Source organism: Pecten maximus, chromosome 17 (genome assembly GCF_902652985.1).
Source record: "Pecten maximus chromosome 17, xPecMax1.1, whole genome shotgun sequence".
NCBI classification, from domain to species: domain Eukaryota; kingdom Metazoa; phylum Mollusca; class Bivalvia; order Pectinida; family Pectinidae; genus Pecten; species Pecten maximus.
The window spans coordinates 23,076,767-23,134,930 of NC_047031.1; the positions used below are offsets into that span (position 1 = coordinate 23,076,767).

Here is a 58,164-nt window from a genome sequence, read left to right on the forward strand (position 1 = left end):
AGGTCGAATAACCGTCCAATATACTAGATCGTCTAAATATATTGTAGGTCGGATAACCGTCCAATATACTAGACCGTCTAAATATATTGTAGGTCAAATAACCGTCCAATATACTAGACCGTCTAATATATTGTAGGTTGAACAACCGTCGAATATACTAGACCGCCTAAATATATTATAGGTCGAATAACCGTCCAATATACTAGACCGTCAAGCTATATTGTAGGTCGAATAACCGTCCAATATACTAGACCGTCTAAATATATTGTAGGTCGAATAACCGTCCAATATACTAGATCGTCTAAATATATTGTAGGTCGAATAACCGTCCAATATACTAGACCGTCTAAATATATTGTAGGTCGAATAACCGTCCAATATACTAGATCGTCTAAATATATTGTAGGTCGGATAACCGTCCAATATACTAGACCGTCTAAATATATTGTAGGTCAAATAACCGTCCAATATACTAGACCGTCTAAATATATTGTAGGTTGGACAACCGTCGAATATACTAGACCGCCTAAATATATTGTAGGTCGAATAACCGTCCAATATACTAGACCGTCAAGCTATATTGTAGGTCGAATAACCGTCCAATATACTAGACCGTCTAAATATAGTGTAGGTCGAATAACCGTCCAATATACTAGACCGTCTAAATATATTGTAGGTCGAATAACCGTCCAATATACTAGACCGTCTAAATATATTGTAGGTCAAATAACCGTCCAATATACTAGACCGTCTAAATATATTGTAGGTCGAATAACCGTCCAATATACTAGATCGTCTAAATATATTGTAGGTCGAATAACCGTCCAATATACTAGATCGTCTAAACATATTGTAGGTCGAATAACCGTCCAATATACTAAATCGTCTAAATATATTGTAGGTCGAATAACCGTCCAATATACTAGACCGTCTAAATATATTGTAGGTTGAACAACCGTCCAATATACGATATCGTCATACTAACATTGAATGTAACTGAGTTCCCAGTTACAATACCACTTACGTCTACGTTTTTGTTGGTCGAATAGCTGTGACAATATATTAGAATATTTTTGAAGGTATGTTACTTTCCTACCTACAATATTATCTACATCTATAATCGTTCGTGGTTGAATAACTGACAATTCTCTGCATGAAAGCAACTAAATAACTATATCAGTCGAATGACCGTCCTATCCGAAGAACGTGACTGTCTAAATTCGTCTTCATATAAAAGAACCTAGAGTGTTTGTTTGTTTGTTGCGTTTATCGCCTCATGAACAGCCAGGGTCATTTTCAGGCGGGGTCTCCTTGTAGTAGTCGGTGACTAACTCACAACATACGGGAGGCCCGCCGCATGCCATCCAGAGCAGGTATGGTTTCCCCAAGAAAAAACACCACGACAGCACAGACCCGTCCATTTCTCAGCTCCCCTAAAAACCCAAACCAACACGTTGAGGGAGCGTCGAGCCACGCTTCCTTGACCTTCATGTGAGGTCACGTGACCCGACGCTCTTACCGAGTTAGCTATCGTCCTCACCGTCCTAGGAACGTGATTATATAACTCCTTTTATGCATCTTCGGTCATGTCACAGACAACAAAGAGAATGTATAGATTGAAAATGGCCAACATACATGGCATACGGTGACATTTAATATAAATTCTAAACATATTACAATTTAACAATACAAAATTAACATAGCATAACACAATCATTAAAAAACGTCTAAAAATAAACATCTCAAAATGACAATGGTAGTCAATTACAACAAAAGCCTGTGTGGGGGTTGCCAAACTCCGCCTTCAAACAGGCATGTGAAACATCATCCAAGATAGTAAATATAAAATAAGAAGATAAAAGAATCAGGGGAGGAAGTGGGTGAGTTAAGTGAGAAGACCTAAAAAACTTCTGAAAATTGTTGAAAACTTCCAATTTCAAAACTCTGTTACCAACTTTTTAATGGCGCGCATCGGGAAGCTGCTACCCATAATTCTTTGCTGCTCAACAGGGACATTAAAGGGAAATAACTCGTGTATAATTTGTATCAAAACTTATACGAAAATAGGAAATGTGCAGGCCTTCCGATGCATAAATTAAGCTAAGTGCTTAGCTGCCCTTTGTACAATGTAGGTCAACCAGGTAGTACATGTAACAGCATACATACAGCTGTAATATAACGCACGTGAAGAATTATTCCTGACTACGCCCCGGATGTAAGAATAAGGTCACTGTGAACTTTATATGCGTATTAGTATCATGTCATACACACATCGGGAAGCGCTACTAACGTGGTGTATTTGAAACAGTTTTACGTCGTTATCAACTCTAGCTTTGTTTGTGATAATCACACCATTACACATCATCATGTTCCTAATAATTTTGCTGTTATTCGAGTCAATCAAAACAATGATTAGCTGTAATTGATTGACAGTAGATTAGAGAAGAGCAGTGTGTGATAAATGAGTAGCTGTGAAGTCAGAATTTAAATATTATAACGAGCGAAAAAGAGCTTAGATTGGTAGGGCTGCAATATATATTTGGTCGGTAGTTTCCATGTCTCTATTTGGAGGGCATTGCAGAGACAACAACTACCAATATTACAGAGATAACATTATATCTATTGCCCATATTTCAGCATTTGTGATATCTCTCCTGTCATTATTTTGCTTTTTTTTCTTTCCTCTCCGCTTTCTATGTTTTATTCCTAAGAATGGTGTCATTGCATCCGGGCATGACCATAAGAGGTCTCTAAATTTGGTATTGTTTCTTTTCTCTCCTAAATAAACATTTTTCTCCTTCGTAATGACTATCTTGACATTGCCTCACCTTTTTATCTCAAGTTAAGCGTTCGCCCCTATGAGAAAGGCTCCGTCCTCTGGCCGACATACCAGGGTCTATACAGAATTGTAGTTGTTACTCCTGCCTAGCATTTTATGAGGACGACTGGTTTGCCTGTTGTCAGTATAATGTGACCGGATGGGGTGTCCTGTCGGGTGTCTTCGGCAGTATGATTCAGTGAGATAGCACTATAAAATCGACATCAGTTCCGTGTTATCGCAAGGAGACAAAGGGGAACATATAATTAGAACCCTCCAATACCCACGCACTCGCTACACGCGTGCATCTCGTTCACTGCAGGTACAGTCTTTCAATGATCATAGCTGTTGAGAAGACATTTAATGATAAATAATAACAAAAAATAAGAAATGGAAGAAACGTCAATACAACAGTTACAAGGACATTTTACATCGAACAAAAAAATCAATACTTTGTCACCTTTTACAGGAAGATGACGTAAACAATATTTGGGCTAACTAATGCAAATGTTTGTGTAGTGTTGTGTGTATACGGTAAGGAACTTACATTAATGTGTTCAAGCGTCCGGTGTCTTTATCTTGCAGCAATTACTAAGAATATATCCGATTTTCCAGACATGCGCATTATAACATTAATTAAAGGGAGGTCACTTTTACACAATGAATACAAGGTGGCATGTTACCATTATCCTGTAGATATATAGATGATCTTAAAACATCATTACAGTGTGGATATCGCCTGAACACTTTGGTAGGTAGCTTACGTGCATTATAATTGGTATGAACGCCATATGAACACTACTAAGCACTCTTGTCGATTTCCGTAATTATATATTTTATCCAGAATATTTATGTTAACCAACTGTAAATGTATGACGATCTCGTGTTTAGTAATTCATCTTTATGATCTCGTGTTAAGTAAGATCTGTGTGATCTCGCGTTGAGTGATATTATATCAAAAGTTCTCTATTGATCTCGTATTAAGTGATATCTGTAGAATCTCGTGTTTAGTAATATCTGTAGAATCTCGTGTTTGGTAATATATGTATATCTGTAGAATCTCGTGTTTAGTAATATCTGTAGGATCTCGTGTTTGGTAATATACATGTATGTATATCTGTAGAATCTCGTGTTTAGTAATATCTGTAGAATCTCGTGTTAAGTAATATCTGTATATCTGTAGAATCTCGTGTTTAGTAATATCTGTAGAATCTCGTGTTTAGTAATATCTCTAGGATCTCGTGTTTAGTAATATCTGTAGAATCTCGTGTTTTGTTACATCTGTAGGATCTCGTGTTTAGTAATATCCTTAGGATCTCGTGTTTAGTAATATCTGTAGGATCTCGTGTTTAGTAATATAATGTTAGGCATGGCCTATGTGAGAGCGCAGCAATCCGGTGCCCATGGAATCCATGAATTGCAAGTCACCATGATCTTTGTTTGAAATGCAAGATGTATATGCATGGTCCTTTAAAAATGAAGGAATTATACATGTCTCATCAATGACAACATCCATATGAGGTGTGACATCGGCCATACTATAAGTATGATCATATTTGGATTTACCAAAAGACGCTACAACTTGAGCATAAGACCTACGTGGTGACTCGCAATCCATGGTTTATTGATCAGCTACAAAATGAATATATTGCCAACAGATCTATACACTGGTTTGTAATAAAGTATATATTAAAGTATATACCAACAAGAATTGTGATTTAGATAACTTACTACAAAAACTAAGCGTAGAATAAGTCTAGCTATGACAAGGTGACGGGACAGCAGATCTCGCAGACGAGCAGCAGACGACAACAAAAAAATTCGGAAGTCCTCTTTATTTTCTGTGCTATATTTGGTAAACTTGTATGCAAATCGAACGGAACGGAGCTGCACTCGTAAAACACCGGAAATATTTTCGTTGAAAATTATACCGTTACGTTTTGAATATAAAAAATTAAGAAATTGTTCGAGATAAATTTTATTAACAAATTCTAACTAGTGTGAAGTCAAACATTTGCATATTTTTAAAATGTTGATATTTTGTTATCTCCCGAGAATGTGACTTTGAATACAGTCTTGCGCAACACTGGATCTTGTCGTGACTTCCTGTTTCCGGTTACTGAGAAAGTTTTTGAACTCTAAGTATATTGGGGGAAAAGGGGGGGTTTCCGAGACATCTCTACCATTAAGTTCGCTACGCGAACGGGCTTCGCCCGTTCGAGCTGCGCTCTCTAATATCTCTAGGATCTCGTGTTTAGTAATATCTGTAGAATCTCGTGTTTAGTAATTTCTCTAGGATCTCGTGTTTAGTAATATCTCTAGGATCTCGTGTTTAGTAATATCTGTAGGATCTCGTGTTTAGTAATATCTCTAGGATCTAGTGTTTAGTAATATCTCTAGGATCTCGTGTTTAGTAATATCTCTAGGATCTCGTGTTTAGTAATACCTCTAGGATCTCGTGTTTAGTAATATCTCTAGGATCTAGTGTTTAGTAATATCTCTAGGATCTCGTATTTAGTAATATCTCTAGGATCTCGTGTTTAGTAACATCTCTAGGATATCGTATTTGTTATAAACCTTTGTTATACATTTTGTATCGTTGGGAATAATTATTGTCACGTTCGTATTTTTTGTCGATTTTTAACGCCACTTAAATCAAATTATCCTACAAATGTTGAATTGATTCTCATTGTTCCACCAGATGATCGCTGTACATATCCATTTGTTGACATAGACGTGAATCGCTACCCTGACATTTAACTTCGGCTAACTAACTTCTCGTTGAGGGATAAATACGACCTCTGTATTTCAGATAAAGTGATACAATTGTTCTCCCAGACGTTTAATGTATTGGACACGTCGTGTGTTCTGGCTTCACACGCAAACAGCTTAGAAATTTACCTCGGCATCAGACATGCACAGGGGCATTTATTATTGACACTTAAATCATAATTAAATTAAAGTTATTTTAACTTCCTTTTTGTCTTTTTTTGTTGAAGATATAAACGATTTATTTTACAAGAAAACAAAGCAGAACTGCTTAGTGTTAATTGTTGATGCTAATCTCTTTCCGATCTAATCTGACCTTTCTTTCATGGAGAACTTGTTATAGTAACAGTTCTGTAACGCGTTTGGTTTTACCTTTGTATAAGTATTACAAACAGTTACGAAGGTCGCGATACACGCGACACTCACCGTTATATAGAATATTACATTGGCCCAATTAGTCTGTTGTGTCTGGAACGTCTGTCTATTTTAAAACCAACAACAATACAAATAATTGAAGCGTTTCGCTAACTATCCTGACCGGTCAATCACAGTAGCGGAAACCATCAATAGGCGAAAACATTTACATTGAATATTTTCTCACACATACAGAGTACCGGCAATAATTATTCATTTAGAGTTTTCTCGATATCTCGGTCATTCCAATAAATTAATCTGCATTCATGGTGTTGACAATTTAAAATCATTGCTCACTGTGGTCGGGGCCGCGGTGGCGGAGTGGTTAAGGTGTCCCGACACTTTAACACTAACCCTCCACCTCTGGGTTGCGAGTTCGAAACCTACGAGAGGCAGTTGCCAGGTACTGACCGTAGGCCGGTGGTTTTTCTCCGGGTACTCCGGCTTTCCTCCACCTCCAAAACCTGGCACGTTCTTAATGACCATGGCTGTTAATAGGACGTTAAACAAAAACAAATCCTCACTGTGGTCACTTATTCGTCGTCTGTTAGTAAACATTTTCTATCCGTATTTCTTGAAAAGCACCGGAGATTTATTTTCAAACTTGATGTGAAAATGTCCATCGGTCTGTAGTATCAGTTGAGGTTTGCTATCGCTATCTATTTGAAAGTTTCTGACGGATCACTTTCAGATTTCATATGTAGCTATGTCTTCAAATGATTAGGAAATGAATCAAGATAAGAAAAGTATAGAACGGACCAGCACTATGTAGAACCAATAACGATCGTTCAACGTTCAATAGCGGCGCAAAGATCTTTGTGTGATCGTTTTTATAAAAAAAACATTTAGGGGAATTATCAATGTAAACTTAAAATGCATAAGGGTTGTTATATCAATATCGACATTTACAAAAAAAAAATTTTGAATTCGATAATAACAAGTATACATGTGTCTGCAGAAGTCATAAAAATGTTCTGTCTTTCATTAATGACGTAAATGTACACTTTTTTTCCAATTGCCTAACAAATTATTTGAATTACGCTTGCTGTGTCGGATGGAAGCGCGTGATGGGAGGGAGGAAGAGAAAATTGAGCACCCGGAGAAGACCCCTGTGGCCGGATGGGTGACCCCAATACCGTATCCCGTCCGAAAGGGGAATCGAACCCCGGCCGCCTAGGTTAAAGGCGAATGTGTTATCACTGTGACACCTGACCACCAAAAATACTGATGTAATCTATCGCAATAGAATCTAGTCGATACATGACTTTCGTGTTACTGCCATATAGCAATGTCAGATTTTTATGGTCCTGTCTTGGTTTTAACTCCGGCGTTTTATTTTCAGATGCTGTGGCGGCGAGCAGCTTCAAGGAAACAAATTAATTTTGTTGCAATTAGTCTCTTCCACCTGACAAAACATTATTCTTTTCTGAAGTGATTTGTCTAATTAGTGCGTGGCGGATTAACAAAATCTATCCCAGGTGGGTATTTGGGATTCTCCTTTAAGTCCATGTCAAGCAAGCCATGCAATTAGTTGTAATCTCTATGAGAGACAATCACAGCATCTCAGGCCATTCCGCCATGTCGACAAATCGCTACATTTCCGTCTCCGGAAGTACATGTAGCCTACCACTTTATCGCGCGAGCATTCACATTGTTAACGAAATACAAAGATATATACAGTACCAACAGGTAAACGTTGTTATTGTTTATATTGATAGTATATGAAATAAATAGAGGTTACACAACGAGTGGTTGTTGGATATGGAATTTATTTCACACGAGTAAGTTATTTTTTAAAAGTTACAAAAGACACGAGCTTTAGCGAGTGTTTTTTGCAACTTTTAAGAAATAACTTACTCGTGTGAAATAAATTCAATATCCAACAATTTCGAGTCGTGTGACCTGTTTCTACCACAATAATATCGGCTTGAATCAAAGGGAAACGTGGCCAAGTATAATTTCGCGTATGCAAATACAGTGTACCGGTGACGTCCGGGACCCGGTGATGTGACGTCATTAGATTATTGATGACGTCAATAACAATTGCAGCTTGGGTCAAAGTTCACCGTGTTAGCCAATCGAAATGCGTACAGAGTTTATACCACGTGTGGTATAAACAGATTGTTAAGTTAATCAACAGCTGTAATGATTAACTGATGGTCTGAGAGTTGAATAACACGGCGTATTGTGGTAGAAGTATATGTATACAAGGATATATATTTAAGATTTTAGCTGAGTTTTCATCTCCACTGAGAATTTCGTAAAATTATCTAAGTTTTAATTTTAAAATGATTTTAGATACGTTGATTACACAAATCAGAAATCTTCCATTTTGACAGGATTTATAGTCACAATACGGAGCGCTTTATTCAACGGACACAGTCATTTTTTACGTCATTCACAATTGATGACGTCAATTTTGTCCATATTATCATGCACGTCACAACCAATTTCTGACTGGCAAAGCCAATGAAAAACGGTCCAGGGTATATTATACTAGCGACATCTAACAAAGACAAAGTCACTGGGTAATATGACGATTATGTGATAGAAATTTGTATTAATTAGTGTATACTAATCTACACATTGTGAGAAACCTAAAGAACATGTATATAGTACTTTCACTCGCCGAAATTGTTTAATTGATGTGGTTTACACATCGCGTCTTAATGTTGTTTTAGCCCGTTTTCAAGTTTTCTTACTTTCCTTTTGGAATGTCAAACCCTTTGTTACAAAAATTCACTAGCGAGACAAAGACAAAATAGCTATATGATATACATGTAGCTTTGTATTCACTATTCGTGGTATATTGCAGTCATGCGGTTTAACTTGTAATTCGGTAAGCTGATGTTTAAGCGTCTCCGGGACCTTGTATTTATGTTGACGTCCTTAAGCTGGTTCTCACTTCCGGTGTAAACAAAGATGGATACTTAAGGCTCATTCCGATTTGCTTCTTACGATGAAGAGCAGTTGACAAAAATATTGAATGGCAGCGACAGCAAATTTATTGCCAATGTTATCAAGGTTGCTGTTAGGATTCTGGAAGATTATTTGGCCACTTCCAAAATATCTACATTATTGGATAATCTGCGATCCTATACTGAGGAAAACTTTAACACGTATGCGGTTATTTTTTGGTGTGTTTTCTGCTGGTAGAAGTAAGTCTAATATAACAAAACAATTCTTGACTGGGGCTGAGGGCAACGGCGATTTTGTAAACACCTTCGACCCTGACTTTTGCCCTCCGCTTCGATTCGGGTCGGACAATGGTCAGGATCTTAGGTGCTGACAAAATCGCTGTTTCCCTCAGCCCCAGTCAATAATTGTATAATGTCAACCGGCTTGTTACGATTTTTCTCGCAATTTTGCTTGGAAACGGTCGAAATACTTCATTTACATTTCCAAAGTTTCAAGGTCAGGTAGCAATAAACAAAATGTACTTTATTTCTGTAGTGATTATTTTGCGTTTTCACTTGATCACGATGTTAACGATATCCATAATTCATAATCCACGATTTTGTAGGATTTCCTTCGCCCTTAATACGCCCTGTTATAACCGTATATGTTTTTTTTCTTGTTATGAGTTTAACGTCCTCGCCGCTACCAGGGTTATATGAGGACTGGTGTCACGGACACGCATTTTGTTACGAAGCCAACACGATTCTGTTCAAGATCAGCCACGATTTTCATCACGTTCAGTCAGGTTATCTCACTACGACCAACACGATATATGCGATCATGTTTTTTGTCACGTTTTTTTTTTTTTTTTTAATATATCATGTTCATATTTTCCGGTGAAGCTATCTTAAAAAGCATGGCCTCAATTTACCTTTAAATTGTCATCTTTATTATTACCCACCAGATCATTTATATGTATTTCTCATACTTAGGAAAGGAGAATCATTCCTTCCATCGATGTGAGAATTTATGATTATTTACCTGTATAAGAATGTATATCTATTTACAGGTATGTGAATTTATAACTATATTCACCGATGTGAGAATCTATATTCATTTACCGGTGTGAGAATTTATAATTAGCAACCTGTAAGAAAATTTATAATTATCTACCGATATGAGAATTTATAATTATTTACCGGTGTGAGAATTATAATAATTTACCTTATGAGATTTAATAATGATTTACCTGTGTTAGATTTTATAATTATTGACCGATGTTAGATTGTATAATTGATTAAATTAAGAACAATTATTGATGTTTTGATAAATGAATATTTTGTATCCATAAAACGATAATGAATTGATGAAAACATAAGACACATGCCTTCAAATTTTAATGACCTATGCGCGTATACAATGTTCGTTTTCCATTTACTTAGAAACAGATGAAAATCACCAAGGATGAGAAGTTTGAATTTCAAACCCTCGTCAGAGCCTCGAGTTGGAAAAAGTCAACATTCTTACCTCTCAAGTTCTGATCTCCTTGCCGTACCATTTCTAGTTAGAATTAGCATTCATTTTAAAATCTAAAATAGCAGACAAATGGATACATATGTAAATGGCTAGAGAAATATTTGTCCACGAGTATTGGCAGACTGGTTTGTCCATGTCAGTGGTATATATATCCTTTAGTTAATTGTGGTTTACACCCATGCTAGACATCTGCAACTCTAGTTAAATGAAGTTATGTGTTCAACATCATTGGCCTAACGTCTACTCGGGGAATATGACCACGTGCGTCCAGACAAGAGCTAGACTTTTTATTGGTCAACAGAGCCCCCAAAAACCTGCCGAACTGTCGTCCTCTTAAATTATCTGTTCACAGTTCGGCTGGTTAATGTTTGATGACGGTCGGAGTGATTTCCCTTGAGGAACATAATCTGATTTTTAGTTTGAATAAATTACCCAGTTCTTAAATTCATGTTTATGTTAAGTGTATTTTTGGCGGAGTTTATCTGTGAAGTCATAAAATGTGCGTCATGCCCTTATTGACTGGTCTAATCTAAATCTTGTCCGATTTCGAAATAAGGGAGAAAGTTGCATTTTGATCAAATAATTATCAATGCGACTTCCGTTTCCCGATTTGACGAAATTGCCGCCAGATGCAAACACAATAATTAGCATTTAAGTATAACGCGTAATGTCATCTAAATTTTCTTTAAAAATCCAAATTAGCATGACGTTAAATTATTATGAAATTAAGAGAAAAAGATCATTAGAATATCGACTAATATAAGATAAATTGTACCTTTATGTAGCGATGCGTACATATGTACCCATGTAGACAAAACTATCGTAAAAAATGATCCCTCGCCCAACTCATATGTTTTCCCTTCGGTTTGTAGTACGAGTTCTATCATCTTATTAAGCGTAATTAGGATTTTCTTCTAAAACCGGACACAGACGCCCGTGTCCAGATATGAAAGGATTCTTCATTCGTACTCAAGGTTAGAGTGTAGCATAGAATAACATAGCACGTGCGTCTCAGTTTCAACTCAAGTAGAATACTTTTAACTAAATACATGTATTCATAATTTGGTTTCCGCCAAAATTGAACGCGATAATGTTAACGGAAGGTGATTAGGTGGTGATGTGGTAACACCAGTATGTTAACGGAAGGTGATTAGGTGGTGATGTGGTAACACCAGTATGTTAACGGAAGGTGATTAGGTGGTGATGTGGTGACACCAGTATGTTAACGGAAGGTGATTAGGTGGTGATGTTGTTAACACCAGTATGTTAACGGAAGGTGATTAGGTGGTGCTGTGGTAACACCAGTATGTTAACGGAAGGTGATTAGGTGGTGATGTGGTACACCAGTATGTTAACGGAAGGTGATTAGGTGGTGATGTGGTAACACCAGTATGTTAACGGAAGGTGATTAGGTGGTGATGTGGTAACACCAGTATGTTAACGGAAGGTGATTAGGTGGTGATGTGGTAACACCAGTATGTTAACGGAAGGTGATTAGGTGGTGATGTGGTGACACCAGTATGTTAACGGAAGGTGATTAGGTGGTGATGTGGTCACCAGTATGTAACCGGAAAGTGGTTAGGTGGTGATGTGGTAACACCAGTATGTTAACGGAAGGTGATTAGGTGGTGATGTGGTCACCAGTATGTTAACGGAAGGTGATTAGGTGGTGATGTGGTCACCAGTATGTAACCGGAAGGTGGTTAGGTGGTGATGTGGTGACACCAGTATGTTAACGGAAGGTGATTAGGTGGTGATGTGGTAACACCAGTATGTTAACGGAAGGTGATTAGGTGGTGATGTGGTGACACCAGTATGTTAACGGAAGGTGATTAGGTGGTGATGTGGTGACACCAGTATGTTAACGGAAGGTGATTAGGTGGTGATGTGGTAACACCAGTATGTTAACGGAAGGTGATTAGGTGGTGATGTGGTAACACCAGTATGTTAACGGAAGGTGATTAGGTGGTGATGTGGTAACACCAGTATGTTAACGGAAGGTGATTAGGTGGTGCTGTGGTAACACCAGTATGTTAACGGAAGGTGATTAGGTGGTGATGTGGTGACACCAGTATGTTAACGGAAGGTGATTAGGTGGTGTTGTGGTAACACCAGTATGTTAACAGAAGGTGATTAGGTGGTGATGTGGTAACACCAGTATGTTAACGGAAGGTGATTAGGTGGTGATGTGGTAACACCGGTATGTTAACGGAAGGTGATTAGGTGGTGATGTGGTAACACCAGTATGTTAACGGAAGGTGATTAGGTGGTGATGTGGTAACACCAGTATGTTAACGGAAGGTGATTAGGTGGTGATGTGGTAACACCAGTATGTTAACGGAAGGTGATTAGGTGGTGATGTGGTCACCAGTATGTTAACGGAAGGTGATTAGGTGGTGATGTGGTAACACCAGTATGTTAACGGAAGGTGATTAGGTGGTGATGTGGTAACACCAGTATGTTAACGGAAGGTGATTAGGTGGTGATGTGGTTAACACCAGTATGTTAACGGAAGGTGATTAGGTGGTGATGTGGTACACCAGTATGTTAACGGAAGGTGATTAGGTGGTGATGTGGTAACACCAGTATGTTAACGGAAGGTGATTAGGTGGTGATGTGGTAACACCAGTATGTTAACGGAAGGTAGTTAGGTGGTGATGTATTCACCAGTATGTTAACGGAAGGTGATTAGGTGGTGCTGTTGTTTACACCAGTATGTTAACGGAAGGTGATTAGGTGGTGATGTGGTAACACCAGTATGTTAACGGAAGGTGATTAGGTGGTGATGTGGTACACCAGTATGTTAACGGAAGGTGATTAGGTGGTGATGTGGTAACACCAGTATGTTAACGGAAGGTGATTAGGTGGTGATGTTGTTTACACCAGTATGTTAACGGAAGGTGATTAGGTGGTGATGTGGTAACACCAGTATGTTAACGGAAGGTGATTAGGTGGTGATGTTGTAACTCCAGTATGTTAACGGAAGGTGATTAGGTGGTGATGTGGTGACACCAGTATGTTAACGGAAGGTGATTAGGTGGTGATGTGGTAACACCAGTATGTTAACGGAAGGTGATTAGGTGGTGATGTGGTCACCAGTATGTTAACGGAAGGTGATTAGGTGGTGATGTGGTGACACCAGTATGTTAACGGAAGGTGATTAGGTGGTGATGTGGTGACACCAGTATGTTAACGGAAGGTGATTAGGTGGTGATGTGGTAACACCAGTATGTTAACGGAAGGTGATTAGGTGGTGATGTGGTACACCAGTATGTTAACGGAAGGTGATTAGGTGGTGATGTGGTAACACCAGTATGTTAACGGAAGGTGATTAGGTGGTGCTGTGGTAACACATACACGGTTATTATTTCCCCCAATACTAAGAAAACAATATCATTTTGATATAGCAGCATATGCCAATTAAACATTGAATATGCATATGTTAATTAATGTCATTTTAAGTAACGGACGTCACGCGTAGAAAGCATACCCGCGCAGGCATTTTATATTGATTGATTTAATGTAACAATTTTAAATTCGTTTTGTGGTTTTTATCTGTATTTGTATAAAATACATGTTTATTCCGTATACGCTATCAAATAAATCTGCACACCAATTATAGGGAAAGGTGTCCGGTTCTACGGAAGCGGTGATCATTTCCTCCAATAAATTCCGGAACTACATGGAATGTAATCAACTCGATTGGTTACACCTACATATTTTAACTGATTTACTAAAAAATAAATAAATAAATAAATAGATAAATAAATTAATTAATTTGCAAAACAAGTTATACTCATCACTTCGACGTGTTTGTTAAAGTGCACTTCCTTTTATTTGTCAAAGTGTTAAGTTGTCCGCGAAAGTTGTAAATTTCCCACCAGACATACGTCCCGTCTGGTACAGTCCCCGGAAAGGGCCGCGACTATGATACAGTATTGTGACGTCACGGCTTTATGACGTCACTCGCTGTTGCGGCTTAGTTACGGAACAGCGCGACTTGCAGTTTGGCACACTGGTGGAATTACGGAGAATATTCGGCGTTTTATCGAAAGTTATGGAGGAAGTAATTATCCCGAATGTAGAGAAGATTGCACGTATCACAACGAAAACGTAAGTTGTTTTGTACATTGTACATAATAGTGCATATGACATTTAATACGGTTTAATACGATAAATTGAATATGCATATGTTAATTAATGTCATTTTAAGTAACGGACGTCACGCGTAGAAAGCATACCCGCGCAGGCATTTTATATTGATTGATTTAATGTAACAATTTTAAATTCGTTTTGTGGTTTTTATCTGTATTTGTATAAAATACATGTTTATTCCGTATACGAGTGTTTTGTGTTTCTCGTCCGAGATCAGACAACTCAGTGTTTGTCACTTGACAGGACGCTTTACTCATATTTCTCTAAATAGTTCAGCGAGATGGCCACAAAATGAAAGATATGTCTCAAAACAACCACGGTTGTTCGCGTGACGACAAACAAACACAACAAACATGCTTGTGTCGTAATTAACAGGTGAAAATCGTAGTAAAATATGTGATTTGTTGATCGATTTATTGGTGTTGTCGCCTGTTCAAAAGTCGTGTAGCGCACAATTATTATTTCAACTCCGCATCAATAAGTCACAATGACATCATCAAACAACCTTGAAACAATTACGCAGGAATGTTCGACTACTACGCTAAACCTTTAATCTGTAGTGTGAAATTTCAAAAGTAAATATTTTTTGTATACTTTGTAACGGTTATATCGGACATAGGTACGATGGTTGAGCTTTACAAACGACGAACCCTGTGTTTGACATTTGACGGGTGTTTGATGGTAGTGTTGTTTTGTGATGGCTAAATCAGACAAAAAATACGGCCGTGAAGTTAAATAAAGGCGCCGTATGTTTGAGTTCTGATCCCCGTTTGATAATAGAACACAAGCGAAAATGTTTTAATTTTTCAAGCTGTTAATAATTTTGCATTGTTCTCTATGACGTCAGGGTATCATACACGGAAAACTATCCTTCTTTTAATGCATTATTTTTTTTCTTCTAAAATCGCCCGGTAGATCACGCGCATTAGTGCTTTATCCGGCTTTTGTTAGGGATACATGTAATAGTGTTATTAGTAATTAAAAAATAACGGAATAAGGAGAAGTGAATTTGATTCCGGACAAAGGCGTTTAAAATACAAAAATAGATATGGGTACCTTGTTATAGCTCTTGGTTTAAATATCAGCCATTGACGTCATATTAAATGCCTACGTCATGTGGTTTTAATTATATATCATTTTAACAGAAATGTTTAAGCTTGGTCCCACAATAATCATATATGATGGAATCATTGAAGCGGAAACAAACGACCCGGACAACTACATTGTACCTGAATAAGTTCATACAGGTACAGTGTGAAATAAAGTGTGAAATTTGATTATTTTATGCCAGATATTCTGGTATAGATTCCATGGCCATGTCCTTACTTTGCGGTAGGGCGTAAGAATGGTATCTGAGCGGTAGCACTATAGTCGACATCAGATCCACGAACACACTGCAGCCTGCCAAAACACACCCATGCATTTCGCACACAGGGGTGACCGTCCTTAAATAACCTTAGGTCTTGGTAGAACGTCAGACAACACAAAACCAAAACAAACATTTTAATGTCTTTCGCCGTAATTGAACCGAATGAAAAGATCACTTATACCGCTATCAAATAAATCTGCACACCAATTATAGGGAAGCGGTGATCATTTCCTCCAATTTATTCCGGAACTACACGGAATGTAATCAACTCGATTGGTGACACCTAGATTTTTTAACTGATTTACTAAAAAATAAATAAATAAATAAATAAATAAATAGATAAATAACTAAATAAAGTTGCAAAACAATTTATACTCATCACTTCGACGTGTTTGTTAATGTGCACTTCCTTTTATTTGTCAAAGTGTTAAGTTGTCCGCGAAAGTTGTTAATTTCCCACCAGACATACGGCCCGTCTGGTACAGTCCCCGTAAAGGGCCGCGACTATGTTACAGCATTGTGACGTCACGGTTTTATGACGTCACTCGCTGTTGCGGCTTAGTTACGGAACAGCGCGACTTGCAGTTTAGCACACTGGTGGAATTAACAGAGAATATTCGGCGTTTTATTGAAAGTTATGGAGGAAGTAATTATCCCGAATGTAGAGAAGATTGCACGAATCACAACGAAAACGTAAGTTTTTTGTACATTGTACATAATAGTGCATATGACATTTAATACGGTTTAATACGATAAACATAGGATGCAGGCTGTAAGCCTCTATATCCGTATATTTACCATTGTATGGCACTGCCACTATATAACCCTACCAATTTAGTTGCGAGTTCACCAGCTTATGAACTGCCAAATGAAATTTGAATTTGAAAATTTCAAAAAAAAATCGCACGACAAATAAAAAATCACAGATGGTAAATATAAGCATTGAACGGCTTTCAGTTGGCATTCATATTGACTATGAATGCCAACTGAAAGCCGTTCAATGCTTAAATGAATATATATTTAGTAAGTAATACTCCTGGTGTAATTAAAATGTCTTTTGTGTCTAAATATGGTTAAATTCCCCAAAATGATTGTCCGGTAGAATTTCTAACTATTTTAGATGTGTTGTATCTATAACATGTTGTGGCAAGGTGTTCCAGGCGTCTACAATGCGGGAGATAAACAGTTTTTTCTTGATGTTCAGGTAGCATCGCTTGTTAAATATCTTAAAGAGGCTTACCCGCAGACGGACCGGTAAACGGCACATCTCCGATCACTAAATAAACTTCAGTACACGTTTCTATGTGACAAAATTAGAGGCTTTCCGACTTTATTTCTTGAAAACAATTACAGAATATGTATTTAAAAGACGTTTTAAAACTCAACCTGAGAGGGAAATGTATGGAATATAACGGCAAATCTTCTTTGTAAATCGCCGCTGCCTTTGAAGTTATCACTGTGCGGCACTGTGCACGTGCTTGTTTCTTTGATGTGTCAATCAAATTAGACTCCACTTTATAGCGGGGACATATTGCGGGTTGCGATTAAATAAATAATATTAAAAAATGAGGTTTTAATATCACTTTTCAGCGTTTTATAAGGAAAATAAAATGAAAAACTCAACAATTCCAACAATCTGTCATGTGTAAAAAATCTTTTTCTATTGGCCAATTTTTCTGATCTCTCTGCGGGCAAGCCTCTTTAAGTGAACGTCCTCTGGTCCTGCTTTTGGCGTCCACTTGAAAACTTGATGTCGTGACTCGTTCATAATAGATATTTTGCAGGATTTTGATATATTGATTAGGCCCCCTCATTTCCTATGGTGTTGTAAGGAAATGTACATCTAAAATCCGAGATTAGTACACCTCCTTGCTATATCATACAAGGCATGTACAGTACGTGAATGACCCCTTACCCTAGTGGTTGTCTGTACGCTATGGGGGCGAGATGTTACTTGTTCAAACCCCAGCGTGGGCAGGGTATTTTTCAATTTCCCCTTCCTCCAACAGTAAGAGCCTTCCAGGCCAACAAATGTGATTACTATAAGATGGTTTTACTTGTTTCCAAGTTATTGTAACATAAATAAAGTTTTGAATTGCTACTGTTAATCAATCCAAATGCGAATTTCATTGAGAAGTTGGTTTGAACTTAATTACTTCATGTGATGTTGTCTCCTCTGCTCTATATGTAGATCAGACCAGTTCAGATTTTTCTTCGCCAAGACGTTAGAATTGGACGAACAAATTTAGACGCACTGCTGAATTTCAGTGTTTTCTCCGCAAATTTAAGAACTAGTTAAAGCAAGTTATTTTTTTTTTTTTATTTTTTTTTATCAGACTGGTGTATAATATCCGCGCGTAGTCGTAGTCGGGTAAATGACCTTATACCTATTTATGTGCAATCGGTGAATCGAACCCGAATCGCCGAGATGAAAAACACGTAGACTATGATGCATGTATGCCTTGAGAGTCCGGCGTCACAGTTGGTTGTTTTATTTTTGTTACGTGCAGATTGAATCTTTTATGATGTAAAGCAAATTATTTAAGTCTTATAAAACCGATTATTTGTTATATTTTTTTCGATACAGATGTATCGATAGAAAAAAATCCAATTTTTATTTTTTTAAATAACAATAACGCTTTATAACAAATAAAATTTTGAGATGTAATAAATTCACAGGTTCATGCACACTGTCAATGTAGTAAACTGAATTGTGATGATAATATAGATAATTTGTATATCCTAAACTATACAAGCTGGTTCTCTCGACCAGACAAACTTAACAAACTTTAAGACTCCCTGAAGGTCATCGAATATCGATTTCCGTAATATAATGACGGAATATGATTCAGGTTTTAATTTGTAACAGAATATCAGCATTGTAATCCAAAACAGAATCCGTCCCGGCCTTGTTTATAACATCGCCACTGGTGTCAGCTCTGAGGTAATAAATCTAAACAGTTTCAAGGCACTAGATGAAATTACTCGGTATCAAGTCAATATCACTAATGTCAGCATGAAACATTATTCAGCACAAATTAAAGTTTAGATTTTTACGAGGTCAAGGTCGGCCGGACCTGGTCAGTCTTGTGGTGTTTTTGCCCCGTATAATTTCAAGAAGTTTACTACTGTTTACCCCGCAAGAGAGGGGCTTTCTCACAAGGCATTTTATGTTGGAATGGGCTGTCTTTACGTTTTCACATTTGTTAAAACATCACGATTAACCCATCGGTTTTGTATGTATCAATCATTGAGGCTCAGTCCGTTTTTATCTCAGGTCGCTATGTTGGGGAGAATACTAGTGTAGCAAGCCGGGTTTTAATTGTAGATACTGTACATAGTTGTATGGTCGCCTACTAGCTTCCGGCTAGGGGGAATTTCCCTTTAGCTCAGTCGGTAGAGCGGCGGATCAGTAAGCCGAGGGTCGCGGGTTCGATCCCGGCTGTCTTCACACTACTACTCCTTGAACTTTTACACTAGATTAGATTATGATATCTCAATTTAAAAATGCATTTATGGTCTGCCAAATCCATATGATCAATTTCTGAATACTTTGAATTTAGCCTTTTTTTCAGTTTTTATGGAATAGTAAAACTGTCAAAGTAATAAGAGAGATTCGGTTACTCAGAATTATTTTAACGTGGAACTGAAAATGAAAAATGAAAACTGAAAAAGGGTGTTAATTCTAGGATGAATGAGAATATTATCAAAAAAATACTGCTAAACGGCAAGTAATTCTGAAAACGTACACACATTGGGTTTATTTACAGGAATGTCGAAATGGTTGTAAAAATATCTTCTGGAAGGAGCATTTTTTCAGCTTGGATAAGGTTTAATGACGTTTTACTTTTTTTTGCTTTAAACATATTATAGTGCCAAAATAGAGAGAAAGTGATATACACAAGATTTGTCAACTTATAGACGCCCTCTCCCATCACACAAATACTTACATGATATCATTTAGATAGGCAAAAACATATAGAATACTTTACAACAGACACAGGTTCGCAAGATAGAGTGCATGAATACACATCAACATTTACTGCTGGATTTGATGTAGTTTTGCACAAGAGAGTTTAGGTATACAGAACGACCAAATAAAATCAGGTTTAATGACAAAGGAAGGGAGACAACATACTAGAAGAAATATTTGGGTAATCCCTTTATGGTTCAATAGGGATTTGACTGTTAAAAAAAAGAGTTTATTTGATAAAGATTGGTGTAAGAAAGGAGTGACTATAGTGACCTATTAAAAAAACATTTGGCCTCTTGCCCTTTTCATACATATTCAGGGATTTAATCAGATATGTGGGTTAAACACAAATTTTCTTCAATTCCATGGTGTAGCATCTGCTTAAAAATCCTATTTTGCCAAATATGACTTTGATATTGGCCAACCATCTCTTCCAATCATCCGACGTAACATGAATTATTTCTTAATGAAAAGAAAGGTACCAAGGATTTACATAATGTCATTGTTATGAAATGTCTGTTCCAAAAGGAAGAAGAAAAAAGGGAAGAAATATTGTAATTAAATTATTTAAATTGGAAAAATCTCATCGAAATTATAATTCAACAACTAAAAATATTGACATACAATGGTTTCAGTACGGAACAGTACAAAATATCCTTACGGCAAATTCCTTTATGTTTAAAATATGATTTTCAAATTATCCATACTGATCATTTTGTAATTTAGAAAGATAAACTATAGTTCATATTATGCGAGAATGCTCTTAAGTTCAAAAGTTTTATAAAGAATTTCTTAAAGAGGCTCTTCTCATTCCTTTTTCTTTCAACAAAATGAGTTTTCTTTATAGGCTGTCTATTGGCTATACAGCCAATAATCATATCGCTGGTAAACGTCTTGACGATGAAATTTTAATAATTGTAAAAATATATATATAAAACCAGATGTCAATATAGAAAGTTAAGTTTATCTATTCAATTAAAGGATTTTATTCTTTGTAGAAATTTATTGCAACCAGAAACGGAGATCAGGAAAAATTAAGCTTTGATAATAAAAGAAATGAAAGTTTGCTGCTGTTTTCTTTTGATTTAACTACAATTGCGATATTCATATTTGCAACGACGATCAGTCTCATGACCCTGGGATTATGCTCTTTATTCTCCATACAAATGTACATATGTATGTTACATCACTAACCCTGTAGGCGACATGTAATGATATCAGGGCTAACCGCTGTACAAAGTTGAATACCGATTCTTAACGAAAACCAACAAACAAGTTGATAAAGCGTCTCCGAAAGTCATAAATATATTTAATGGCGTCAATTTGGTGAAATCTCGAGATAAGGAATAACAAATCACAATCAATATAAATAAATTATTGTTTTAATAAAATAGATCTTTCAAAAGGGAGATAACTGCTGAAATACCCGCAAGGAGCGCCCATTTTCTAATTCTATCTATGACGTCATAGGTACTATTACGTCATCGATTGTTTGTCTTAGATACGGCTTAGTAGAAGATGCAATAGACACTAGCGCGCTTCAATTTCTATAGAAAAAACAACAAACATATTTATAAGAATGGAAGAAATTATCATTCCAGATGTAGAGAAAATCACGAGAGTTGTCGCCAAAACGTAAGTCATGTAGTTGTCATAAGATAATACTCATTTACAGCTCAATCTACTGGATTACTACGGAGTAAAGTATATTGTTAAAGGACACAGCGCCGTTGTCGGGACTCGAACTAGCGATCCTTCGGTCACCTAGCCCTATCTCTAAGCACTAAATCATCGTACCTTAAGTCACTCCCGTTTATTCATGTGAAGATAACGCTCTCGAAATAAACAAGACAATACAATTTTATGTACATATTTATTATAATATTGTCCTTCCCTAAGTTAATCTAAACATTATTTTTATTCTAAGTCTTTACACATAAAATAATGCTATCTGTGGTCTTTTCACATAAAATATAGAAAAATATGAGTAAACGTTGATGATTGTTTAACAGATAAGAAATAGAATACAGTCTAAATTTCACTACTCGTAAATCCAACATTCACATCGTACATTCGATTGGCACCCAGCTTTTTATATATCCCCGATCGACAGTGGTGTCCTAAGAGTGCACTGATATAAATATAAGATAAAAACCAAACCTAATGCGGCATTAGGGGAAAATAAAATGTGTACCGCTGAAGTACCTAGACATGTACAAAATGTACATGTAGCACGCGCCGCAACTAAATAAAGGTAGCGACACAGGTGATATATAGAGAGAATAGCAAACACTACAAGTACAAAAAAAAAACATCAAGAAAATAAAAAAATTGTCTACACTACTGCCATCACAAAAATGTCACTTGATTTTATTTTGAGTTAGAAATTCTTTTTTTCAGCATTGACAGATTTACAAATCTCGCGGAGGCGATATCTGTGACAGAGGAGGGGAGGAGTTGTACTCAGAATGTCTCCAAATTATCGGTTTGTCGGACGATTATGATGGAGCTGAATTCCACAAAAACTGGTAAAATATCTGCTTTTATTAAATATTTCCTTCATTTTCTAATTATATCAATCATGTCGTCGGTAATACTTAGGAAACTCTGGGAATGCTTCAGACTATTCAACACCAGTCGTTTGTCGGGATCTTTACTTTACATAACCAGCCGGGACAACTAACAATTAAGCCACATGTTAAGCGTGACAATTTAAATTGCTTTTCTGTAAATTTTCCATTTCTACAAAGTAACATTGCTGCTTTCCGAGTCTACGTTTTCAAATACCAAAGATGTTTCACTATTCAATAGTTTATTCCCCATATCACCCTATCACCCTATCACAATTTCTGTGCTCTGTGCAATTTATGTAACAAATAATTACAGTTTTGTACGGAAGCCGTATTACGACTTTAAAGTAATGATAGGTCGTTATCAAGATTTTTTTTTCCATTTTACAATTCAAGATTATTGTTGCTTTGTGGTCCCATTCGGTCTTTTTTGGAACGATACATGTAATAAAGATTTTGTGTAAATATTGTTGTTGTCACTACGATCTTATGTTTGACCTTGAGCGAAAGAATATCTAGAATTGACTATTTGGTAGGTATCGTAGCTGAAGCAGAAAACTTCTACATGCAGGGAACATTAGTGTAATTCTCCTAGTACATTTTAAGTGTCGTCGTGTAAATCTATGTTGCTCTAGTTTATTCAATATTAAGTTGGGTTCCTTTTCACATCAGTATTGAAGGTTGTCTTATTTGACTCTTGTTGTAGATTTTGACGGCTTGTTTGACGTTTATTGTAGATTATGACGGCTTGTTTGACGTTTATTGTAGATTATGATGGCTTGTTTTGTGTTTGTTGTAGATTTTGTCGGCTTGTTTGACATTTGTTGTAGATTATGACGGCTTGTTTGACGTTTATTGTAGATTATGACGGCTTGTTTGACATTTGTTGTAGATTATGATGGCTTGTTTTGTGTTTGTTGTAGATTTTGACAACTTTTTGACGTTTGTTGTAGATTATGACGGCTTGTTTTGTGTTTGTTGTAGATTTTGACAACTTTTTGACGTTTGTTGTAGATGATGACGGCTTATTTGACTCTTGTTGTAGATTTTGACGGCCTGTTTGACGTTTATTGTAGAATTTCACGGCTTGTTTGGCGGTTGTTGTAGAAATTGACGGCTTGTTTTGTGTTTGTTGTATATTTTGTCGGCTTGTTTGACATTTGTTGTAGATTGTGACGGCTTGTTTTGTGTTTGTTATAGATTTTGACAGATTATTCTGCCTTTGTTGTAGATTTGGACGGCTTGATTGACATTGTATAATTTGACGGACTCCTCTGTCATAACTGTATATTTTGACGGCTAGTGTTGATGTTTGTTGTGGATTTTGACGACTTGTCCGGTGTGTTTTGTAGATTTGAACGGCTTCTGTGACGTTTGTTGTATATTTTGTCGGCTTGTTTGACATTTGTTGTAGTTCGACGGTTTGTACGATATTCGTTGTACTTTCACGGCTTGTTTGTTGTAGATTATAACGGCTTGTTTGGTGTTTATTGTATATTTTGACTGCTAGTGTTGAGGTTTGTTGAGGAATTTGACGCCTTGTACGATGTTCGTTGTAGATTATGGCGGCTTGTTTGGTGTTGGCTGTAGATTATGACGGCTTGCTTGACGTTTATTGTAGAATTTGACGGTTTGTTTTGTGTTTGTTGTAGATTTTGACGGCTTGTTTTGTGTTTGTTGTAGATTTTGACAGATTATTATGTCTTTGTCGTAGATTTGGACGGCTTGTTTGTTGTAGATTATGACGGTTTGTTTGCTCTTTGTTGTAGATTATGACGGCTTGTTTGACGTCCTAGAGAACGTCATCCTTACACTGGTAGCAGACGGATTTTCAGGATGTTGTCAAACGAAACAAACAAAATTACCGAATTTAACGGCGATGCAGAAACAGGCTCTTCGCAAAACTGTGACGTAAGTCAGTCAAAAGTAACCTAATAAAAGTGACCCCGTGATATAAATTGTCTTCCACAAATCATTACATTATAGGACAGTTTATAAATCATGTATGGAATTTTTCGTAATTTGGACACGGATCAGATAGCCCCGTCCGCATATTACTACAGAATTAATATAACTTAACTTAATCATATATGTCCATGGAAAATGTGATTTATTTAACGAGTTTTTTCTTTAATTTTTATTTCCTATTAGGTGCTTTTTATGCATAAAAACGAATACCAGAGACTCTTTCTTGGCGTATATAGCTCTATATGTCTCCTCCTCGATATAACGGTGACCTTCCTACTTAACGTCCTCTCAAATAGAAGACAGGGAAGAAAATCCCAGTCTTTAGTCGTTTTATACATAATGTACAAGCGCAATATCGTGTCAAAAGAATAAAATGTACATTATGTACCACCGCAAATAACATGCGTTATACAGTAAAAATATCATGTTAATCAATACTCTAAAACATGTTTTTTTTGTTCTTTGCTTTTTTTGGTTTTTTTTTAAACATTTGTACTTATTGAACATTAACTGACTTTTGGTACACTTCAGATTTGACGAATTATTGATCAAAGAGCTGATCAGTCAGGAAAACAATCTCCGGAAGTTGGTCAAGAAACACAAGAAAATCATGGCTGATACCGAAATGTACAAACGGGTAAGTCCTGTGATGTTTGTTGATTCTTGGCAATTTAAGTTACCTAATTAGAATCTTTTATACTGCACCCGTACTTCTACCTAATACACTCACAAAGTCACGTGACGACTAAATCCAATCAGATGGAGATTGAAAATAAAAAGCTACATAAATAAATAAATAAAAGAACAAATAAATAGATGAATAAATAAATAAATTAACGTTACGGATATGTGAATACCATTGTTGTATGTTGTTGCCAGGCGAGCGCCAAGCACCAAAACAAATTGGCGGCCATTTTATATCGACTACACGAATCCGGTCCGATGAAGAAGAGGCTGTTATTCTTCCTACAGATGAAGAGAAACCGGATCCAGAAGGAGCTGGTCAGGACCAAGTCGGCTTGTCGTACTATCGCCGATCTGGAGCGGGACACAAGGTCTCAAATTCAGAAAGTAAGTGATTTTCTACACCCGTCTTAATTTGACCTACATTGGTGACTCTACATTTTTTTGTTGTATAACAAGGATAATGACATACAGATATAGTTTGACCCATATCAACATAATGTTATAATAATAGTAAAACTAAAAATATCAATTAATTATAATTACTATATATAGTTTTCCATTTTAAATGACGATTTTGTTTCTCGCTTTTAAATACATTGTGTATTTGATATGTATTACATAACTGCGTGGTAATGTAAGCGATGCCGGTGGACTTTGCCTCTACTCCACACGTCAAGTCAAAATTCTTATTAAAATGACGACCGTTAATAACTTACAAACCTGTCGTATTCTGTTCAAACTCTCAAATATCAAAACGACAATGATTAATTAAATCTTGGGGTAAATGTTTCCGCATAATATATTTTAACACATATCAAAGGGGCTAAATGGTTATATTTCATTAGTTTTCTTCATGTATTTGATTTCCGGAAAGCGTTGTGGTATATGAAATAAAACTACATGTATTTACAAAACTTAGACACTTCTTGTGAGATATTGACTATGTTGATCAACTTCAAAATATCGACAAACAGCGCTGGAAGTTGTATCTGCCGCCATTTACTGTTTCTATCGAAGAGAGAGGTTTTCATTATATATAAAAAAAAAAAAAAAATGTAACGAACACTTTAAAATTTTACAAAATAACACAAATGCATAACTTTTTACATTCACCTGCTTTTTACGTTATTAAATGAACATATAATCATTTAGTCCATTTTCTCTGGGTACTACGGCTTTCCTCCACCTCCAAAACCAGGCACGTCCTTTAATGACCCTGGCTGTTAAAGGGACGTGAAACAAAATAAACCAATACACGAAGTCCCTTTAAAGCTGTATTAGAATCCCCTAATTTCCGTTCTGGATTTCATTATTAAGGTCCCTAGCATCACTGAAGAGGTGAAGACTGAGACAGCTGTGTGGTGTAGTTTATATTCATAAATCTCCATATAATGTATCCGTGACTTAATCACTATTTTAAGGTTGTATTATTTGTACCATCCTCAGGTCAGTAGAAGTATCATACGTGTGGTATCAGACAAGATTTGTGGTCGTCTTCAGTACGGCATAGAAAGCTACCTTTATGAGGTCATCAGCAAGATGCACGAACATGAAAAGTAAGTATAATCAAAGTACTGGATACTACAGCGCCAAAACTCTAATGTACACTGTAGTAAAGTCAAATATCAAAGTACTGGAAGTACTGAATCGCTATAACTCAAATGTCAAAGTACCGGAAGTACTGAAGCTCTATAACTCAAATGTAGAAAGTCAGTTTTCTAAGTACAGGAAGTACTGAAGCTCTATAGCTCAAATGTAGTAAAGTCAGTTATCAAAGTACCGGAAGTACTGGAGCGCTATAACTCAAATGTAGTAAAGTCAGTTATCAAAGTACCGGAAGTACTGAAGCGCTATAACTCAAATGTAGTAAAGTAAGTTATCAAAGTACCGGAAGTACTGTAGCGCTATAACTCAAATGTAGTAAACTCAGTAATCAAAGTACCGGAAGTACTGCGGCGCCAAAACTCTTAAGCATCCACCTCCAAATCTCTTATGTAGTAAAATCAGTAATTAAAGTACTGGAAGTTCTGTGACACTAAAACTCTTATGTAGTAAAATCAGTAATTAAAGTACTGGAAGTTCTGAAGCGCTAAATCTCTTTTGTAGTAAAGTCGGTATTCAAATTAGTGAAAGTACTGAAACGCTGTAACTCATACTTAGTAATTCAGTGTTTTGAAGCACTTTTATGATGTTTAAAACCTTAAGAAAATGACCGCTTTTAAACATTATTATGGTTTTGGTGTCTCTCAACATAAAATATTGACTGGTTCGTCGGTTGTCAGTATAACTTGACCAGCGGGGATGTCTTGCTGGTTGTCCTCGGAAGTATGCTTAAGTGATGAAGTTCTAGTAAGTTGACATCCGGAAGATTTAACCCTACAGGGGAGACCCTCGTTAAAATATCACTGATATGAGAACATGTTCTACAACTAATTATTAAGGGGTTAATGTTACTTGGTTAATGAGCCGAACAAGGCAACGTTTTCATATTTTACTCGATAGTATTTATTGTCTTATGTTGACATGAGTCATTTAAAACACGTCTTCACATCACAAAAATTCAAAATGAGATTTTGTTTTTTTAAAGGTATCTCCAGTCGTACAATGAGAAAGGTCAAGGTGAAAGTGACGAAGGTTACGAACAGGATGACCCCTGGTTTTATAGATACTCGTCCAGGTGTGTAGTTTATTTGCAGTTATATATAACATACACGTATTTACAGGTTCCCACATTGTCAGTTCGTCCATCCCTCCGTCGTGCGTTTCAGCGATGGATGTATTTAAAAAATGATTTTAAAATTCCGATCGTCTTACGGGTTGCACCCCACAAATGTTCTGCCTAACATACATCCCACGAGTAAACTCTAGTTGTTTGTCCATGCATTTGTCCACCAGTTTGTATTCCCAATTGACCATAATAGACAAGTTCTTCTATAGAGAAATGTCTGATCTGCATGGCCGTTCAAATAACTATGTATACCTAGATCATAAATAATGTATTTAATAATATATTGTTGCTTTGATTCCAGGTATGGTTATCAGGCAGACAGCCAGCAAAGTTGATGAAATCAATGTCGGGTTTGGGTATTATCGGCCAAAAAAGTTTGGAGCCAAGCAATGGGGGTTCTTCTTCACCAAACCAACCCACTGAATCTTCTGTAGCTAAAAAGGGATCAACATGATGTTTATCAGGACTTGAACATTTATAGGTTTGAAATTGAATATAGCATTGGTATGTTGAAGAAAACTTTCAAATTGGATTCAAAAAGTTACGAAACAGTGGCTTAAAGAAAAAAAACAACAACAAAGAGGAAAACTCAACGAGGAAAATCAGGAAAATAAGGTTTGTCGACGTCGAGGTAATCTGATGTAACAGCATTTGTAATAATCATTGAACAAGGACAAGAAAATATGTGTCCTTGGAGTAGTACTGTTAACGCAAGGGGAAGATTACACTCTGAGAAACTGTGTACAAAGAAAAATTCAGGAAGAATGATCTCCATAAATCGTGGCGAATATTCAAAGTGAAAGGTCAACGCGTCGCAGCAAACCCGAGCCGAAGTTTGACGAGGGCTTACGACAGTAGCGTTTTACCGAGAATGACGGGGAGTCAAACAAAATCGTTGAACAAGGCATAGGCTAGCTTGCTGCATATGGCTGTCATCAGTTTAACTTGAAATGCTGAATTGTCAAGTATCAATGGAAAACAATAAATGTGTGCCTCCGAAGCTGTGACGCCACTAGTTTAACGCGGGACGTTTGATTGTCAGGAATCAGTGGAACACTTAAAAAAGTTTGGCCTCTAGATGTGACGTCGCTGGTTTAACGCGGGACGTTTGATTGTCAGGAATCAATGTGACAGTGTTATAGGTTTTGCCTGTAGCCGTGACGTCAGTGTTTAACGCCGGACGTTTGATTGTCAGGAATCAGTGGAACACTTAAAAAAGTTTTGCCTGTATCTGTGACGTCACTGGTTTAACGCGGGACGTTTGATTGTCAGGAATCGATGTGACAATTTTATAGGTTAGGCCTCTTGCTGTGAAGTCATTGGTTTAACGCGGGACGTTTGATTGTCAGGAATCAATGTGACAATTTTATAGGTTTAGCCTCTAGCTGTGAAGTCATTGGTTTAACGCGGGACGTTTGTCAGGAGTCCAATGGAAAAAAAATGTAACAGATTGAAGAATAAGGTTTTAATGTCACTGCTTTTCAACGTGACGTCAGAAGATTGTCAATTTATGATGGAATATTTCTGTTGTAATTTATGAATTACACTGATGTTATGTTGAATTATAAATAATTGCTATAGTATTGTGTTATATAAATATAAATTTTGATAAACATATTATGATGTTTGTCAACTTAAGAAAAAGGCAGAACATGAAAATAAAACTTAATTTTCTACGCATTACTTAAATGTTTTTTTTTTTTTTTTTTTTACATTGATAGGGTAATTTTTAAAATATGTTAAAATAAATCCTCGGTAAGCTGATAAATAGCCGGTCTGTGCCGTCTTGTTTGTGACCTTGGACAAGACAATTGACCTTTGTTCTTGATGACATGCGAAGGGCCTCCAATATATTGTTCGGTGTGATAGTAGCCAACTACTACAAGGAGACATCGCCTCAAAATTGTCCAGGCTGCTCACGGGGCGATAAACTATGGTGGATAATTTCGGTCATGTTGTAGTGCTGCTTTGGCGCCCCACGAACGAAGAGCGACAGTGCGCCATACAAATTCAGTCGCCCTGTCGCATTAAAGGGCTATTTTTGTGGCATGGTGCATTTTCTCTCTTCGCTAGTTGCATTGTCGCGTTTTGCTTGGGGCACTGTCGCTTTTCGCTGGGTGCATTGTTACTCTGCGCATAGCGGGAGCACCAATGCGATATAGCGATATGGCCGAAATCAGCTACCATAACAAAACCAGCAAACCACATCATATTTACCAGTGATACATGTACAAGTAATCCTACTTAAGTGATAGAAGTATTTTCGAAAAATATAGCATGGGTTTCATTACTTTTCTTTCGCAATTGAAGACAAAAATGGGAAAGATGAACTACACCTAAATGATCTGCAAAACGTTTGTCCCACGCATGCGCAGAAATATTTCCTTCCGAAGAACACCAGAACCTGATTTGTACCTTTGCACTTAATGTTCTTTAATTCACCCCGTTAATTGATCTTTAATTCAATAGAAATAATTTTTTTTTATCTATCCTTATAATCTTATAGCAAAATAAAAATGAAAATCAGTTTTTATTTACAAAACCAAGAGTACTTCACCAATGAACGATTTTAACGTTGACCAATTAAAGCCATGTTACAAATTCCCTTGAGATAGCTTTTAGGAACGATTAGAAAGTTTTGTGTACTATTAGCCTCCGTAGATTGTAAATGACGTCATCTATGTGACTGGTTTGCTCGACCAATTCGTACACTTAAACAATAAAAAAAAAAAAAAAAAATAAAAAAATGAAAATCAATATACGTTTCAAAAATCGTTACAATGTTTGCAATTTTAAACCAGTTTCACTGAGAAGTCGGCATGAACACGTATTAATGGACTGACCTGCTTTGACGTCTTTCTACAGCAAATATGTAAAGATATAGAAGTTATTGTATGACCCACCGAAAAATGTTAAGGTAAACACAAATGGATTTTGAGGACACATTTGGCGAACATTGTCTAATCTTACATTTCAAGCCTCCATGTATTTGTTGTTTTCCGTAACCAATTAATCCTTTGACGTTAATTAAAGCGCACACACTATCTAATGTGAGGGTAAACACTGGTTATAAGAAGAGGCATACGGTCATATAAACAAAAGATTGGGATTCTATGAACCCGTACACTTGATATTAAATATATTTTTGTAGTTCAGCTAGCTTTGGATAAAACGATCATAGTTGGTTAGAAAATCCATAAAATTGAGTGCCGCACACATCCCGTTTCTGAGACAATGTGTAGCAACAATTCATTGATTTGTCTCGAGACACATTACTTTTTTTATTTTTGTTTTAATTTTTTTTCGGTGTCAGTTGCGACCTCTTTGTTTTCTCACGATGTGTTTCCTTAAACATGTCATTTCAATTAAGTTTAACATGAAGTGTCAGGTCGCCGCGTATAAGACTTCGAGTCAGAAGGGAACATCATCCCTACAATTTAACAACATGCCCAAGATCAGCAGTGAGTAACAACTAGTCAATATAGGCATCAACATCTTGTAAAGCGAAGTTTGAGCTTATCCACCCCCCCCCCCCCACCCCCACCCGCAAGACAGCAAACAATACCTATACCCCCAGAAATAGCAATGTGTCAAAAAAAAGTTTACTCCCGAATTTTTACATCTTTCTCAAAAAATCTCTGACTTTGGGCTTATATAGCTCGAAAACCAGTTATTGTATTTGAACGATTCCGTGAATTGATTAGAAGAATATATGATATTTCGGTTTTTCGTTGACATAGAAGTAAAGCAACAGGTGTGTGTTTCCACGTGGCCAGGACATATAGCCATATGAACATATATATTTGTATATATGACGACGCACCATCCCGCTAGCCCAATCTTTATTTTGGCTGCATTTTCGAGCACATAAAGATTAGTCTAGATCGTATCACGTGATTATTACGCCATTTTAGTAAAAGTGATAAAAATGCTTCGCAGTGCGGTTTGGATGAATCGAACGCAGTTAGGATTCTGATCGAGATAAATTGCCTTACTATGACGTCATTTTAGCGCTAAGATGATCATCGTCTCGGCAAAGCTTTGAGAATTAATCACAGAAATGAATCAGAATGACAGGTTTTATTCTTCTAATTGAACATACATGGAAACGGGTAAAAATGAAGCACGCATAAATTAAAGAAAGTTTAACACATGTAAATATAAATATAACAATCAAATGCCTTTTATATTGCATGTATTGTTAATTTAGGTGATAGATGACTATTCATGGCGCCCTAATATTTCCCAATCGGTTTGGTATCTATAATATCTGACATTACAACAACACAATAGCTTTTGGAATCAATAAATAATAACAGTCTTTTGATAAGCTCGATGCATGAAAGCATTAACCCGAGTAAAATATTAACCGTAACGAATAAAGATTGACTGTAAAAACAGTCATTCTATAAATAATATTTACAACAATTATTAAAAAATTTTCAATTGTTACAACTCATTAAGGCTAACTCACATGCTATTTTTGTAATATGAAACTGCCATAACTTTTGTATGTAGCATATGTCTTACACTGTTCTTAATGTCTCTATTTTGCACACAATGTTAAGTACTTTACAAAGATTAATGAAACTACTGGATACCATTTCGAAATTATCTGGTTACGCCGTCGTTACTTACAGTATGTTCAAAAGAACTTCCTTTTTTGTTAGAGTTCTATAATAGGCGAGCGAATCGCTTATAAATTGCTAGCAGCTCGTGTAAACGGTCTTCAGCAACAATGAACGAGATGAATATAATATACAGCAAGTCATGATCGCATAGACGCTTACCATGCATTATTGTCTTGTTTACAAGTCAAACATTAGAGGGATTTGATTTGTGTCCGGTTAATGTTCCATAGCGATTATTTTAATCCAAGATAATGCCGAACCGTTTACTTAAGCTTAATATTAAAGATAAATCACCAGAGAGGTTACCTACAAATATACGCCTCCTATCGCACAATAGCGAAGTCCATATCTACGATGGTATTACACAGTATCTCAAAGACCTGAAACAATGATTATTTTCTTATACATGGTGATAAAACTGAGTATTTACGACTGGGTTTACAATTAACTATAGTATATATCATCTATCCTGATCTTAAACCAGGCATAATTAAGGTAAATGGTTAAAGGGACACGGGTAAGGTACATTTTTTCGCATAATCATCTTTATAACATTGACCTATATTTTGTTAATGAATCAAAAGCAATAGAGAATAACGACATGATAACGAAACCGTTATTCTAACTCGATATCAATAAAATAAGCGCAAAAGACATTTCGCTACCCGTTATACCGTCAAACTCGCCTATAGCCATCCGCCATCATATTTTCATTGCACATGGTTTAATAACATAATCTTGTACGAACATAAATAGAGATTTGCGCGGAGAACATTGAAAAGTATGAATGGAATAAGACCTGGTGTTCAGGAAGAGAAATCGTCTTCTACTTTATCGACGCATCCGCCATATAAATGAAGGTCACATCGGGTTTAAGTCGCTTTCTGAAAATGAGGACAAGCCCCACTAGGGTGGTTAACCGCGTCATAACCACTTCCGGTGTGTTTAATCACTGATCTGTCAGAAATGACAGGTATGAAGATTCCGGAAAATCGGATAATAAAACCATGGGTATAAGTAACAGATTATTATACATACATGTACATGTATATAATTATGTACATGAAGTTGACTTTTTCACCTACTCCCCTGTTAATTAAACCTGGTAAATACGAAACTGTGATTGTAAATCTACACTACATAAAAAGGCGTGGTGAGATTTCCTCCATGTCGATCACACCTTTGAACGATGAACTCCCGACATTATTTTGTAAATTAAAACCTCCAAAGTATGAAATGATATCCCCCACAGCACATTGACAACAGATGTCCTGTTGTTGCTCGGTAATCTACATGTATCTGGAAGTCCAGCAGGTCAATCAATCTGGGCCAAACGCTGATCTTCTCCGTCGTTTCTGTAGAGCGGAAGTGTATTAAGGTTAATTAATTTCTGTGAGGATTCCGACTTCTGGCATTAAAATTATCTCTGATTTTTTTTCCGTAATGCCAAATTCTTTAATAAAATGCAACCAAACGTTTTTTTAAATTAATAGTGCCATTTTACGAGTCCCAAGAGGTCACTAGTGCTGTATATTTACATTATATTACTGTTTTATTATGTCATTATGATTATGTAGTACCTATAGTATCACTAGGTCCCATTACATCTCTCTCTCTCTCTCTCTCTCTCTCTCTCTCTCTCTCTCTCTCTCTCTCTCTCTCTCTCTCTCTCTCTCTCTCTCTCTCTCTCTCTCTCTCTCGCTCATCAATAGTTTTGTTTTTAAGTTATACTATTTGACTAATAAATGGCTAAACAGTTTTGTCACCCGCCAATCTATTATATAAGGAGACAGATTTAAATAAGTATTTTCATACTTTTTTCTGAATCCTTTTATTATTATGTATCATATATATGACATGTAAATATTGAATAAAATATTGTTTAAACTAAAATGCAATGTGTCAGCCTGAACAGATTGTTCTATCGGGATGGTATGTGACAGTTAATATATTAAAGCAAGCGAAAAAAACAGATGATAATAGATAAATAAATAAATAAATTTTATAACTATATGACTACACTATTTGCTCAAATCTGATTGTATAAAATGATGTACAACTCAGCACTTCCCGATAGTTTGGCGTTAGGCCGCATACCGATTTTAAAATTTATTGTTACATGTTCTAGGCGCTGCGATATGATCTCCAATGGCCTAAATTTTAACCCGAATTTTGAACATGTCGGAAAATTAAATCCTCAAAAAAAATTCCGACAAAAATGTAGTGAATGGACAAGAAAAAGAACAAACAAACAAAACAAATGTTTATATGAATTCGGCGTTAAAATCACTTTAGAAATGGTGAAAACGTTTTATATACCAATCGTAATGATGGATATGCTAATCCCTTTTCGGATAGTTCCGGCACTGTTTCCAGTTTCATAAGTGTTGAAGAGAATAACATGACTTTTTACTCGTTAGATTCGGTTTTCCTATATTTTGAAATACTGTGTATACAGACCATCTGTTCCTAATACGGTACCAGTAATTATATACCAAACGCTAAATAAAGGACATCTGCCAATTAAGGGCACTTTAGTGGCTGTTATAGAAAGGTTCGATCGAACTTTGGATTTGTCTCCAAATCAAGATTTGTTTTCTGTTCGGGCGTCAATGAAATAGTTTAATAGGAGAAAAATGAGTATCCTCTACCTGACGGATGACAGAGAATTCCCAACACACATACCTCACAGGGCTATCTCGCGGTTGCTAGGGAACACACATACCTCACAGGGCTATCTCGCGGTTGCTAGGGAACACACATACCTCACAGGGTTATCTCGCGGTTGCTAGGGAGAAGAAAAATCGATCTCACACACGGGGGTAGAAACAGCTAGTACGCTCTTCACGGTGCTGCTTACAGTAACGTAATATCATCGTTTAAAGTGTAAGACTTTGGCAAGCCTCGAGCTGACTGACCAAACTCTCGTTGAGATATCCCTCTCCTCGGAACAGGTCCATGTAAGTTTGTATTAATCTCCAACCCCCGGGGAGATATTCCTGATTATCTAACCCTCTGCAGAGCCTCGAAATGGACAACCCTGAATGTCATCTCTTTGGATATGCAATGCAATGATGTCGCGTCGACGTTGTAAAAAATGCCGTTGCGATGCCAATTAAATAACACACAGGATGCAACATTAATATCAGATTCATAGGAGGACTAACAGGGTAAAGAGGAAAACTCTCTCGAGGTTAAGACAAGAAGATCTCTGCTCTCGGAGTAAGGATAACTACACGTTTTATCTGGCCTCGAATTACGATATTGAAAAACACATTGCATGACTATTTGGTGCTGTCATTAAGTCGATCATTATCTGAACAACTGGACCCTACAGGAAATCGAAAGTCAGGGAGATATTCGCGAGTGTTAGTCCTACTTCTGGACAACAACAAAAAAACAATCCTCGGGTAGGAGGCTCTGTCACACCCTCAAGACGTATGAGATTATTACATCGTGTGATAGGTGAAGAGCTCACTTCTGTTCGTTATAATTAATTCATCAATTGTTAGATATCATGTCATGTATATGACGTCATCTGACATAAACATCAATGTAACTACATGTAAACATAAGAAAAAAAATTAAACACTTCTATGTAAGAGCTGAAATATTAAAACCACATGATAGGCATGTTACTAGTTAAATGCGAGAAATTGGTCCTTAAAATCAGTGAACCGTGACGATAGGTTTGGCCTATAGAAATGTCATCATTTTTTTAACGTATAACGTCAGATTTTCCGTTATTGGTTTAATATTTTAGATTTAATCTTACTTTGATGCTGCTATTCAGAGACATGTTACGGTAAGAAAAACAAAATGTGATGTGCTCAGATTTTAAAATCTTCCGCCTGCGGTAAAAGCAAATTAAATCCATCTAATTAGCTGGATACAGTGGCATTTTTGTAGGATCTACACGTAATTGGTACAGAAACAAATGAGACATCGGTTAACGAGGATACAATGTTTGTCTATTTATGGCGCTTTGTTGGTAATACGCAAAAGAGGAGATACATTGTATAATAATCTTCGTGATGTATTAAAGTAAATTTATTGTGGAGTGTCGATATAATGTAACTAACGATCTAACACTTTCAGCCTTATTTTGTTGAAGCACATATAGTTGAGAGGTGGAGGAGGGAGGGAGGGTGGCTGCTTGGAAAGGGGGGGGGGGGGGGGGGGGGGGGGGGTTGCAAAATCAGTTTTATGTAGTATTTCCTAAGGATATATTATGTTTGTGTAAGTTTTGAAATAGTCTTTGTAACATTTTCTCTCATGAACATGTCGGAGTGATTATATCATAACATAAAATGACCTTGAAAGTTAAGTTAATGAAAGTTTCAATGTCGAAACCACCGGCCAAAACATTTTGTGCACGAATTATTCCCCAAGGCAGACTCCTCGGGTCTCTCCACCACGTGGTGTGACTAATAGATATCAAATTAATGACGTGACATCTGGCTTGAAATTAACGGAAATGTACGAATACATTTTGTAGTATCCAAACTTCGTTTTTATCATTAAGATGAATAGACGCAATACAGACGCAATACAGGAAAACATGCCTATTTTGATAAGCTATATACAATGTTATATTCTTACTGCTGACGATTTGATCTTTCAAACTTATAAATGTGGAAGCGAATTCTATCTAAATATACACTTTTGTAATAATTAACAGTCATGCCATCATTATATACTATCAATATATACTCTGGTGGTACGACATAAATTAGGGTCCAGCTGATGATGACGGAGGTACCAATATCCGGTGTACGCTATTTTAGTCATTGAGTAGAACGTGAGCACACAGCGTTACACGAAAACAGACAGAAAGGTTTTCCGTGTCGAGTTGCTTCAATCTGCTGCTCTGCCGCTAAATCGGGTACGTTTAAACTTAAGCACAGTCTCGCACGGGATTTGTCAATGCGTTCTGCAAATAAAACCAGTTTTACAAATGTCACTCGAAAGACGGAACTTTTAACTACACAAAACATAGTCTACCACGCATAGTGTTAATTTGCAATTGCTAGTTATTTTTAGATTCTGTGATGCAATCTCTGTAGGAATGATTGCTTACCTGATTTCCGATTTCGTGATGAACACAAATTTCATGTTACCGAAACTTTAACGAGGTAATCGTAGTGTTTACCTCTCGTTTGGCACGTGTAATGCAAACCGTGTGTTGATCGTCATCTGTGTTCTATGTCACGTGTTCTGCTGTAAGTGTATTGTGCGTACCGTACACACGTACGCTGAGTATCACGTGGTGTACATGGTTTGTATCACGTTTTGTGTGTCACTCGCTGTGTGTCACAAATTGTGTATCGCATGTTGTGTGTTAGGTGTACCGTGTTTCACGTGTATTCTGTGTCACGTGTTTTGCGTGCTACGTGCCGTGTATAACTTGTGTATGACGTGCTGCGTTGGTTCGGAACCATTCGCAAACGGAACGTTAAATGATGCCTATAACTTGATATAAACACAACTTTAGGCGTATGTGATATTAAAATATTACACGTGTATAACATTGTCACTAGTGTAATAATCGGATTTTCCTCCTTGCTGTAGAAAAAATATTTAGATATTCTCCTGTCAATGGAATTCCATAATCAACAGCTTACTGCGTAATGTTTACTATACTTTGACTACTTTCATTGCTTATTCCTTACTACCAATGCGTGATTCCAGCTATACTGCATACTTCCATTGGTATTGGATACTATACTATTATGACGTTTGATGTGGGTATTTGTAGAAGCACGAAGGAATGAGGTTCAGACAACTTTTTTCACATAGCGGTTTTATTCTGCACAACTTACTGGTATAATGGTTGTTCTGCCGGAAATCTGCAGAACACCTATGCCCACTGCTTATATCTACTGGTTACAGTCGACCGCTTACTGCTGATTGTCTACTGGGTACGGTCGACTGCTGATTGTCTACTGGATACGGTCGACTGCTGATTGTCTACTGGGTACGGTCGACTGCTGATTGTCTACTGGGTACGGTCGACTGCTGATTGTCTACTGGGTACGGTCGACTGCTTATTGTCTACTGGGTACGGTCGACTGCTTATTGTCTACTGGGATACGGTCGACTACATACTGCTTATTATATACTGGATACGGTCGACTGTTTATTGTCTACTGGATACGGTCGACTGCTTACTGTCTACTGGATACGGTCGACTGTTTCCTGCTTATTGTCTACTGGGTACTGTCGACTACATACTGCTTATTGTATATTGGGTACGGTCGACTGCTTATTGTATATTGGGTACGGTCGACTGCTTATTGTCTACTGGATACGGTCGACTACATACTGCTTATTGTATATTGGGTACGGTCGACTGCTTATTGTATATTGGGTACGGTCGACTGCTTACTGCTTATTATATACTGGATACGGTCGACTGCTTATTGTCTACTGGATACGGTCGACTGTTTATTGTCTACTGGATACGGTCGACTGCTTACTGTCTACTGGATACGGTCGACTGCTTACTGTCTACTGGATACGGTCGACTGATTATTGCCTACTGTTTACGGTCGAATACTCACTGCTTATTATCTACTGTTTACGGTCGAACACTTACTGCTTATTGTCTACTGGGTACGATCGACTGCTGATTGTCTACTGGGTACGGTCGACTGCTGATTGTCTACTGGGTACGGTCGACTGCTGATTGTCTACTGGGTACGGTCGACTGCTGATTGTCTACTGGATACGGTCGACTGCTGATTGTCTACTGGATACGGTCGACTGCTGATTGTCTACTGGGTACGGTCTACTGCTTATTTTCTACTGGTTACGGTCGACTGTTTTCTGCTTATTGTCTACTGGGTAATGTCGACTACATACTGCTTATTGTATATTGGGTACGGTCGACTGCTTATTGTATATTGGGTACGGTCGACTGCTTACTGTCTACTGGGTACGGTCGACTACATACTGCTTATTGTATATTGGGTACGGTTGACTGCTTATTGTCTACTGGATACGGTCGACTGCTTACTGCTTATTATATACTGGATACGGTCGACCGCTTATTTTCTACTGGATACGGTCGACTGTTTATTGTCTACTGGATACGGTCGACTGCTTACTGTCTACTGGATACGGTCGACTGCTTACTGTCTACTGGATACGGTCGACTGCTTATTGCCTACTGTTTACGGTCGAATACTCACTGCTTATTGTCTACTGTTTACGGTCGAACACTTACTGCTTATTGTCTACTGGATACGGTCGACTGCTTATTGTCTACCGGATACGGTCGACTGCTTATTGTCTACTGTTTACGGTCGAATACTTACTGCTTATTATCTACTGTTTACGGTCGAACACTTACTGCTTATTGTCTCCTGGATACGGTTGACTGCTTACCTTTAGCTGTTTATCCTAACTGTCTACTACCTGCTTTCTATCTACTGATTATACTTACTGCTGACTACCTAATTCTTACCCATTATCACATAAATCTCTTCAAATTTCACTCCCACTTTTAAACATAGTTGGAAAAGAAATGTTCTTTTACAATAAAAGTACAGGTCTGATTGAAATTCTTGGCATGGTTGCCTCTCATTTTAATTACAATAAAAACAAAATGAATTGTATTTATTTTATAAAAACTACTCCGACACTTTGCACTTTTAGATTTTTGTCTGAGTTTCACAACTTATGCGACATGGGAACACACCTAATATCCTTTTATAACACGGCCGATATTCTCGACAAAATAAGCACTCAATCATTAAGCTTTCCTACAAGTCAGACATATTTGGATTCAAATTCTGTTTTTTCGCTACAGAGCAATCGTGTTACGTCATTAAATGTAGTGTTAACGTGTATACATCTGACATACAGTATATTACTCTATCTTAAAACTAACAAAAACTCGGAGAACGCTTTAAACCCTATGACGAGTAGAGCTACTAAATTATCTGTTATATTTAAGTAGAGTTTAGGTTACTATGTTATTACGTTAGCTTTACATTTAAATAGCAAAATGGGTCCAATTATCGAGGTGAGATACAATGGAGTATTGTCTTTTCACGTTGCAAGGCGCCAAACACTGGATATTTTTGTTATTTCGTTATAACTGTCAAGTACGCTTATAGAATTTAGATGTTGATCGTTATAGATATGTATGTCCAAAACCCGTTTACGATTCACGATTAAAAAACGCATTTCGAATATTTCAGGGAGAAAAAGACACGTCATTGTCAGAACGACAATAATATAGAATATCCGGTGTCATATTGAAGAGATTTGAACATCTTGAAAATTTCCGCCTGTAAGATAAGCATTTTTATGTCTGGAAGAACGAGTAAAGAGAATTTATGCGCTCAATAAACGAGGAATTTGCATGTGTATTTCGAGGCCTTTTAGCAGCGAAAGTGGCTGTCAATCAAATCCTACGTTCTGCTTGTTTCTATTCTTGTTTTTTTAAATCAGGAATATTTTTTATGGAAAGCCGGTATGACCTGCTTAATGTTTATGCTCATGTTAAATGTCTTATAGTGTCATAAAACGGTTTTCCACAAAGCTTACATATAGCATATTTTTTCCACTGGAACACACTTAAGCATATATATAACACTGTTCTTTTGTCGATATCAGATGTTTTAAGCATGTCATACGGTTTGCTATAAGTACATTGGACAGACCGAAATCGAATGAAATCACTTTTACACGTTACAATATTACCTATTTTCTGACTATCGCGCCTTCCTGAACTGAGGTGGTATAGGGTCTCGTGTGTGTCATCTGGGTCGAAGGGAGGAATTTATATCGGAAATGGACTTGGTTGAACGATGAAAGCCCTATTTTCCGAATGCCATATAGTCCCAAGGCACATCAGTGGATATTCAGCTGGGCACAAAATATAGCAGGACATGAAATTTGCAATGACGAGACTGGGATTCGACCCGGGGACCTCCGAACTCTAGACGGACGCTCTTACCATTCGCACTACCATGTCACCGGCGTTCAGTCCAGTCAAACTCCGCTATAATGTGATAATTTGTTACCATACACAAAGCCGTGATACATTATCTCTGTAATGAGAATTGAACATCCCATAATGCTTATTAAGATCAATATTCATGAAACCGTACCCATGCTCAGATACATAGTTTGTGCTTTGTACTTTCTCTTCGTCTATCTAATACTGTATCTAAATTATTACCTTTCAATGACTTGATGCAGTTTCAGAAAGACTCCAAGAGAAATATTATTTACAGTTTTTAGGTTTCTCTTTAAAAGTGATACCTCCGAATCATAATATAATAGTGGGTTGAGCAAAGAGTCCATGCTTGAGCATGTGAATGGCGTGTACCAAGTTTCAAAATGATGCGTTATCAATGAGACGCGTGTCTATTCAAATCCTTTATAACTCATCGTTCTGACGGAATATCAAACGACAGAGTTTTATAAAATCGATACTCTTGATGACGCAAGACAGCGATAATTTCAACTCAATATGACATTGGAATTTGAACGACCTTTGAACCCTGGGTCTCCGTTACAGTCAGGAGACAAGGAAAGTAATCAGATTTGTCGTTTTCTCACGGTGCCGATGTCCTAATATCTTTATCTTTTTGGTTGATTACCTAAAATCTAAATTAATGTACTTTTCAATCAGTCATTCTTTTCCCCAATTGCATCATTATTTCATGGAGTCTGAAAGACGGTAAAGTCGTCGTAGGACTAGATTTTTTTTAATGACGATAAACGCCAACGGGTAAACACTTGATATGCCAGGAGGCCTTACAAATGGCAACGAGATTGATGTTGTCTTTTGTTTAATCTTTACAAACTATAATGATCATTCTAATTGATGAAGATTGTTTTCGATAACAACTTTCGAACACAGAATTTCGAATAAACAGGTAAATTGACTAGCTCGTTGGCCCTAATTACAAATTAATTAAATACTGATGAGTTTAACAATGATCAATTAGCAAATATCATCAGTACAATGTTTTGCCGAATCTATGACTAAGTAGGGCTATAACTCAGCCGGTAGAGAATTGGACCACTGTGGCTTCTTGTTGATATCTAAGGTACGGGATTCGATTCCTAGCCAAGTTAACTTGGAGTTTTACTGAAAAGTGATATTAAAGACCGGTCTATCGTGGTTGTGTCCTTCTGAAAGATACTTTACACATATGAGTCTTCATTGTACGTATATCCATATGATTTCCAGTGAAGTAGCCACAAGCTACTACAAATATAACCTGTCTAAAATTGTCCGAACTGATGAATGAAAGATAAACCCAGCAAGAAACAAACAAACTGGAAGCGTACCGACGAAATGAAGACCAGTATGCCAAACATTTTATAACACTTTCGGTCAGAACGGTGGGGCGAATTTAAGTTAAAGTGATTTACAGCAGTATAAATGCAAACCGCTCCACGTGACGACCGTGACCTTGACAATTGACACTCATATATATAAGTCGCTGATTCCGTATTAGACTTGAGCCTGCGTGCATACTTATCCGACAAAGCATCACGTCGACATGAATACATGTTAAAATAGAATTAAATGGGCACGACTTTCGTAACGGAGAAAAAAAGTTTCTGACTATTGCATGAAATCAATAAACAAAGGGATAAACACAAAGGTGATTATAGTTTATTACTTAAGAAAACAGATTAGAAATCTGTAAAAAAAGGCATCAAGGGACCCACGTTTTTAATAGTTGTTATAGTTAAACGAATATAGGTAACGAGATACAATAGATGTATTTAGTTAGAGATGTTTTATAATAATATATAATCTAAATGAAATTAAAGCAACCCCTCCCCCTTCCCTTCATGTGTTTGAGGACAGACCCTAAAGAGCCCCCCCCCCCCCCCCCCCCCCCCCCCCCCCTTTTTTTTTTGAAATGTATAGATATGGACCTATTAGTAATACTCTCATTCCATAAACTGGAGGTTTTTTCTTCAACAATTGGGGTTATCTAACATGAACATTTATTAATTATTCTAGTTCTTTCCTTCTGAAAACCATAGAGTGTCGACAAGTTATAGATTATAGTCATACACCAGCTCACCTCTATAATCCTGGTCTTCTCATTTCGGATTTACATTTCGCCACCATTTATACAGAATAAGAGACTCGTCCGTTTCTCAAAGAGAAACCCTATTCTGAGGATTATCAACAGAATATATTTATCTAATATAAAGACACTAATTTGGACACGTAAAGGTCACGTTGGTATCAGTCTGGATTAACATCTGTCTATGGCTTCAAATACACACAAACAGATCCGTATCTACAATACCAGTAATTACGAAATGTATTCATGGATTGACAAGAAACCATGAGAAGGTATTTATATCTACCGTAGTCAACGAGATTTCGTCAACGATCCTTAGTAGGTGTTACAAGATTGAGGTCATACGTCTGTCTCCTGTAGAAGATAGTAAACACTGTCCATTGGAATGGTTAACATGTAATATAATAGAATATATACGATACCGATAGCAAATGTGCACTGCTTTTCACAAGAATGGATAAAATAATAAAAAATGTTTAAATGTATATACCGTATAGCGGGAAATTTTGGCGGGGCTTTAATTTGGCGATTTGGTATTCATTAAACAATGTTTACATTTCCCCCGCATTTTCCAATTGACACAATGCTAAGAGGCAGTTGCCACCATACGCCTATAACACCAAGTGCTTCAGGCTATAACACCCAGCGGGTCATGTGGGATTAAAAGTAACGATTTTTTTTTTGTTGGTTCAGTTTGTTTCCAAGTTGACGAAAAGGTAAGACAATACAAATAAAAATAGTGGGCAAATGCAGCACGGGAACCCTACCGGTTCTCATGGCATTTACCCACCATACATGTACATCTTGCTGTCATATCGACTATAACAACATAAAATCCACCGTTCATTGCTTAAATAACAATCGAAAAATAACAATAAAGATCGCTAACAAGACCCCGGATGTACGATTATAAAGTATTGAGGATGAGCACGATATGATTTTTTTCGGGATGCAATTAATTATGTATCTACTTTAAAGAGGCTTACCCGCAGACGGACCGGTAAACGGCACATCTTCGATCACTAAATAAACTTCGGTACACGTTTCTATGTGACAAAATTAGAGGCTTTCCGACTTTCTTTCTTGAAAACAATTACAGAATATGTATTTAAAAGACGTTTTAAAACTTAACCTGAGAGGGAAATGTATGGAATATAACGGCAAATCTTCTTTGTAAATCGCCGCTGCCTTTGAAGTTATCACTGTGCGGCACTGTGCACGTGCTTGTTTCTTTGATGTGTCAATCAAATTAGACTCCACTTTATAGCGGGGACTTATTGCGGGTTGCGATTAAATAAATAATATTTAAAAAATGAGGTTTTAATATCACTTTTCAGCCTTTTCTTAAGGAAAATAAAATGAAAAACTCAACAATTCCAACAATCTGTCATGTGTAAAAAAAAAAATTCTATTAGCCAATTTTTCTGATCTCTCTGCGGGCAAGCGAGTAGAAGCTCAAACTTTTGGATGGTTGTCCTAGGGGAAAATCTAATTCTGGTGTAATGAGAAATGCATGATCCGTTGAAAGAGGGCCGTGTAAATGAATGCCTCTTTTTGAACACTTTTCATCAAGGATTTTGTACTGCATTTTAAAACTTAGCCTTAGCATTTTGTTTTTTTGAAAAGTTGTGGATTTTAGGACGACATACACAGTCGTAATGTAATGTAAGGGTAACGACTTTCTCTATTATATAAATAACTCAAGCAATAATGAAGCTACAATGTCAAGCTGTGCATCTTTTCCAAGGATGTCAAACTAAAAATGAAGTCTACATATATGGCGGTGCATGTCAAACATTAACATGTCTAGTTTAGTTCCGTACCACATCCGAGTCATAACAATATCCAAGTATTCAACGGCACCAAAAATGTCAAATCATTCTGTCATTAAAAAAATAACTTCATTTTTGTAACTGGCCTACCATTCCGGATGACTACTTGGGCTCGGTTTATTGATTTTGAGCAATGTGAGGTAGCCACACAATTGTCTATCTAGCCTAAGATGCCTACATTGTAGTTTTCGAATTCATTATGACATAACTGGCTAAATAAGTATTCTTTTTACGATGGTATATATTGAAGCATTGCATACAAATCCACTTGCATGCCAAGTATACTTGCTAAGGCCCATTATCAGAGCTAACCTTCCAGTAATCTAAAAGGATGGAACAGATCAATGGTCGGGTGGTAACCTTCCAGTAATCTAAAAGGATGGAACGGATCAGTTGTCAGTTGGTAACCTTCCAGTAATATCAAAGAATGGAACGGATCAGTGGTAGGATGGTTACCGTCCAGTAATCTAAAAGGATGGAACGGATCAATGGTCGGGTGGTAACCTTCCAGTAATATCAAAGGATGGAACGGATCAGTTGTCAGGGGGTAACCTTCCAGTAATGTCAAAGGATGGAACGGATCAATGGTCGGGCGGTAACCTTACAGTAATATCAAAGGATGGAACGGATCAGTGGTCAGTTGGTAACCTTACAGTAATATCAAAGGATGGAACGGATCAGTTGTCAGGTGGTAACCTTCCAGTAATCTCAAAGGATGGAACGGATCAATGGTCGGGTGGTAGCCTTCCAGTAATCTCAAACGATTAAACGGATCAGTGGTCGGGTGGTAACCTTCCAGTAATATAAAAGGATGGAACGGATCAGTGGTCGGGTGGTAACCTTCCAGTAATCTAAAAGGATGGAACGGATCAGTGGTCGGGTGGTAACCTTCCAGTAATCTCAAAGGATGGAACGGATCAATGGTCGGGTGGTAACCTTCCAGTAATATCAAAGGATGGAACGGATCAGTAGTCAGGTGGTAATCTTCCAGTAATTTCAAAGGATGGAACGGATCAGTAGTCAGGTGGTAACCTTCCAGTAATATCAAAGGATGGAACGGATCAATGGTCAGGTGGTAACCTTCCAGTAATCTCAAACGATGGAACGGATCACTGGTCGGGTGGTAACCTTCCAGTAATTTCAAAGGATGGAACGGATCAGTGGTCGAGTGATAACGTTCCTGTAATCTAAAAGGATGGAACGGATCAATGGTCGGGTGGTAACCTTCCAGTAATCTAAAAGGATGGAACGGATCAGTGGTCGGGTGGTAACCTTCCAGTAATCTAAAAGGATGGAACGGATTAGTGGTCAGGTGGTAACACACTCACCATTCACCTATGCGGCTGGGGACCAGATCGGAGTCAAGTTCAAGTTCACGTTCAAGTTCTTTATTGGTATACAAGATATATAACATTAAACATTGTATGCAATACAGATGTGTACAGGAGAGTGTTACATACATTTACATGAAAAGTGTTCGATATATAGATATCTACACTAATCAATTTTGTCTTTTAGTCACCAACCCGACAACTCCGGTTTTCTCCTATAGCTAGACTCCTCGCGAGCGTCCATCCGGGCCAACAAGCATGGCTGATTAACGTTGATATAGTTTCTTTCGCAGTTGTTATAAAATAAATAAAGTTTACGTTGCACAAATAAATAGCGCCATTAGGCATGAATTAACAACACTAGTACACAAAGCACAGTTGACACAAACGAACCATACACAAAGGGAGGCAACTGCGACAAAATGTTTACACTCAAAATCTTACAGGAATGCCTTTAAAATATGAGATTTCAAGCGAAGGAATATGTTCGACATTTTCTAGAAATCGAATTTATCGGAGTTTTGTCAAAACAGAGAAACAAAATAATACATTTTAGTTTATTCAAGGATTAACTACAATTTAAAACGTTTTCGCATAGACATACTTATAATCACTGCAAAACGTCAGACTCTCACGTCAGAACGTCAGACTCTCACGATAGAGTGTCAGAATATCACGACAGGGCGTCAGACTCTCGCGGTAGAGTGTCAGACTCTCACGACAGGGCGTCAGACTCTCACGGTAGAACGCCAGACTCTCACGGTACAGTGTCAGAATCTCACGGCAGGGCGTCAGACTCTCACAGCAGAGTGTCAGCACTCATGCAAGAGACTCTCCAAACCTTTTCGCAAGGACAGTAGTATATATCTTTTATCTATCACTGCAAAACACCAGACTCTCACGATAGAGTGTCAGACTATCACGGTAGATATAGAACGCCAGACTCCCACGGTAGATATAAAACGCCAGACTCCCACGGTAGAGTGTCAGACTCCCACGGTAGATGTAGAACGCCAGACTCTCACGGTAGAACGCCAGACTTCCACGGTAGATGTAGAACGCCAGACTCCCACGGTAGATATAGAACGTCAGACTCCCACGGTAGATATAGAACGCCAGACTCTCACGGTAGAACGTCAGACTCTCACGGTAGAACGTCAGACTCTCACGGCATATTTAGAACGCCAGATTCGCACGGTAGATATAGAGCGTCAGACTCTCACGGTAGAACGTCAGACTCTCACGGTAGAACGCCAGACTCTCACGGTAGATATAGTACGTCAGACTCTCACGGTAGATTAATAGAATCTTTCCCTACCTTGAGGGTATGACAGAGAAATCTCAACCTGAGGGGGAGATTCTTGAATGTCCAACCCGAGGCTTGCCGAGGGTTTGAACATTCAAGAATCTCCCTCGACGGTTGAGATTTCTTTGTTACACCCTCAAGGTAGGGAATTATTATTTTTCTCCCACCATTTTTCTTTATGTGTTTTCCCATTGGCGATCTCCGTCTGTTTGTAAACAAGTACACATGTCAAAAAAACCGCGGGAAATATACACACATTTCCATTCATCCATTTCACGTGGGGTGACGTCACTCACTCATCACTGTCCGACTCGGAGTAAATCACACGAGGTCGCTTTGAAATCGACTTTGTGTTGTCATTATGGCTGTGGAAATGGATGTTAAATGTTTCCCCACTGATTGTGGATCCATAAAACACCGATCTTGTGACATCGGACGGAGTTGGGCACAAGGAAATGCTGTTGTGCGATCTTTTTACTTGTGACAGTTGAACAATTTTGTCGCGATCGGTGCAGGTAGGTGCACGTGTGCTCTCAGTTTCAGTTGTAGGCCTACAGTTGGGGGATTCATTTGTATTTGAAAGAATGGCAGACATTTTTTTTGTTTTTAGAAACTGTTCAGTTGTCTGTAGTTGTTGAGAGACTGGGGATTTTTGTATTATTGTGTACACAATTTGTTTGTTGACGTAGCAGACGACGTAATGTAAACAAAAAAGTAGTTCCGGTAGTACTTCCGGTGAAGAAAGTGAGCGCGTGCAATCTGTCACACCCTAGGGTATGACAGATTGCACGCGCTAAAAAAGACAGAGAAATCTTGTACACTCAAAACGGGAGACAAATCAGTGAAAGGTGGGAGAAATAGAACGTCAGACTTTCACGGTAGAACGTCAGACTCTCACGGTAGAGATATGACGTCAGACTCTCACGGTAGAGGTAGAACGTCAGACTCTCACGGTAGATACAGAGCGGCAGACTCTCACGGTAGAACGTCATACTCTCAAGGTAGAACGCCATACTCTCACGGTAGATATAAGACGTGAGACTCTCACGGTAGAACCTCAGACTCTCACGGTAGAGGTAGAACGTCAGACTCTCATGGTAGAGTGTCAGAATCTCACGATATATATAGAACCTCAGACTCTCACGGTAGAGGTAGAACGCCAGACTCTCACGGTAGAGGTAGAACGCCAGACTCTCACGATATAGTGTCAGACTCTCACGGTAGATATAGAACGTCAGGCTCTCACGGTAGAACGTCAGACTCTCACGGCAGAGCATCAGACTTCCATGATAGAACGTCACACTATCACGGTCGTACGTAAGACTCAATAATAAAAGGGTCCCGGGGTCGATCCCTTGCGAAAGTTTTGAAACTATTATATAATGATTATTATTACGAATATAATTTCTGATAATGATAAAGACGGCCGCGTAACGTAAGGACTTTGTTTTATTCAAGCATTGCTTTTAACACTACAGAAGTTTAAGCCGAGTTCTTTTCTGAAGGATCATGTCGCCATGGTTACATACGGACTGCTTCCTCTTTGACTTCATCGGTAGAGTGTCCGGCTATACTAGTAAACTGTAAGAAGCCAATGATCCCGGTTAGATCCCTTGAATAGTATACTGATAACATCCATTGTATCTGCGAGCTGTTGACGGTATTAGTATGTTACTATGGTGATAGCTGTTGTGTTTTGTGGCTAAACTATCACACTGCAAGTGATCACGTTCTAAACCATTTATTCACTCTCTACAGGAAGCACATGTTGATGCACTTCCGGTTTCTGCATGTTACTTCACATGCGTATCTACATTATAACACAAGCTAACCCAACCAATACTATTAACAAAAGCTATTTAGCTATATCATAGGATATCATGGTGTTTAGGTATGCTACACAAACCATATCCCATAACACTGAAGACGTATTTTTTTAGTAATCCTGCTGTCAGACATCGTTGCTGGTATACTTATGTACACTAGGTCTACCATTGTCTTATCTTGAATTAAACAAGCGTTCTTTTGACTTTGAACTAATTTGTGGACATGTCTCTAGTTATTAAGCTTGATTTAAGAATGGCGGACGCTGAGCCCGTTTATACTAATAATAGATTTCAGAACGTATCCCACTCGGGACCGACCACAGAGGTCAAATTATAGAATGATTCTGAATAAAACAAATCACCTTAGTCCCTAGTAACGCCAATATCTGAATATGTCTGACAGCGTGGACAGATAAAAAAAAAAACAATACAGTTTCAGCTGTGTTTTTCTCACACTGATAAAAGCATATGTTAAATGTATACAGTGTTCCCAGTCTCGATGTGTAAGGTTAGTTCAGACATCTGAAGAGTACAGGTGGTACTTATCTCTCATATCGCCATGTGTCCACACATAACAAAGGAACTACTCCAGAGATTTATCAGTTTAATTTAAAACAAATCAGGAATTCGACCTCAATGGGCCAGTTTGACGCAGAGCTTATGATTCGTTGTGAAAGAAGTGTATGACTTTCTGGTCAATTATAAAAGTCATCAAGAAGGTATGACGAGTGAGAAAGGTGTCGACGGTGGAATTACTTATCTGTTTACAGACATATGTGGAGACTCGCCATTCTGGGTAAATAATGTTTGGATGGATTTGTTTTTTTTTTTTTGTCGGGGAAATTAATTCATTGCATATTTAACCTATTTTTAGTGATATCACACAATTACAGACTGTGTACAATAAAAAATATGTTATATACCCCTGAGCGGGGCGTTAATTCGCTTCAGGCTTTGCGTATTTGCATTGTGGGGTCAACACATGACGTCAGAACCTTACATGACGTCAGATAATTCTATAATACTGTTCCGATACAATTCAATTTCTAATATAGATATAACATATTTAACTCGGTGTTAGTGCTGTCAAAGAAACAATCACAACATATGAACTTATAAGACATTTCATACCTTTCAGGGGAGCGGCGATTTGCATTAGGTTATTCTAATTGATGTTCTAACGTCATAACATTGTGACGTCACGGAAAAAGTCAACATATCGAAGTTTTAGATTTCAGAACAGTCTGAGACAATTCCTCGCAAAAGATCTTAATGAGATAAGAAAACTTATAGCTTTTGCTTCATATGAGTATTGCTTAAGTCAGCATGTGTAATCGGATACGACGTGAGACTCGTCTTTGTTAGGTATTGGATGTATAATTGTGTTACGTTACTGTATCAGTTGAACCTATCACAATAGCCTAGTGTTACGGTTTTAGTTTGACCTTGGTGCCGCCATGATTGTGTTTGTTCAAGTCCCCAAGATTTGTAACAGGTATCTTTTAATAATTTTATTCGGTCTTAAACATCAGCCTCCCTTTTATAAGATATGTCATTCAGAATATCCGTATACTTCATGCTATATTTAGCATATTTCTACTTTCAGACCCCGGATGTCCTAGGCTCCCCTGCCCCCAAGTTTACAGCGTGTTTCCAGAACACAGTCCTACAATGGCTGCCCTTCATCTGGCTTTGCCTCACACTTCCGATCTATGTTGTCGTCATCTTCCGGCGTCCACCGGAAGTCCGTCTACCTCTGACTTCCTTCAGCATGGCCAAATCGGTTTGGGTCATCCATATCTTATTGTTTAAGTTAATTCAATCTTAATATCTTTAAGTAACTTTTGTATTTGTTTGGTAAACAAACATCGCAAAGCCTTGTAACTTTGGTAACGTGAATGTAAGTGGTTTTCTGCAACGTGATATACATTATGTAACTTTTGAACGGGATAGCAACTATCAGATAATATATGTCGGCGATATGAAGTCAAATCAAAGATGTTCAAAGAAATAGTCATCCGAAGTTTTTTCCCTTTTCTTAGAGATAAAAGACAACAAAAAACAAAAGCAAACAAACAATACACAAAAAACAAAATATTTCATGCATGATAATCGACATTCCAGTACAGTTAATAATGTGGTATAAGAAAGACTAAACAGCAGTTGTTTCTCCACTTTCAATACTCATCTTTTTGCAGGTCATATGCATAGTCCTGCTGATCCTGACCATTGCGCAGGCGCTGTCGGTGAACCAGAACGGCTCAGGCTGTGACCGACAAACCGTAACGAGTACGTCATACTACCTTGGATATGGCTTAGCTTGCGGCTCATTTGTAAGTATAGATATATGTTGTTCGTGACTTTGCATTTAGCGAGTCTACTTGTTGACCTCAACCCTGAACTTATATTCATTTTACATGTAAACAGTTAAAAATGCCGTAGACATCCTTGTACATGTAGCGAAAACAGATATATCGGTAAAGTCGTGTGCCGTTTATGTTTATTGTGAGAAATATATATCTATGACGTCAATTACAATTGCAGCTCGGCTCAAAGTTTGAATTCTTGACCAATCAAAAGACCAGAATATAACATGTATATCCAACAGTCGGCACATTTATACAATGGCTTGAGAGTGGAATAACACAGGGTTTTGTGGTAGAAATATGTTGTGTTACTCCACTCTCAAGCCATTGTATACATTTGCCGACTGTTGGATATATATACATGTATATGTTTTATGCCACTAGTAGAATATGACCTTCCGTTTTTTTGATTGGTCAAGAATTCGAACTTTGACCCGATATGAAATTATTATTGACGTCATAAATAATCGAATGACGTCACATCACCGGGTCCCGGCTATCACCTGTACACAATGTTTGCATCCGCGAAATAATTCTTGACCAAGTTTCCCTTTGATTCAAGCCGATATCATTGTGGTAGAAACAGGTCACAGGACTCGTGGTTATTGGATTTGGAATTTAATTAACACTCGTAAGTTATATTTTAAAAGTAACAAAAGACACTCGCTGGAGCTCGTGTCTTTTGTAACATTAAAAAATACCTTACTCGTGTGTTACTTCTATATACATGTAATACACTTGATAAGTTACAGACCTGTATGTAGTCTTTAGAATGTGTAGGGGAACTGTTACTTTGAAATCGTTAGTATAAACAGAAATCATTAACAGTCATCTCTACTTTTGTGACCTACTGACCTTGATTGATAACACAGGCGGCCCGGGACTTGGCATTCCCTAACAATGAATGGAACAGCATCATACAACTGTTATAATAATTATTATTCTAGAGCAAACTAAAGTGAGCCGATTGTAGGGACTAAATGTGAGAGTACAGAAAAGTACAAATCTCATTAACGTTAAACTGTTCTGATACTTTCCCTCATATTTTTTTTCAGGTCGTTGTAGGAATATTCATTCAGCTTGTTCGGATATGGGGAGTCATCAGTTCGGCAGTTATCTACGCTTATTGGGTGTTGTTACTGGTGTGTAATATTATACCCCTCCAGTCCACATTGTCGTACGACGTAAGTATTAGATGCATCATATCTTCGGCAGATCCGCGTGGTCACAAGACATAAGTAATGGAAACTATGGTGGCATATTCCTGCCATCGAGTTGCCGACTTACGGCATCAAGATGTCGATATATTTCCGTGAAGATGTCAACTTCATTAAGAATTATGTCGACATAAACAGAAAAAATATGTTGACTTATTAGCTTAATTGTCGAGATATTAACGCCGTGATACTTATCTAGGAAGTCTGAAACTCGGTTTTATATCGCACGGTTGCAAATTATCACGGCAATATTATCCCGGTAAGTAAACTATTAAGTCGACATATTTTTCGGTTTATGTCGGCATATTTTTTATGATGTCGGCATCAACTCAGAAATATGTCGACATATTTGAGTCGTAAGTTGGCAACTCGATGGCAGAAATATGCCACCATAGGAAACAGTGTATTTACCGTCAACATTTTGCAGATTAAGTTCTACATGTGTATACCGTCCGCATTTCGGCAGCTAAGGCTTACATTTTGAACCCAGCACCAGTTTCTTGTCGTGATTATGACTTAGAATTTACAAAAATAATACATCTAGCTTGCCCTATCATCCGTTTATGGTTGCCATATGCGATACACAGTAGCCGCCTAGACATTGGATTAGTTGGTCCTCTGGCTTATGTCTTCTGTCCTAGATTTTCGTGATTGATTAAATTTCTTTTCTTAAACATATTCACACTGAACATTTTAATTCATCAATAATTGTAATTGTTCAAAAAACGAGTTAATGATAAAACTACCTGTCTGATGAAGATGAAACAGGCCAACTCAGTTTAGATAATTTTTATTTCATTTCCAGCTTTACTGTGCCAAAAGTAACGTTGTGTACCATATCTTCTACTTCGTCATGTTACTGGTCCAGACAATTCTCCACAGCTTCGCGGATAAACGCTCCTTACGGGAAAACGAAAACGAGGTAAATATCATAGTTGATTTGATCACCTGTCTGAGTATAACTTCTCTCCGGTAGATGGCACTCATTAATACATAGACAATTGAAGGCTACCATATCGGTCAATATACAGACTTAGCTACATGTAGCTCCCATTTGTCGACCAGCAGATTGTTGGTTTGTTTACTTCGGCATTGGTTAGGAAACATTTAAAGATGCAACGGCGTTGTAAATAGTTAAAAAATGTTTATTATTTAAAATTCAACGGTTACTTGCAATGCACATTTAGCATGCCAGATAAGCAGGCTCCAGTATTCAACGCTCACGTTATGATGAAAATTACGGAAACCTCGAGCGTCTGCTTGAAACAACCAAATTCGATTGAACTGTCAATATATAGTGTGTGCATATATATATATTTACATTTTGGTGGCAAAGCCACGATATAAACTTAGTAAAAAGATTTGCAGTCTATGTGACCATAATTGACACCAAAACGTGACATCAATCCATGCCACGCATGAATATATTCACCCACCGGAATTACTTGTAACTAACGTAAATCGGTTTTTATGTTAATAAAAAAGTATCAAAAAAACATTTTATACAATATTGTTACACAAATAATAAAAAGAATTGAACAGACTTTGTTTTTTTCGTATTATTTCAATGAATTTTTTTGTTTGCCAATCTACATTTTGAAAAATAGGCTGTTCCATTTGTTGAACCCCATTGACGAAATCGCTGAATATTGGCATTTTTATGCTAACTCAATTTCAATTTTCAAAAATAACAAAACGAATATGTCGAGAATGTAAATATAAGGATTAAACTGTCTTTTTTTTGGTGTCTATGGTCGATATAGATGCCAGATCTTTGCAAACAAACATGCTATTTTGTGCGCTAGCATCTATATCGACCGTAGACACCAAAAAAAGACAGTTCAATCCTTAAATAGACACCAAAAGGTATGTAAAATGGTGTCCCATGGACACAGAAGTAGTATTTTGGATTATAGGCCATTTGATATTATACTCGAAGCAGCGAGTGTAAGAAATATCCGTGAGAATTCCCAGACGCCATATTGATAGGGAAATCACCCGGCACATATCGATATCATAGTCAATAATAATTAGAGTATCGATAACCCTGACCTAGTGTCGCTCTTTTAAAGAGAAGCCCAGCGGAAAGTTGATAAACGTCAGACAACCCAGAACAATATAATTATGTAAATCGTTCATCGTCTTCGTCATATATAAACAGCGTATATTACAACATAGTGCATACCTCGTATTATTAAACTAAATATGTACGTATATGTCATATCTAAAAAAAAATACACGAGGGCTATTTATTTTTTATCTAACAACATTTGGTAAATTTCAGCAACGTTGTCCGGATGTTGACGTATCCTCATTGGGCAATCTTGTGTATTTATGGATGACCCCGTAAGTACAAAGCTCTCCACAATAAACCCAAATAATATGGTATAACTACAGTCCACTGAAACACTAATTAGGCTCTACAATCAATATTGGTCAGATAAAAAAACCGATTTAATTGACATTGTTGGCAAGAAACTTATGAATGATATACATGCACTATACCTTTACTGGACATCAGGCAAGAATATGGAGGAAACACAAAAAACAGTCACCGCAATTTTTCATACATTTATTATATCCCAGCTGTACGGCAATATGGAATGAGCAAACATATTTTGAAATAAAAATGTAGATATTGTGATTATTAAAGTATTAAATGGATAAATGTTCGAGGTTTTCGTGATTGATAAGGAACACTGTTATAAAAAATGATAAACAGTAGAAAAAAATGACTACCTGTTGTAAATTAAACCACTGGATATTTATATCGATCAAATTCGCAAAATAAATAAATAAATAAATAAATAGAACCAAAAACAAAAACCAAAGAAAAACAAAGTATTTACAAAAGACTTTGTAATCCGTCATTACTTTACCAATTTACCTACCAGGACCGTTATCAAAGCCTACAAAAAGAAAATGACTCTTTACGACCTCTGGACACAGACAGAACGGTTGAAATGTAGCAACACAGTGAGGGAACTTCAGGTAACGTGGAACAAAGAGCTGAAGATGAAAGCGGACTTACATAGGTACGTAATATATGTCAGGCTTACAAAGGTACGTAATATATGTCAGACTTAGAAAGGTACGTAATATATATCAGACTTACAAAGGTAGGTAATATATGTCAAACTTATATAGGTTTGTAATATATGTCAAACTTACATAGGTATATAATATATGTCCGAGTTCATACCAAAGAACAAGCTATGAAAACCTCAGCTGAACACGTGTATGGCAGTTTCGTGTTTTGTCAACAAGAGAAAACAGCGTAAACACCAAGATTTAGTTTAGTGTGGTAATTAAACTTAAACGTCCTATCGACAGCTTATGTCATTTACTGACGGCCTCTTCTGTGTGCAAATTGTAGCATGTAGCATATATATGTATATGTAGTTATTTGTCTCCCTGTGACAGCGAGGAGTTGATGTCGACTGCTACATTTTTTTTCTTCTGATAATCAAAACAAAATGAAAAAGTCGCGTTATACCTGTAGGTTAATACACACCAATTTTAAACCTGTTGGACTGGTTGTGATTTCGCTTACTTAACTTCTTGATATTCATATTTTAGTCCCTGACAAAGCTGACGAGTCCTCTAGAAGGGCTGAGCAGGTGTATGTTGTAGTTTTACATCCTAGATTCGCCATGTTAAAAAGATATTTAAATGTACAATCCACATGTGACTTATATGCACCTCTTCTTTATAATGTCGCTATTGTCTTGATTATTTGCCGTGAATCTGTATTTTGTCAATATCTAACCTTCTGTGTGGTTATGATTTCCCCGTCTAGAAGTCGTAACCCTTACCAATAAGACACCGGGGTGAAATCATAAGAATAATTATCCAACCGCTGGACTAGAAGATACATAAGTTATATAGTGTTTCTTTTCAGTAAACAAAAACAAACACAACGACAAATTCATCGAAATAGGGGCTTCGAAAATGGTCACGTGACGGGAGAACAAACACCTTTGTTAACCTCCGGATCTGATGGGAAAGGACCAAACCAGATTGATCGTGATGACACCCAGAAACCGTCCTTGTACAAAACCCTAACTAAAACCTACGGGTTGTTGTGGTTCCAATGCAACTTTTTGAAGTGTATATCTGATTTGTGCCTGTTGGCACAGCCGATTTTAATCAAGTAAGTATCTGATTGACATAATTCAAAATTATTTTAAAGACTGGCAGTGGGGTTGGAATATCGTAAAAGTACGTGTTTTTACTTAATGTAATCAAGGGGCATTGGGTAATCTTAAAAAACTTTGAAAGGACGGTTCGTATTAAAGGTTTTGATGTAGCAACTGAAGATAAATCCCATATGTCATTACAGTAAGATTATAACCTACGTTGGAAACAAAGGAGAGCCAGGCTTCCCGGTATGGAATGGTGTGTTCTTGGCCTTTCTATTCTTCGCTGTTTCGCAGTGTAACACTCTTATCTATAACGCATGTCTCCATTGTGTTCGTACTCTATCTCTCCGGATTAAAGGCGCTTTGATCGGAATGATTTACAGGAAGGTCAGTAAATATTTGTTTGCATTAGCACTGACAGTCATTACGTGGGAGTGTCCTTTCTTCTTAAACACACATACACTATACGCATAACTGCCCTGCAGGTAGGGCGTAAGAATTGTACCTGCTACCTCCATTGCATGATCGTAAGAGGCGACTAAATTTGGGATCTTAT

The 58,164-nt window shown here is 37.3% G+C and overlaps 2 protein-coding genes and 1 long non-coding RNA gene across 4 annotated transcripts; all 3 read left to right on the top strand.

Moving 5' to 3' along the window:
• The first annotated feature begins 16,526 nt into the window (after positions 1-16,526).
• On the top strand, positions 16,527-26,744 carry LOC117315360. Of its 2 annotated transcripts, none has more exons than XM_033869515.1 (6): positions 16,527-16,652; positions 22,333-22,460; positions 24,272-24,413; positions 25,002-25,107; positions 25,350-25,541; positions 26,604-26,744. In XM_033869515.1, the coding sequence occupies exons 1-6, from the start codon at positions 16,597-16,599 to the stop codon at positions 26,715-26,717; spliced, it is 738 nt and encodes a 245-aa protein (XP_033725406.1). In that variant the 5' UTR covers positions 16,527-16,596; the 3' UTR covers positions 26,718-26,744. The 2 variants fall into 2 exon arrangements, with proteins under 2 accessions (XP_033725406.1, XP_033725407.1); XM_033869516.1 differs by lacking the exon at positions 16,527-16,652 and adding an exon at positions 21,477-21,567.
• Positions 26,745-50,457: 23,713 nt separating this feature from the next.
• LOC117315228 (multidrug resistance-associated protein 1-like) lies at positions 50,458-54,442 on the top strand. The gene is made up of 5 exons (XM_033869372.1): positions 50,458-50,679; positions 51,490-51,666; positions 52,082-52,216; positions 53,305-53,433; positions 54,272-54,442. Exons 1-5 carry the CDS (start codon positions 50,605-50,607, stop codon positions 54,440-54,442), a joined length of 687 nt encoding a protein of 228 aa, XP_033725263.1. The 5' UTR covers positions 50,458-50,604.
• Positions 54,443-55,759: 1,317 nt separating this feature from the next.
• On the top strand, positions 55,760-56,462 carry LOC117315747. Its single transcript, XR_004529760.1, has 2 exons — positions 55,760-55,812; positions 56,361-56,462. It is a non-coding gene; the product is annotated as an uncharacterized LOC117315747 (long non-coding RNA).
• Positions 56,463-58,164: the final 1,702 nt, after the last annotated feature.

What these genes read in the sequence shown, in the direction of transcription:
- LOC117315360 (XM_033869515.1), top strand. Translation starts at nt 16,597, where the DNA reads ATGGAGGAAGTAATTATCCCGAATGTAGAGAAGATTGCACGAATCACA. An exon ending in GCACGAATCACAACGAAAAC is followed by an intron (nt 16,653 to 22,332) that starts GTAAGTTTTTTG and finishes TCTTTTTTTCAG; the next exon opens with CATTGACAGATTTACAAATC. An exon ending in GCTCTTCGCAAAACTGTGAC is followed by an intron (nt 24,414 to 25,001) that starts GTAAGTCAGTCA and finishes GGTACACTTCAG; the next exon opens with ATTTGACGAATTATTGATCA.
- LOC117315228 (XM_033869372.1), top strand. Translation starts at nt 50,605, where the DNA reads ATGACGAGTGAGAAAGGTGTCGACGGTGGAATTACTTATCTGTTTACA. An exon ending in GCTTAGCTTGCGGCTCATTT is followed by an intron (nt 52,217 to 53,304) that starts GTAAGTATAGAT and finishes ATTTTTTTTCAG; the next exon opens with GTCGTTGTAGGAATATTCAT. An exon ending in AGTCCACATTGTCGTACGAC is followed by an intron (nt 53,434 to 54,271) that starts GTAAGTATTAGA and finishes TTTCATTTCCAG; the next exon opens with CTTTACTGTGCCAAAAGTAA.